General features: G+C 45.1%; 2 protein-coding genes across 6 annotated transcripts; both read left to right on the forward strand.

Moving 5' to 3' along the window:
- The first annotated feature begins 275 nt into the window (after positions 1-275).
- Positions 276-38479, forward strand: r3hdm1 (R3H domain containing 1). 5 transcript variants are annotated; one of them, XM_084574339.1, is made up of 24 exons: positions 276-372; positions 7744-7903; positions 11188-11389; positions 17829-17949; positions 19336-19414; positions 19927-19986; positions 20123-20263; positions 20507-20615; positions 20778-20873; positions 21139-21164; positions 21422-21475; positions 22079-22311; positions 23594-23863; positions 24382-24545; positions 26062-26415; positions 26606-26732; positions 29653-29810; positions 30164-30297; positions 32205-32308; positions 34267-34448; positions 35076-35220; positions 35898-35995; positions 36106-36190; positions 37043-38479. In XM_084574339.1, exons 3-24 carry the CDS (start codon positions 11228-11230, stop codon positions 37354-37356), a joined length of 3216 nt encoding a protein of 1071 aa, XP_084430465.1. In that variant the 5' UTR covers positions 276-372; positions 7744-7903; positions 11188-11227; the 3' UTR covers positions 37357-38479. The 5 variants fall into 5 exon arrangements, 4 of the variants coding, with proteins under 4 accessions (XP_084430465.1, XP_084430468.1, XP_084430467.1 ...); XM_084574342.1 differs by having other exon boundaries at positions 36106-36177; positions 37043-37181; XM_084574340.1 differs by lacking the exon at positions 276-372 and adding an exon at positions 3478-3576.
- A 176-nt stretch (positions 38480-38655) lies between these two features.
- LOC311509329 (uncharacterized protein) lies at positions 38656-41682 on the forward strand. Its single transcript, XM_084574478.1, has 3 exons — positions 38656-38950; positions 40142-40236; positions 40337-41682. Exons 1-3 carry the CDS (start codon positions 38764-38766, stop codon positions 41594-41596), a joined length of 1542 nt encoding a protein of 513 aa, XP_084430604.1. The 5' UTR covers positions 38656-38763; the 3' UTR covers positions 41597-41682.
- Positions 41683-54958: the final 13276 nt, after the last annotated feature.

Here is a 54958-nt window from a genome sequence, read left to right on the forward strand (position 1 = left end):
ACTCGGTTTGTATCACTAGTCAGTGACGTATCGCTTATGCGGTGCAACTTCCTGGGAGTTTCTGAACTAATATATTAAAAAAAAAAAAAAAAAGTGTAGGAATTTACATTATTATTATTATTATTATTATTTGGGAATGTGTCAAACAAGTGACGAAAGTGTCAGCCTAAAATGCGTGTTGTTATAATTTTAAAAAAAAAAAAAAAACGTTACAGACGTTACATATTTTCAACACCCTGCGTGTCGAACGTGAGGAGCTGACGCACTCTCACCCTGCTGGACGCTGCCTCTCCTTCACTCTGCCTCAAACACTAGCTACTTCAACCCACCGTAGAGACACAACGGCTGTGCAACCGATTATAAACCAAAGCGGTAAGGCAACACTACATATCCGCAGCATCCCGTCAGTCGCCGGTTGCGACGAAACACCGCTAACCGGGCAGTTGCGATCACCTAACACGAGGCGGTTAGCCGTTAACACCTCGATTTTGCTAGTGTGTGTGACAGCTCGGGGGCGCCGGTGTTTGGCCGTTTTCAAGCGTTAGCAAGCCAACGGTGCCAGGTAACGATCGTTAGCTTAGCCCCGACACGACACAGCGCCGTGTCATTACGATCCCTTGATCATATGCGCACATCGACGCCAAAAATCGTGTCTAAACTGTAAGCAGTCGCACTTAAATTCGGCGTTGATCCGGAAACCCGAGCGGTAGTTGTTAAATAATAAAGCAAAACTCGGTAACTTTTGGGCCTGGCTCGTATGTGTTGCCCAGCAATATGCCGCAACGGACGGTGTGTTCTAACGTTAGCCAGTACAATTAATTTGCGCTTTAAATGAAACGTTGCGCTGCTTGGCTACACGGGTTATCAGCCGAATTTTAATCCCACACATATATCATCGGGCTGAACTGTAGCATGTCATTATGGGCTATCTTGTGATCGCCGATACAAAGGGAGCATTAAATCCCCCTATTTAGTAATGGAGTCTGGTGTGACGAAGTCGCCGTGCAGTGGCGAGCGAAAACTAGCGTTTAAGTTGCTCTAAATGCAAAAGTGAAGCTTTTATTTTCGACTGGTTCTCCAAACATCGTCTTCTGTGCCATGGTACAAGTATGTATTAATAAATTACACATCCCCTGGCTCAGTTTGCTTACAGCTGAGATTGAACTGTTTCACACATTGGTATCTAAAACAACAATATCTCTCTTTGCTGTAATCTTATTCTAATCTGAATATATTCTAAGTATGTTTAAAAATCAGTGAGTGACTGTAGATATATTTTTACCAGTGGTGCACAGCAGCTGAGTACAGCTCCATTACTGTTGTCAGGAGGATTATAGGAGTACAGTGTATATCCTGACTTGAACTGGATTTATTCTTGCACAAGGCCACGAATAATTTAGCCGGTAACTAAATATTGTGGTTGTAACCCGTAACTGTTCAAGAGACGCCCCGGCCCGGGCGGCGATCGCCTCATTGACTCGGTGGAGATGGCGGTGAGGCTGCCACCAATGAGGCTGAGCATCTTGATGGTATCATTTTCAATACGGCAGCAAGCGGAGCCTGGTGGAAGCCTGGTGGGTGGAGAGTGGATGCTTGTTCAGTCCCTGCGGCTGCTGTTTTAGAGAGTGGAGATGATTTGTTAATCTTCACAGGGGCAGGCTGCTATGCTGCATGCTCCATATTGTCTCCCTTTACATGCTGTTCTGCAGAATCCTTACTATTATTAACATATCTGTAAGCTGCAGTGATTTGTTGTGCCCAATCTAGAGTGATGTGTTTCACAAGCGGTTACTTGCTGGTGGGGTACAGTGCGTTAGTAGGTGGTCGTCTCATTAAAGTACACTAAATCATCGCTCAAATGTGCTCCTGCGATTGTCTCCATTCCCCTTCAAGGCTTAAAATAAATGCTAATAATTGCTTGCCAAAAACAGTTTCACCCGGCGGCCGCTCAGGCCACTGCAGCCGCCGCTCTGTTGACCATTCATTACGCAGGTTAGGGCGTATTTGAAGCCGATGACATTATCAAGATATCGAGGTTGAGGGTTGCCGTGTAATAGCTTTCACCAAAGATGTGGCGCGATGGCTAAATAATTCATCGGCTTCCCGGGGGGGGATAAAAAATTCCTATAATATTTGGTCTGGGCCATTAAATAATTCATCCCCCTATCCATAAATTGTTTGTTCAATTGGTGACCTTTTCGTGGGATTAAGAAAGCACAATAATAAATTCTTCAGAGACCCGGCATAACGAATGGTACAATTATGAGGCAGGATTGGATCGGATCGCCTGTCGGAGCCTGGTGTTGGTTGCTAAGTGACAGCAGGAACTTTTCCGCCCACTGTGTTTGCTGTTAAAGTCTGAGTGACTGAAAGGACGAAAACAATCACATTATGGCAGTCTAGACTTCAGCTGTGCACAGGACCTGTTAGTGACTTCCTATGTCTTTGACAGCCTGTCACTCACTAAGTGATGAGAGTGCTCCGTGAAGTAGATTATATTTACGACTCGCTCGTGTCCGCGCACGAAGAAGACGCAATTATTGATATTTAATTAAACAAGCGTGCGATTGTCTAATGGAGGAGGCTGTGATTCCTTATTGTTTGTCCCTGTTAAATATATAAAGATGAACTCGATGAGGGTTTTCTGTTTGAGTAATAGGTGGTGGTTGCTCGCCGTCTCTTTGTCAGTGGGATTAGCTGTAGCCTTGTCGTCGTGTGTGAAAAGCAGGGTGCCAGCTTTAATGGGAAGGTAGCCCAGTGAACAGCTCGGCCTCTCAGCGGCCAGCGCCTCCCCATCGACTCTCCACCTGGTCTTTGAGCACCTAGCTGGCCACGGACACGTCGCTCCTGTCCCCTGTCTTCTCTTCCTCCCCGTTTGTCGCCTCTCCTTCTCCTTTTTTCTCGCTTCCTCTGCGCTCCCTTTCTTTTTCTTTTTTTTTCGCCTTTTCTATCTAAGCGCTCTACCTCCCACCCTCCCGCTTTCTCCTCTTCCCCTCAGTCTCCTTCCATCCATCCCATGTCCCTGGCTGCCCTTTCCTCCTCCTCCTTCTCCTCCTCCTCCTCCTCCTCCTCCTCCTCCTCCTCTTCTTCTTCCCCCGCCTCCGTCCTAAAGCAGAGTAGCTAATGAAGAGGCCCATTTAGCCGGTGACTTTGGTTCAGTCAACGCTCCGTAGCGCCGGCCCGGCCTCGGCTGCCGTGACTGGCTGTTGAGGCTCTGACATCACACAGGGGCCAGCTGTTGATTTGGCGCTGTCTCCAAGGCTGGCTGGCTTGATGGGTTGTGGCAGGTAGACTTGTGCTCACACAGCGCTCTCCCTCCCACCCTCCCATCCCGCTCTCTCTCTCTCTCTCTCTCTCTCTCTCTCTCACCCACTCCCCCTCGCCCTCTCCCTCTACACTCTCCGCTCCCCGTCTTACACTCTCACTCAGTCGAGCGAGCGTACAGGAGGCAGCAGGCAGCTGCCGAGGAGCGAGCTGGAAGGCGACTCCAGCCTCCTCCAGCAAATTGTGCCTCCTGTACAATGGAAACTAAACAGCCGCATAGCAGAAGGGATGGAGGGCAGAGCTGCCGGGCAGGTATGTCCTGCAGCCTTCAGCCACTTTAATAGCAGGCATGCGTCTTCTTATTAACTGTTAATATTTCCTCTGGTTCTTTTTTAGTTGTGCTTTTTCAAGATTTTTGTTGTTGCGTTTGAATCTGTTGATGTTTCTGCAGCTTTCTTGCCACATAAGGTGAATGCATGTTCCATTCACTTAAAGTCAAAGTAGGAGATGAGAAAAAAACAAAACATTTCTTCTCCACTCTGTTTTTATGATGTCTCTGACCTGCGTGGCATCAAGGCAGTGAGCAAGTCTGCGGTCTTTTTCCCGACTTCTCCTCTGGCCCCGGTTAAACTGAGTGCGACGTGAGATTCGGCGTGCCGTCGGCGGCGCTCGCCGAGCCCGAGCCAGAGCTTTCGAAATCTCCTGGCCAGTTTGCCAGAGCTGCTTCTGCTTTTCATTACGGGGATAATTAACCGAGATCAGCCAATAAGAGGCTTCGCTCGGCACCATTCTCCTGCCAGGCTCGTCCTGCGTCTCCCCCGTCTCCCCCCCCCGTCTCCCCTGTTTGTTCTGCAGGTGTTGTCTGCAAATTGACTTTTAATGACTCCGCCAGACTTTTTGAGTTATTCCTCTCTCCTAAGGCTCCATAGGTTAAAACTGCTAGACTTGCATGTTAGTTTTCGGTGTTTATTGTTTCTGCTGTAATTGCCGAGATTGATATTCCCTGCAAGCTGTCCTGTGGGAAAGGTAATGGATTACCTACATGCTCTGCTGTGGATTTAATTTATTAATGCTGGCTGGCTGCGCCTCTGCTGTGCCGCACCGCCTTATGCGACCTGGAGGCAGAGCGAGCAGCACAATTAGAGGCTCATTTGTGCCTGTTTATGTTTTTGCTGTTAATTCAGTCTGAGCTATTTGCAGGCAGTTCCTTAAGCTGACTCTGCCTCGGCTGCCCTGAAATCGAGGCGAGCGCTGTATGAAAGTGATATAATTTCATAGGCTTTACCCTAATCGTTTTCTGGTCCAATTATATCGCTCCCCTGTCAGTGCTTTCCTTGCTTTGCAATTAGCAGAAATGGCTTGAAAATGGGAGATTAGTTACTCAGTTAAGCAAAACGCAGAAATCAATTTTATTGCAGCGCCAGGAATGTGAACCAGCATTAGTAAGCTAATTAACTGTTTATTTGATGCCTGATTTTATTAGTCAGGCGGCTTGTCCTGCAATCTTCAGGATCCGATTTATTTTAAATATCTCTTTGTTGCCTTGTCTGCGATTAATTCCTCAGACAGGGAACGTTTGGCTCCTTTTCTTTGTGGGTTGAATGTACAGTTTTTCTATTCAGAAATCTCCAGCAGGTGACACAGGCCAGACATGGCATTACATTTGTAACTATGTCTCCCCGCTTTTGTCTCGCAGTGCTCCGCTGACTGGGGCTGCGTTTAGTATTCTGCGTCTCTGCAGACAATATCCCAGCTGTTTGGCACCGCTCCGACTGTTGTCCTTCTTATTTGACACTCGGAAGAGCTCCTGAGCTGCAATGAAGCTTGAATTATTTGCAGAAAGATGCTGCTGCTTGTTGTTTCCCCCCCCCAACCCCGACAAATCGCAGGCGGATTTTTATTTTGCGAGGCGTCTGAAGGTGAAAGCTTGTGCTTTTTCGCCCCTTTGACTCATCTTCCCGTTCTCCTCCGTGGGTAGAGCAGCAGGAGATAGGTGGAGGGAGGGATTGAGGGTCCTCCACCTCCAGTTGAGCTGGTTGCAGCCCAGACAAGAGCCCAGATCGAGAGCAGAGCGGAGGTGTGGGAGGGAAAGGTCAGTCTTTCCAAGAGCGACCGAGGTGAACGTGTGAAAAGGGGAAAGAAAATAAGTACAGTGGAGTGTGCTTGCGTGCCATCAGCGGCAGGCTCTTATACGCTCCACAGTGATTGAGAAATTTCTCATTAGCTCGCCATCGAACATAATTGTCGGAGAGCGTGGTCCGTTAAGCGCGCGGTGTGTGATTAACTCGGCACAGTTGACGGCCACCCTTATGACCCCACTGTGGGTTTGCCATCAGTAGTATGTGTGCAGAGGAGATTGTGTTATTCCTACTGCAATAAAAAAAAATATCATATTTGTGACTGCAATTATTGTTGAATATATTCTCATCCTTCTAATTTTAATGCATTCGTGAATTTGTGTGCAGATGGGAAGGTTTGGTGTAGCTGTGTGTGTGTGTGTGTGTGTGTGAGGCTGCTGATATGCCATCGGCCGTGGCAGCTAAGGCGGTCTGACGCTGAACGGTGCCTGAGGAAGCCTCTTTAAGGCTGATGCGCTCTGCAGCGACTGTAATACCAATGAACCACTCCCTGCCAGCTACGGCGCAGCGCTAGAGGACACACAGGCTGCTGGCGAGGCGTCTCCACAAGTTGCATGCGCGTTAGAAGCGGCTGAGCACAAACTGGGGGGGACGCTCCCCGGTCTATTGTAGGTGTGCGTTGCTTTTACCGTTGCTCACCAGGTCCGTGTGAAGCCCGGCAGCCATTCGACTAAACCACAGCGGCGCTCTCCGCTCAGCAGCCGTAAAACCTGAAGCCCCCCTCGGCCAGACTCGGCCGCAGTCAGAGCAACTTTTACACTCTGCAAGTGTGTGAGAGATCGCTCTAGGACCAGCTCTGAATTACAGAGCAGCCTCCACATTTTTCCATTTCAGACGTTTAGCCCGCACACTCATCCGCAGCGGCTTCAATTGGCACCGTTTCTGCTTTCAACCGCGAAGCAAGGAGGGCAAGATCTAAAGCCACGGCACCGAGATGATACTCCTGTCACACATGAACAACCGTGTAAAAGAAAAAAAAAAAAAAAAAAAGCAAAGCGCTGGGAGCATCTGGAATAGATGAGAGCGAATAGAACAGCGAGAGGTTTAAAGATAAGAGCATCTCAGAGCAAAAAGATACGGGTGACGCCGCCTTGAGATGGCACGGTAACGCCACCCGGCGACGAACTCCACGCTCTGAGCGTTTACAGTCGATATCGCCGGTTCGGTTTTTGAACAAAAGCAGCGCGCCAGATGGCGGCGGCTCCGCGGCGCGTCTCTCCCACCCATCATCGGCTCAGTCTGCGCCTCTGGCTCCAGGCAGAGGTGTCATGAGAATGGAGATCACGCAGCGTGCGGGGATTTCACTTGACCTTTTTTATTATTTATTTTCGGCTGGCATGGGCGTCTCGCAAGGCTGCACCGGGAGCCGGCACACCTCGGCGTAACTCATTGAGGCGGAGGTTTTACTTTTAGGAGAATGACGTAATCTGATGGGGAGCGGGACTGATTCATTGATTAGTTGGGAATCAGTTGGCGGCCACCACGTCAGCTGTGGTGGACTGCTGGTCAGATGAAACAAATCATTGAAAGGTATAACCTTACGTTGGGTTTTTGGGTAATCTGTGATTTTCTCACTCAAACCAAATGATCAGTTGATGAAATGTGTAAAGAACTGTGGCTGATTCATTTGAAATGCCACTAATTGTTAATTGCAATCCTAATTTGATGTTTAGCAGCCTCATCTGGCATCTATGCCCAACTACTGCCAGTAAAGTGAGCCGCTAATGCCACATTTTCGCTGCATCGACGGGGAACATCGATAATTAAAGCAGCAGTTCAGCAGTGGCTGCATGGAAAAATACAGATTTTGTCGTAAAGCTGCGTTTTGTTTCTCCAGCACCGAGCTCGCGCGTAGCAGCTCTGTTGTTATTGGCTTTCTCAGACGTCTGCCCTGCCCGACCAGTGTCGCCCCGTAGTTCAGCTCGAAAGGAATCCGCTGTAAAATAGAGATCCGAAATTTATGTGCCACCAAATGGCAGAGGATTTTGAGCTGAGAAATGCTATCTCCCCCCGCTGCTCTCTGAATTCCTAATGCTTGGTTTTTACGAGGTTGGCAGGGGTGCCTTCTCCTGTTGCCTCCGCCGCACTCCCAATCTCTGTGCTCATCCATTATTTATGGCGCGCAGGCACGCATAGGCCCAGAAATACACACTCGCCACGGTTTTACTTTTTTGCTCCGACTCACAAATATCTCAGAGTTTCTGACATGTCGACTCCTGTCAGTTCCTGTGACCTCAGTGGCACCGCCGCTCCCAACCTACCCCCACCCCTTCCCCCGCCCCCACACCCCTTCCCCGCCCCTATTGCCGCAGCACTAACCCCGTGGCTCTCTGGGTTGCAGGTCAGCAGGGGTCATGAGGGCGTCGGAGGCCCCGCTTGCTGTTCAGAGCAGCTGAAGCAGACATGGGCAGAGAAATCTCGGATGGCATCGGTAGGCTCAGCCTCATCGACTTCACCAGCCGCATCGTCGTTTGCAACAACCACCACGGGCTACGCAACAAGTACGTCTCCCAATTTACGTCTACATGACCAGAATAGCTTGACAAATTTAGAGGAAGTCGGCTAAGAATATGTAGCATTCCTGCTGATTACATTGATCAGACAGTTGGTGGCGCTAATCCGTCAATCGGAAGGTTAAATAATAGTTAAAATAAATCAGAAGAATGATGTAAGTAAAAGATTGTGGAGACCATGAAGGTAATTTAACAATTAGACTTATTTGATGTGTTGATTTTAAGAAAGTGTTGTGTCCTCGTTGCATGCATGTGATGTTGTTTCTCCTTTCCAGTCACATTTTGCTTTTGTTCACGCACCACTTTCACACATTTCGTCGAGGCGTTTCTGGCCTGCCCACACACAGACTGTGCACAGGAACTGGCGGATCGGAGCTCGCTCGACAACAGGAGCGGGCAACAAAAACACAACCTCAACCTAATGTTGTATTTCGATAAAACATCCACAATTGCGTGGTGATAACTTCTCGTTGCGTAACCCGATGCTGCACAGAACCCAAGTTTAACAGCCTTGCACGTGTTTCTTAGCAATCGCTTATCACTTCCCGCCATCACCCACACAGTCCACCAATGCATTTTCCGCTTATACGGACATGATCCTCCAGTTGTGCCCTAATGTTAGAGCCTACACAAAGCAAATAAATAAATAATAGATCATGTTTTGACTTTACTTTGTGCAAACAGGGTTTTTTAAAGCTCAACAAACTAGAGTAAAGTTGGGTGTTCTGCACATAACCACCAAGAAAGCAGGGATTGATTCAGATCAACCACAAGAGACATTCTGAAATGCGTATCATACTTTCTAGGAGGAAGTTGGAGTCATCCATCACATGACAGAGCAAAGTTAAGTGAGTCATAAATGTGTAAATGTTGGTACACGTACTGGATATATAAGAAATAATGTTTTCAGTCTGACTCATAAAAGACCAATTTGCTGCTCCCTAAATTCCTTAATGCAACACTAAAGGCAAAATGATGATCCATACTGTTTACGCTTTTCCAAACATCGCCGATTCCAAAGCGGCGCACGGCGCAATTACCCCGGCCTTAAGAGACGAGACGCAGACATCCAAACGCATCAAAGTCGGCAGCCGAATGTAGTCCAGCACCCCGGTCCCATGATAAAGTGTGTTTGGGAGAATGAATGATTCGGTGAGGGACAAAATGGCCATCCATCACAAGCCCAGCTCTTGAAAATATCTGTCCAATATTGCAAATCTTCAACAGAGCAACTCAAGAGACTTCACTCATCAAAATGTCAGCAACAGACACTAAATATTCAAAGGCCTGCGCAGCACTCTGGAGTATTAAGCTGTTTTCCTTCAGAATGTAAAAATAATGTAAAGCAGCAGCCGGCATTGCTTTTGTCAAACCTCTGACAGGTCATTGAAATTCAACATCTGAACTCTCCAGTGCCCGGCTATATTTTAGCTAACCTCTTAGCCTTGGAGCGTCGAGTTAGCGGCGCATCCGAGGCGCGGAGAGCCGCAGACCCTCGCTAAAAGTCAATTACCCTGTCATGGAGGAATTGGTTGCCACCTTTTTTAAGGAGCGCGGCGCCCACCGCTCGCTGCCTCAGCTCTTTTGGGACGGAGATAAACAATCAGGCAGCCGCTCCGCTGCTCGGCGATCAGATAGGAAAATGGCTCTGATCACTGCCGGGCAAATAGGTTGAGGCCCTCCACTGATTGGTGGAGGGCTGGAACACACACGCAGCCGGTCACGTACACACTCGAGCACAGACAGAGTAAGTGCTGTCATGTGTGGATCCAGTTTTGATGTGCAAAGTGAATTTGATGAGCCCGTTTCTAATTAACCTATTAATCATAGCTCTCATGTACCAGATGTCTGCGCCCCCCCCACCCCCCTTCTTCTTCGTCTTCTTGCGAGTGTGCGTCTCTGTGTGTGTATGTTACGCTGCATGGGGCCCGGCTGCATAATTAGGGCACATCAGCAGCATGGACTCACACCACGGCTTCAACACAGGGAGGTCATGGCATTACACAGATACGTCCTGCAGCAGAGCATAGGTGCGAGGCAACTTATGTTCCAGGATCGGGAACCGTGTGGAGTTATTTTATTTTGACGAGTCTACTGTGAATTAGTCTAAAAACCTACGTCTGTTTTGAGGTGAAGTCAGAACACGGGTCTCTCACCTTTGCACAGCTTAAATATTCTCTTTGTGTTTAGGAGTCAAGTCTTTGGACGAATACGCAGAGAGATTAAAAACCTTCGAATAAATTAATTTCAACATTGGCTGATAGTGAATCAGAAATGTCATATATATATATATAAAATACACGTAAATACGGCGACCGAGTGTTTCAGTTTGGATAAAACAACCTCCTTCCATCATGTTTGAATCTGAATCTTATTTTCTCACAGTAGCAAACTGCTCCCGCTGCGTTTTGTCCGGCCGCGTCCATTGTCCCGAGCCGAACAGCTGCGGAGCTGTGAGAAAGCACTGACTCCCGACCACATACTGTGCCGGTGACACCAACTGCCTCCTCTCTCTTTTCTCCTGCCCGCTTGCCGCCGCGCGAACCTTTGTAATCGCGCGCCCTCTCTCTCTCTCTCTCTCGGCGGCCGGGCGTCATTTATAACCCGAACAACGGCTCAATTCCATTCAAACGGGGGAGCTATCGATTATGTTATTAGCAACACTTGTGTTGGCCCCGCAATAACGGCTCGAGCGGGCCTGTCGCAGCGAAGGGCCGAACAGTGTTGGCTGCGTATTGCGTCTTCATCAAAGTGATGCCAACAAGAATAAATCCTGAGCACTGTTTGAACAAATAGTGGTGAAGAACACATATCTTCTATCTAATCATCCAACGTGAACAAGTAAGTTTTATTTATCTACTGTGTTATAGACTAACTTTACATTTATTTATAGACATTAATGTCACATTCATAGGCAGTTTATTTGTCATTAATAGAGACCTGTTTAATTTTATGCATTGTTTAAGTTAATCTGATGCAGTTAAGATAAAAAATAAACTCTTTTGTCTTTTCCACAGTCTGAAAAGAAGCATGAAGCTGATGACTGACCTGAGCTGCTTTACCTCACCATGCTTTCTTATTGTGTTAATAATTCTGGATGTACAGGATGGTTTGCTGTTATTTCTGAACTAATAAACTAAACTAATAAATCTGATCTTGTTGGTGTAAACAGAAAGATTCCTTATTATTTTTTTGTCTTAATGGAGTGAAATGTGCATACTGAAGGAGGCCGCCGTCTTGTCATTCATCCCAGAAACCTTCCTGTCTTCCAGGTTCTCCGTATTCGCCAGCGTCTCCCTGTAAGACTTTGCAATGAGAATGTCCGATACCATTGACACTGAAACGATGAAGGTTTCCGAGGCCACCGACGCGGTGTCATCGTCGGCGAAAGACAACGCCGCCAAGGCTGAGGTCTCTGAGCCGAGCCAGAGCGGCAGAGACGAGCACGCCGGCAACAATCAGAGGGACGCGCAGGTAAAGAAGTCGGCCTCGGCTGAATGAGATTCATAGTCGTTCAAAAAAAAAAAAAACTCCAGTTCATATATACACAACTGACTGGTATTTTATAAATTGAATGATTGAGGTCTTTTGTGACAGGAAGTGTCACTTTCAGATAGCAGCCTTACTGGACTCAGAGTAAGCTGAGGACACTTGACAGCCTCACTACACATTTCCACTCTTCCCCTGCACTCATTTCCATGAAAATTCAGTAGCAGTGAGCGTCAAACCCCCGACCGCCCTGGGGATCTCCTGTCACCTGCGGCATTCAACATGATTTTCCAGGCTGCTTCAGCAAGAAAAATTATTCCTGGGTCCTGAAAAGTGTAATCTGCACAGACTGAAATAATAATGGCGGGTTAGGCTCAACACAGCGCGGAGGTCAGTCAGAGTGAGACTCTCAGGAGCCAGGTAGAGTGGTGGAGGTGTCGCTTCCATGGGAGACATCAAAGCAGCGACTCACTGGGGATTCAGGACAGCTGAGGTCACTTTCAGATGAACCGCTAATTAATTAGGTCTCTCTGTCATTGCGACGTTGTGCTTTAGGACTGCAGAGAATTTGCGCTTATTAATTTGGCTGTTAAAGGAAAACTGGTGCCGACTGGTTTCGTGCACACAGAGGAATAGGCGGCAAATTGCGAAATTAGCGAAAGCATGTGAAATCTCGCCGAGTGTGCTCAAAGAAACAAAATCCAGGGTAGGGAAAAGGATTGTCTCTTTGGCCGAAGCCTAAAAATAGGATTCAGGCCAATCTGGCCTTGTGGTTGGAGGCAGGGAGAGCGAGCAAGCAAACAAGGAGGGAGGGAGGGAGGGAGGGAGGGAGGGAGTCAGGCAGGCAGATAATCGGAGCTCAAATCCTGGCTTATCTACCAACTTCCTGCGTCTATGTTACCCCAAGGAACAGAATGACACCAGCGTGGTGGGAGCAGCAGGGGAGAGAGGAGGGGAGGAAGGAGGGAGAGATGGGTGGAGAGGTTGTAAGAAGGAGGGATTAGGGAGAGGAGGAAGGTAAAGGCGCAAAAAAAGAGACATGTTATTGGAGAATAATGAGAAGAGAGGAAAGCAGGAAGATGACTGGGTTGGATTGAACTATTCCTATGAAAGAAAAAATATCCTTATCCAGCAAAGTATATATTATCAAATTAGCTAGTCACTGACCAGACTTTTATTTTGAAAAGTTTGAAGAATGAGGTCAATTTAAAGATGCATTTATCCAAAATTAATTCTCCTGTACTTCTACTACTGATGCACACTATTTTAGCTCCAGTCACATAAATAGAATCTATTTTAAAGGAATATTTAAATGTTAGAAATGCAAACATGCAGTCAATGAAGAATCCCATATAAGTTGCCTTGTGGTCCCTTATAAGTTAGATTCAAACGCCTGTCTCGTCTAGTTTGCCTGGCAACCACGTGGTAACGATGGGCTCAGGCTGCTAAGCTAACCAGTCCTCATTTCTAACCTCATGTTCAGCTTAAGCAACCGGCTTTTGGTGTGAAAGTCAGTTCACTCGTACCGCTATGTCCGTGTCCACGTTGGCCGCGTTTTCCGCACGAGTCACATTGCCCTCCTTTCATGTCTCACCTCAAACTGACTTTGCATGTTCGGCCTGCCTCCTCCTCCTCCTCCTCCGGTGTGTTTTCCGTGACCTCCACAAATGTAGGTTGCGTCTCACTCTACCTCCGCTTCTAAAACTCACCCTGGCGTAATTATTTCACGGCCGTAGGAATGCCGAGAGATGCTGACGGCGCAGACGCCTCCCGACCTTTCCGCTCGTGATTTTCCCGCGGCGGAGGAGGCGAAGCTAATTCCGTGGCTCCGTGTAAGGGCATCGGTTAAACGGTGAAAATGCTCATTGTGGGAGGAATGGAGGAGGCAGGGAGGAATGAGGGTAAGAGAGGAGGGAGGAGGCGGCGGCGGCGGTAGCTCGGAACAAGGGAAAGCATTCCGACATAGGTGAGAGGGGGGAGGGAAGACCGGGTGACTTTGCCGCCATCTGCCTCCAGCTCTCCAGCTCCGTCCTCTGCGGCAGGACAGGTGGCTGGTGGCCGCCCTACTTTTGCTGACTTCAGCCCTTTCCCTCTCCCCCTTTTCCCATTCCTTTATCTCCTGCCGGCATTGTTCATTCCCCACCGGCCCGACGCCGCTCAATTAGCTGGTGTAGTGGTGCGCTCACAGTCCCAGCCCTCTCCTCCCTCTCCTCCCTCCCTCCCCCTACCCCCTCCTCCACATCCATATTGCCTGATATAGAAAGGGGCGCGCCAGGTCACAGGCATTGGAGATGGGCGAACAGCGGCCCATTTCAATTTTTTATAGGTGTTATTTGGCCCTCAAGCCCAACAAGGGAGGGGAGGGTTTGTCCTTTTGATTTTTAGAGGACAGGTGGGAAGGACGGAGCGTTGCGAGTGTGTGCGTATGGATGCATGTTGGGATTAGGAAGCAGAGGACTGGGCTCTGTTACAATTTCGACTGAACCGGCTCCTGCCAGGTTCCCCCCCCCTCGCCTACCTTACCCTCCTCCGCTCCCCTTTGCGTGCTACTGAGAGACCTTATGTTTATACGCGCACACACACACACACACGCGCGCACGGCCACTAATGCGTGAAGTGCAGAGGCACCGAGCTGTCTCGCGCGCTGCTGGGTGGCCGGCCTCTCTGAGCTTTCCGCGCCTCACTTCCAGCGCCTGCTTCACATGACGGCTAAATGGAGCCGGGAGAAACGCATAAAAGTGACCCGAATCCCTCGCAGCCGAATGTCTGGCTTTTGTTTTCTGCTCTGTGTGTGTGTTTGTGATAGGAAGGAGCCCTACAGTGCGACCGCTTTGGTAGCATATGTTCTGCAGAAATTAATTCCTACTCCCAGGAAATGATGAATGTTCAACTTGAGATGTCAAATGGCAAGAGGGATTTTTAATTCATCTTTGCAGAACAATGCCTCTTATTATTTTTTGGGGTTTTTTTGTGTTTCAGTTTAGGTACAGACATAAAAACAGACAATTTGTTTTGAGCTCGAAGCACACGCATGCACAAAATATAGGCCAGTCATATTTAATTCAAAATCCTCCACTTTGTTTTAAAATAACAATCCTCTTTCCCCCCCTCTTTCAAACCTCTGTGGTTTTGTATGATTTTCACTTTCCCCTGTGCACTCTTTCCCTCCGCCCCTCCCCTACCTACGGACAGCCTGCGAAGTACTCCAAGGTATGGTCCGCTCGACGTGCATGTTGTACACGGGTGGTGCAGCCTGTCTCGTGCACTTGGACTGCGTTGTTTGCTTGGACTGAGTGGGAAGTCGCTCTTGTGTTTGAAACGAGTCGTCATTGTACGCATTGCTGCAGACGTCTAAAATTACCTCCCTGCAGTGTGTTGAGATGAGATGAATGATGGCGCGGGCTGCCGAGTGAATATAGTCTGAGAACGCGGCTCGCTGGACGTTTCCCCCCCCACCCCGTGCCTGCTGCATTTGATGTTCCCTCAGGAATGATAGGAGAGAGCGCTTAGGCTTTTGTGAAATCTTTTCTCAGCTTAATTTAGTTTCTCGTCAAGTTGCCCGAGAAGTTACAAGAAGCTTTAGATGGCGCGGCAGGGACAAGCTCAGTCGCTCGAGAAACGACGTGTCAGCTGAAATGTGAATTATCGAACGTGTATGATTTGCTTGCAAGAATTGATTGTGCTCGCTGGCTGTTTTTACTGTTTTACTTTGGCTTGTCACTGTGATGATATTGATGCAGTCGTTGCGCGTGCATGGTTTTAACTGTGCCCACCTGCCTACAACCCCTCCCCTCCCCTCCTCCCCCCAACCCCCCCCTTAGTCCAACACCAGGCTAAAGCTCGTGCGGAGCCTGGCGGTGTGTGAGGAGTCCTTTTGCCCTATCCCCGAGCCTTCGGCAGCACCTCAGGTAAAAGAAATCTCCCCGAGTGTTTGTACATTAGTGACCATACACATTCTGAGTAGCACAACAGTCACCATTTATGCTCATCGTGGTCAGAGGCCACCTTGAACGCAGCACTTCCCTCCTGTCTTGATTGGTATTTTGGTTCCCAACTGCAGCTGAGTTGCTTTGCTAACATAGCATAGCATTGAATTTTTGTTAGAATAAGTGTACAGAAAGTATATAAGCTTCTTAAAAAGATTCAGAAGATGCAAATGTGTTGAGTTTAATTTCAGAGTTGGACCAGTTCTTCATTTCAGATGGGCCTCTGCTGCTTGATGATGATTAAATACCTCGATACATATTTGCGTGTGATGAAAACATCACATCATCAAAATAAAAAGTACCAGCGAGCCCCTACTTTGCTAAATCATTTTTTTTCTCCACTGTATCTGTGGGCAAAGCCCCCCACTGATCAAACTTCGTCCATTACATGCCACTCTGCACAGCTCCTGGCATGCTTTCACACACACACACACACACATACACACACACATACACACAGGTGTGTCCGTTCCAGGCGTTTCAGCCAGTCAGCACCAGGCTGCATAACCAGAGGGCGGTGTTATTCCCACAACAGTCTCGCATCGTCTGCACTCACACGACGTCCTGTATTACTGCCATCAATCATGTCGGGGAAATTACAATTTCCACACGTCAGCTACAGAGAGCTGTGGAGCGATCTAATTGAATACTCCTGATATTTCCCCCGCTCCTGTTATTGGCCCCGGAGTCATGACTCCTTCTGCGGCAAAACTAACCTAGAGGGGCAAGGTAAAGCAATAAAGGAAGAAGAGCAGGAGGGGCGGGGGGAAACACATTAGCGGAGTACAAATTCAGCTGCTCTGATTCTCAATCAAACCCTCATGATCATCAAATCTAAGCACGTCCCATTGTTCACCATTTCACATTACTGCCTCAGCTGTCAGATAGTAAGGGGTAACAAAGGCCTGTATGGATCTATACACTGTCCCAAGTCATTGTCGCTTCTTGGCTGTCAATTCCAATCAATGGCCGATAGTCAGGGGCCCCTGAATGCGCGGCGTGCTTTTTTTGTTTCAGACTGACAGCACGTTCATTACATATTCACAGGGCCATCATTTTCACGCTGTTTTTCCTTTATCTCGAGGTAAATGGATGTCAGGAAACAAATGAGGCAGCTCGCAACAGCTGCACATCAACCAGGCGGCGTCCATGTGATGCCGAGGGTGGCATTAAGTAGCAAACATCAGCGTTCCTTGCCAGGGGAGAGAGGAGGAGAAAAAAAAAAAAAAATTAAATAAAAAATCCTCTTGCTTTGACACGCACGCGTCTGAACTTGCTGTCACTTACACAACACACCATCCCAGACTCATTTTCGCTTTCTCCCAGTCTCGGTAATTAGTCAGTCACGTTCCTCATTAGCATATTACATTTTCACATACATTCGGAGCGTTTGAAGAAGCGAAGGAGAACGCGGCGTCTCATTATCCGGCTCCGCAGCTGTTACAGGGATCAAACTCGTGACCTTTTTCCGGTTGCGAGCTGCTCTCCCACCACGAGGTCACCCCTTCTCTCTCCGTCTCTCTCTCCCTCCCTCTTCCTCTCTCGTTCATTCGTTTCCCTCTCGCCCGCTCGCACACACTCGCAGCCTCTGATGTTAGCTTTCCAGAGTTGTGTTTAATCCACTTACGGTGAACTGGCAACCCCTCTCCAGGATTCAGCTTCCCTTTCAGCCTTTGTGGAGTTGCCTGAAAAGCAAATCAGATACTTCTCTTGAGTCGTGTGTGTCTTTGTGTGTGTGTGTGTGTGTGTGTGTGTGTGTGTGTGGGAGACGAGGGAGGAAGAACTCGACTGAGGTAAACCAAGGCCGTTTTTAATAGATTTCCCAAAACATAAAAATAAAAATCCGCACTAGTCTTCCAGCCAGATTGCAACCCGGTCGATGTGGAGATTTTTTACAGTTGGCAGGGGGATTCCAGCTAACCCCTCATTCTGTTCAATGCTAAAATGTGTTGTTTAATTTCGAATTCATGTTTTATTCAGGCGGTTTAATAAAAAAACAAGCTAATCTGCCAGATTAATTGCCATAGTGATTTGGAATTCATGGACGCAGGCGCGTGATCGCAGGCAAGGAAACGGGTTTCAGTGATGAACGGGGAGAGTTTATTAAGTGTCTCACAGTCGCCTCTATTGACCATGCTATTCTCTAATTAACCTAGAACCCCAGGCTAGATCTTAGAGAATTAAATGTCTCATATTTAACGCCTTTTATTAGAAATTAAGGTCCGAAGAAGTCACATTTAGCATTTGACGCTCTAGTAAACTGTTGACATTATCGCTCTTGCGTCTGGTATCCAGTTGTACACACACGCTGCCAGACCTTTTTAATGTGGACATCGGCGAGAATCATTTCAAATGCAAAACTCCTGGATGCATGCAGGTTTTTTTTATATTTTTTTTAGTTCTTTATATTTTCTTGCCCTCCCTCCCTCCCTGAACAGGATGGATTCCTTCTCCAGCCCTTTGAAAAGGAAGAACGGGCCGCGCAGGATCAGGCCGAGAAAGAGGACAGCTGCAAGGTGGAAAAACCAGAGAAGGCGCCGAGAAAAATGCTGTCGAGAGGTGAGAAATGCAATTAAACCCGAAGTGAACTGCTCATTTTCAGCTCTTTCATTTGTGGAAATGGATATTTTTTCCAAATATCACCTTTTTCCTTTACTTTTTATCCATTTTAAAAAAATTCCCCACCGTATATATCTGTAGGGACAGGCCTGCTTTTATATAGTTTTAAGCATTTTTAATGAAATTTTACTTGTTAATCTCCATCATCAAGTCCAACGGGTTCAATGGAAGCGATTTGCCTTCACAGTCACGGCAGCTGAAATGTTTCCATCGACACGTCGGCTTTCTTTACATCATGAACACCTGGGGCCTCATTTATAAACATTGCTTACTCCCAAAAAAAAAAAAAAAGGAGCTTGAAATATGCATGCGCTTCCCCTCATCCAAAAATTGGAATTTATATATAGCATCAAACGGGAAGAGCTTCACCATGATATCGTGGTGACAGCGTGTCAGTGGCGACACTGAAGGCAAACTACTGAAATGAAGCCAAATGCGTTAATGATACTTATCACACAATCCATGTCACTCAGCCAAATTACAGCCTTCTAATAATTATATCCTTTACCGTGTCACAAGGAACATCCAGTCCTAAACATTATTTATTTATATATATATGTTTTTTTTTTTTTTTTCTGCCTCGGCGTCCTCCAGTTTGTCCAAAAGCACTTCTCCATTTTAAATGATATCTCATTATGGGCCGATAATTGGCGTGATTCAGTTAATTGCGACAAGCTCAAGGTGTGAAGCAATTATACGGATTCCCACGGGCGAATAAAGGTGTCTGCTTCCCTCCGCGGAGCAACAGCACTGATGAGGCAGCCTCCAATTATAGAAACCAGACACCCACCGAGGGGAACAAGCTCCTCTTGCCCCCCCCCCCCCCCCCCCCCCCCCCCCCCCCACCGACTCCCACTCATGGGTCCCACTCTTTTGTTGTTACACAGGAGAATGTTTTCTCAAGTTCTTTATCCGACCACTTCCTCATTTCTTAAATGACTCAGCTGGCTGTGCTTTTTTTCCGTATTATTCTCACTAATAACCCATCAAATAGCAATGTCACCCTCAGTTTCCCTTTTTCGCCATGCTGTCTGGCTTTTTCCATTTCCCCCTCGCCAATATTTGAATGACAAGCTCGTTAATTAGCATATCAATATTCGCGACACGCGTTTCATTAACCGCTCGCCGTTAATTTGGGAACTTAACGGAGCGGAACATTTCAAGTTGTTGTTGGTCGTATAAGAGCGTTTTGATAATTACTTTCAGGTAAACTTTGGGGTCATTTCATGAATCAGAATGTTTTTTAGCTCACGTAATGAATCAGATCTGAATTGAAGATCAGTGAATTAGCGTGTGTGTGTGTGTGTGTGTGTTTCGTTTGGTTAGATTCCAGTCAAGACTACACAGATTCAACTGGCATAGATCTCCATGAGTTCCTGGTCAACACGCTGAAGGGCAACCCCAGGTGAGCACAGCGTACTTTGAGCTTCAGGGTTACTTCTGTTGAGCGTATCGATTTTTAGCTCCTCTCTTAAGAGTACAAACTGCTGCACAAAAGTTCTGCGTCTTTTATATAAACTTCATGTCTCAAAACTCACTGAGAACTTCTTGGTACAGTTCCTCGTCCAAAATGGTTGGTGGGTAAATGGCACGTAGAAATGGAAGCGGTCCTGGAGAGCTGCTGTGGCTGACTTGCTCTTGCCAACCCCAGTTTGTGTCGACCATAAATTAACATTACATTTGTGTCTCGGAGCTGGGCTTACATTTTTCTGGAAGCGTATGCCGACAGCTCTTCAACGGTGTGAGAAAAATGTATTTAATCAGGCACGAACCAAACCTTTTTAGATTTATATTAGAATATGTTCTCTCTATTGGTTCTATGGCGTGCTAGCATGTTAGCAGTTAGCGTACAACTTACGCATCTCGTCTAGTCTACATAAACAAGCCTGTTTTTTTCTTCTTTTTTTTTTTTCTTAGGGATCGAATCATGCTGCTGAAGTTGGAGCAGGAAATCTTGGATTTCATCAGCAATAATGAGTAAGAAATTCATTAAAATAAACAGTGGACTACTTGTCTCTTGCTTCCCTCGTTCAGGTTGAGTTTGCGACTCATGGAGGTGGTTGTCCATGTGTTGACTTCAGACTCATGTTTCTCTGCGTTCACCTCCTTGTAGAAGCCAAAAGAGGAAGTTCCCGCCCATGACGCCCTACCATAGGATGCTGCTCCATCGAGTGGCTGCCTACTTTGGCATGGACCACAACGTGGACCCCAGTGGGAAGTCAGTCGTGATCAACAAAACCATCAACACTAGAATGTGAGCCTCTTTTATGTCGTTATTTCCAGATTCCATACTTTTTAATATAATGAGATAAAAGAACGGCCCTCCATACTTTTTGCTTGTTAATTGCGGATAAATTGTCAGCAACTTTAGACGTTGCAATCAACCGACAGCCAAGGCGGTTTCCCACCCTGCTTGTTGGTTAACATATGTTGCTGTCAGCATCAGCCTGGAATTAAGCCGCCACTAAAACTCTTGTGTGAATCCCCCCACCGACAGACCCGATCAAAAATTCTCAGAGCACATCAAGGATGACAGGGCGGACGATTTTCAGAAACGCTACATTCTCAAACGAGACAACTCCAGCTTTGATCGCGACGACAGCACGGTAGGTGTTTTTTTTTTTTTTCCCTTCTTCTTCTTCTTCCACCAAGCTGTCACTTTCGTTTCCTGACATGTTGGTAAGAGTGGGACAATCTGGCGTCCCTGACATAGTTGCTAAAGAAGCATGTCTCTGTGTGTGTGTGTGTGTGTGGTGTGTCCTTGCCAGATTCGAATGCGTTTGAAAGCTGACAAGAGGAGCAAATCGATGGAGGAGCGGGAGGAGGAGTACCAGCGAGCCAGAGAAAGGATATTTGCACATGATGTGAGAGCAGTTTGTGTAGGCGGAGTGGGAGGACGGTGGGGAGGGTTGGTGGGGGCATGTTGCACAAATCTTTGTGTCCTTTCTATTCATGTGTAAATTCAGTAGATTTCTTGCTTCTAATTACCACTGCTGGATTTATGAATTTATAGACTCCAAATTTATGATGTTTATTGATGAGCTGATTCATTTATGAGGAGGATGCAGATACATGGTTCAAGTTAGTAGTATGTTTGTGTTTAACGGTTGTTTTCCTTTTAACCCACAGGGAGATCACTTCATACTAGATAGAAGGTAAGTGGTGAAGTTGCATTCATTTCAGCTAATGCCAGCTAATTGGCCAAGGTAGAGCCGATTTCATCCTTTAAAGTATACCTAAAGCTCTTCGCAAAGCTCCTACTTTAAATGATGTTCAGTCACTATTATAGTTTTCCTGTCAGAGCAGCAATTAGAGTCAGCTCTGCCGCGTTTTAGAAGAGAAGGAAAAAAAAAAAAAGCAGATATCTCATTTTGTCAGCGGCTGCTCCGTAATACCTCTCTCCTCCCTTCAGCGCTCAGGATGAAGACGCACGCATGAGCACCCAACAGAGGCGGCAAATGTTCAGGTGGGCCCACCCCCGTCACACATCACTCAGCTCCTTTCAGATCCGCGGGCAGAGAGAACCCTTTGAATCGCCGTCTGTCTTAATCGGCTCGCTCAGGAACACGAGTGCTGATCTGAGGATTTGTTTTTTGTTTTTTTCTTTCTCCGCTGTTCAAGAAAGCCGCTGTTAAATGGGATTTTCTGCCCGGGCGTCCTCATGTGGGACGTCCTATTCAGACCAAAGCTTGGCAATTAAAGCGTGAAATGTTTTTGTTGTTTTTTTTTTTTTAAGGCCCCCAAAAAAAATATCATGTTTTTTATTGATCATGTTTTGAAGATATTTTAATATTACGTCTGATGCAGGTTTGCTCTTGAGGCCAACTAATTGATAACCATTGAAATCATTGTTTATACAATTTCCAAAATGTCCAAAATGTAAAGGTTTGGGAAATAAAAATGGCTATTTACGTGCAAATTATCAAAAATTATAGAGAAAATGATCAGCATATTAATATAAAAAAAATAGTTGTTGTCATACTTGCAACCTTACTTAGGACATAATATTCTAATGTTGCATAAAATGAGCAAGACGTAGTTTAAATTCGACTATTCCCTTGCCTCCCAGGTTACGGGCCGGCCACTCCGGCACCAGCCGCCAGAGCAGCTCCGAGACGGAAACGCTGCCGCGACTCGGCGAGCCCCGGCCGTGGAGCAGCACGGACAGCTCGGACAGCTCCAACCGGCTCGCCCCGCGGCCCGCCATGACCAAGGCCAGCAGCTTCAGCGGCATTTCCCCCGGCCTGGTGCGCGGAGACAGCACGGCCAGCAGCAAGAGCACCGGGAGGCTCTCGAAAACAGGCAAGAGAGACGGCAGGCGTGGACTAGGGCTGTGTGAACAGCTGCAGTAACGTGTGTAAATACAGAATGTTGAGGCGCTTGAGGGGATGCACTCAGGTAATCTGAAATGTATAAAGAATAGTATCCTGCATTTGTTAAAAAATGAAAAGGATTTATTCAGCCATGCACAGCTACAGTATGAGGAGGAAATACCCATCAATTCAATAGTGAATGGTCGACAGAAATAAGAATTTAGCTTGGTGAGCTTCGAGCAAAATCCTCATTTGTATTTGGGGAATGTGAGGTCTCATAAGAACAAATGTTTGTCGTCCTGACACGGTCGATAAAAGTCTGCGGGCCGCCCCGTAGCCGGACAGCTGTCAAAACTAATTACCGCACAGCCACCTGGTGATGGAAGAGGCTCTTTAAAAAGTGTTGTAGCAGCACGTAGCGTAAAACCTAACAGCGATGACTTGCTGCATAATGCATGAGTCTAAGCGCTGGGAAGTGCCGCGCACGTCGCCGAGATGAAGTTAAGGCTGCTCCTCCACCGCGAGTGCTTACTCCACAATATGAAACATTTGTAACTTGATTGCCTGAGATTAGATATTCTGCATTATGTGCTTCTTTACCTCGGTGGAATGCAGGGTCCTGGTTGGGCTCTGCTCTCCATTTTGATCTGTTCTTCTTTTCTTTTTTTTTTTTAACACAGAAGTAGAAGCTTGTTGCGTGAGCATTTTTTAAAGTTGTTTACAAGCCATCCGGCTGCCATCACTTTGTGTCTGGGGATATAAGTCGGGGAGACATGTTGCCCGTGCTGCCATGTTCTTCAGTGTCTGCCCTTCTCCTCTGCCCTCAAATAACCGTTTGTTGCCACACAACCTTTTACTGAGAGTTTTTTATTTTTTTTTCATCTAAAATCTTAAACACCAGATTGCAATGTCAGTCCCTCCTCCCAAAAACTAGACTTCTTCGTGCACTCGCCATTTTCCACGGGATTCGTTAATTATACGGGGAGAGATCCATCACAGACGGAGCAGAGATACCAATTTCTCCATCAACTGTCGCCTCAAGAGACCAGAATGCAATGCAGCTACACCAGAGAGAGGTTGCATTATTAGCAAGAGACACGACTGCGAATTTCCTCCCCTGCTTCATTATCACCGTCAAGTCTTTCCACCCACGTGGATAACTGGCGCGCCTAAGGCAACAAATTAACGCTACGCTCCGTGTCTGTCTTAAGTTCACTCTGGGAAATTTGAGAAGTAGATGCTCATGCGCTCCGTGTTCTGCCTTTCCCCAGGTTCAGAATCGTGCAGTAGCGTCGGTTCCTCGTCCAGCTCGCTGTCCCGTCCTCAGCTGCCTCTTCCGATTTCAGGCCCGTCCCGGTCAAACATCCCCAGCACGCCTTTAATCCACCCGTCCACCGACACCAGAGGCCCCGGACACCCCGACATGGCCAAGAACATCCCTTCACAACCGCCACTGCCTGCTGACACAACGAACTATTATGTGTTGCCGCTGGAAGCCTCAGGAATACCACCTGGCAGCTTTCTGGTCAACCCACACACAGGTTAGTGAAGCCATACCACTGTTTAAACATCAGCAAGTAAAGTTTCTATTCAATAACGCCAAATATAAAACCCGCAAGATTTCCTTTTCTGACTGCGGTGACCCAATCTAATTAAATCAAAGTAAACTTTCCAAAAAAATAAATGTTCCTCTCTTGTAATTTTCTTCCTTCCTAATGAATATTCATGACGCTGGGACAGAATTACAGATTGCCATGGGGCTGCTCTCAGTTTGTCTGTCAAATTAGTAGTCAGACCAAAGCATGCTGATCAAAATGCAGCGAACAGATGGGAGAAATCTGTAAATATGCATCACGGGCCCAGCGCACAGTTGTGCACTTTTGGGCTGCAAACTGATCTTCTGAAGCTGCCAGGGTTGTTAATTCCTGTTGGACATGTATGGGTGTGTCCCCTGGCTGTCACGAGGAGCGCCGCTCGAGTGTTTTCCTTTTGTATTATTTGTGTGTGGAAACGCTCGCATCACCGTGGCTTTTGGTCTCTTCCGAATTAAATTTGACAGGCAAGCCTTTCATCCACCCCGATGGCAGCGCCGTAGTTTATAACCCGGCCAGCATCGCCCCCGCTGTTGGCAGGATCCCACAGCAGGGGAAAACCCCACAGCAGCCAATGTCTGCCGCATCGCAGCAGCAGCAGCAGCAGCCAACCAATCACCTTCACTCGCAGGTCAGTGGGCGGGACAGTCTTTTTCCCTCATTCAGATTGAACTCATCTTAACTACATTGCCTTTCCTGACGTTTTCTTTCACTAACAAAGTGTTGAAGAGCTGATAGAGGAATGGTAGGAGCTTCACTAAACCATTTAACTGACAGTTAACACTAAGCCCCTCCCACAAATGGCAATTATCCAATCATAGTTTAGAGTAGGCCTGTCAACTTTTGGATTCAAGCATCTCATTCTAGGCTAGCTGCTTTGTCCGTGTCTTTTATTGGATTAGGAAAAGCTAGCTAGTTAGCATTACACTAGCCAAAGTGTTAGCCAAACATGTCGGTTAGCATTTACTTACTGCAACAAAGAGGGAGGGGCTTTAGCGAAGGTCAGGTTGAAGCTCCTGCTATTTTACTAGCGTCCTTTGTCCAGTCTCATCTCCTTTTCCTTCTTTCCATCTCTTCTTCCCTTCCTCCCTCAGCCGTTCTGTCCTCCTCTCCAGCCGTCCTCTGAGCTTGTCCACAACCCAACGGCCTCTTACCCTCTTCCACCTCCTCTTCCTCCTTCTCAGTTCCTGCCCGTCTGTCCTAACCAACAATACTCTGTGGTACAGAACTTCTTTCTTCCGTGTTATTACTCCTGCCTCCGCTCCATCTCCTGTCAGACTCGGCTCATTAAGCGTTTATTTATAGGCTTTTCTCTGAACTAATTAAACTCTGACACGAGTGTCCAGAAAGTGCAAAAATCCTGCTCGGTTTATGTCAGGAAGAAATGCTTAGAGCTCTATTTTTACCGAGGTCTCCGTACATACAGCTTTTTGATTAGCTCCTTAAGAGACTGTTAGCAGAGTTATATTTTAAATGCAGCTGGATCTTTGCTACGACAGGTCATCTAAACTCAAGCACAATATTAATTTATATTTCAAATCTTGTCAACAAATCTTATAACTCTTTCAATTAACTATTCCTTTAGCTTTTTTTTTTATCCTTGTAAAGGTGTATCTAAATCCAACCGGAGCTATTTCCCACATATGTAGATCATGCATTCGCTTAACCTCATTTTTGACCTGGTTTTAGTGAAAGACATGCCTCTGTGACTAATTATGCCTGTGGAAAGTTCTATTAATATTTAATTCATCACCAGATGTTAGCGCTGAATAATCCATGACTAAAAACACAACTTGTCCAACAACATGTCAGAACTGACCTGGACTAGAGTGCGCTGGTGATACAGACGAATAGTTCACTCCAGGCTGGACTAGTCTCTGCAGACCTGGGTCACAGTTTGGCTCTCTGTATTTGTTTGAAGCTTTCAAAGTGGAAGTCAATTTGACTAATGTCTTTGATTTAGCTCTTAGCTTAGAGATGAGTCCCTGGTGATTGGGATGTATTGATCCATATTCTGAGCAGGTTTAATGTAAATTAGATGCTGTAACCCGGTGCCTCTGTGCTGTATGTTGCTATGTATCTGGTGATGTCTGTTCTTGCGTTTCATTTTCCGCTTGTTAAAATTTAACGCGCAATTATTCCTGCAGCCTGACGCCCTCAGCGCCCAGTTCGGTCACATGACTCTGGCACAGCAGCCGCCCAGTGACGGTGGGTCCTCGGCTCCGGATGGTCGCCACTATTCCTCCGTATATCACCACCACCACCACCCGTCCCCTATGATGCTGCAGGGAGCTCCACCACAGCAGGTGGCCAGCTACATAATGGCGGGGCCGTCAGGAGGACACCCAGGGGTTCTGCAGGGTCAGCCCGTCCCACTCCCGACCCCGGGCCCGAGCCATGCTTATCCCAACTCCACCCCGGGCCCCGCTGCTTTCCCGGGACCCACACTGAACCAGCCGCTCCTCCAGCAGCACACCTACATCCAACAGCCTGTCCAACAGGTAGAACAAAAATCATGCAGGCTGTTCAGAACCGTTTGAGAATGTGGTAATCTGTCATCATGAGTCACCCATGCAGTGAAAAGCAGCGTTATGACTAAACCTTTATTGCTCCTCTTGCTGTGAAGTGGATTCAGATGGTACAGTAGATGCGTCATACAGTCCTTGAGCTTGTGTTATGTGTCTCCTGCAGATGTCCACGTGTTATTGCTCTTCAGCCCACCACCCACACTGCTCCAGCCAGCAGCAGCACTACAGACCCGCTGTCAACGCGCTGCCCTATAACTGCCCTCAGAGCCAAAACCTGCCCCAGCAACAAGGTACAGACAAAGTCTTTTTCCCCCCACACACACATTTTCTTCTATTGTGGCAGCTTCACACTGCAGGATGTTTTTTTTTCTTCAGCACACACAACGTGCCCCCATTTTAGAACGGCCTCTTTGATTGTCATGCCACCCGGTTCAAAGTTGCACACCTTGATACCAAACAGCAGCAGGTTCCTCTTCATGTCTCCAGTTTCCCGTGCTAAACCAAAGCAACAGAATATTCAAATAAAGCTTTGAAATAGTAGCACAGGGGATCTGAAGACGAATCAAAGGATGTTTTAATGAATAAGATCCACAGGTTCCCCTTGAACTCACGTTGTTAAGAGCAAAGCTGCATGAAAAAATGCGTCGTCCTCAATAGACTTTGTAAACTTCCCACTTTTAGCTCTTAGATAGCGTTTTTGGTTGCCCTCGTTTGTTTGTTCTTCACAAGGGAGCTCCACCAGCCGCAGTCCGGCGGCTCTGGTGAAGGACAAATATTCCTTTCCTTCCTTTCCTCTCCGTTTGTTTGTTTTTATGAGTTCAGATGTCTCCCCGGGAGTCGTCCACTAGATTATTCTGTTTCTATTTTTCTCCTTTTTCCTCCTTCACCACAGGAGTGGGGATTGTTAGCTCCTGCTCGGTCTCTCTCTCACCGCACGCGCGCGCGCACAGTTGCTCAGCTAGATGTAGCCACAGTTGTGACTTGTAAAACCGTGCGCGGGCACTGCTGTACACACGTCTGTGGAAGTGGCTGCGGCACTATTCTGTCATCTCTGGGCTGCAAATATGGCTTCCCTGCTGGGGAACCAGGGAATAGACAGCGGACAAATGAAGCTGACCTACAAAGGCAAAGGACAGCAATTATTTCTCATGGAAACAGAGAGGGGGGGGAAAAAATGACTTCAGCGCCTCGCTCCCCTTCTGTTTTTGCATTAATTAAAGAAATACACACACAGGACCATCTAAAGGTGAAGACACGGCAGCGTAGGTTGCACACATAATAAATAAGTTATCAGTGGGGAAGTCTCTGATGGCCAGACAGCGCCCACAGAGGAACCTGTCAGCGTTTCCACACGCTTGCATCAGAGAGCCACCGCCGCCACAGGGCTCCAGCTTCAGTCATGGTCCTTCTCAGAAAGCGTTGTGTAATGTATGTGAAGGCAGAGGAAGACTGGTCCTTTTATTTTTACTATTAGGCAGCGGTGGAGGTTATTAGAAGACACAATCCTTAAACGTCACCACGAGAAAGGACGTGCAACCAGGCTTATTTCAATGAAAGGAGCATTAAAGGACATTTTCTTTGAAGGAATCCTGTTTCTGCTTCCCCAGTGTGAGGATTTGGTGCCAGCCCTACTACAAACTAAATGTCATTGCTTGAAAGAAAATGTCACCTTGATGGAATACATATACATGCCATTTTATATTTCCCAGTCCAGTTGTCTCGGAGTGAAACAAGAAGAACATAAAAATACTGCCAGTGTAAAGGGACTAGCTCTTCTTGTCGACTTGTCTTGCCAATGATGGCGCTCCATGTCGGGACCCAAAGTCTTGGACGGTGTTTTCTTGCGCTCGTTGTTTACTGTCAAGATCAGCCTCAATAGTCTGGTCGACAGTTCCTGGTAGTGTGGGTAATTCCAGCCGACGTCATCCTGCGCTAACATAACTGCAGTCTAAGCTAAATACTGTTCTTGTTCTGTATGATTTTACCACAAGGAGGAAGTATATGGAGCCTGAGAGGCGGAATACGGGGCCGGGACGCTGTCTGAGAGGCCTCTATGAATCTCACAGTGAACCGGTCTCTTTTTCAGCCCCTTACTTGTCACCGACAGGACGTTCATTTGGCGAAGGCAAACCTGAGCAGTGAGAAATGGTCAATGCGGCGGCGAATTTATCGTAAATCCGGTCGATGTTGAGGGAAGGAGTGTGAACCCGAGGCTTAAAATGGCTTTTCCTGACAAGATCGGGACATTCGGTCGTTATCTGCGTCTGATGGAGGTAAAGAAGTCAAAATCGTCCCTCATCTGCTGCCTGCTGGAATGGAATAAAATGGGGTGCATTTGATATTATGGTCATTTCATGCTTGGTTTGCAAGTGAAGGTGGGAGGCGAGGGAGGATAAAAATAGTCCTACCTGCTCTCTCTTCCTCACGGAGCACTTTCATTGTCTGGTTGTACTTTTCTCCCAGGGCGGCAGACTGTAAAGACACCTTCACAAAAGGACGTCCTCTCCTTTGTCACTTGGATTATTGCTGGTGTGTGTGTGTGTGTGTGTGTGTCACCGGGGACAGCTTTTTCAAATGTCTCTTTTTGTCACCTTGACATTTAAGCGCCTGATTTACCCCCAGTAGGAATTAGGCGCCGCCATTTTAGGCCGTTCGGAAAATGGTGCGACTTTCCATCGTCTTTGGCGCTCTATTTTCTAACCTTCTAAAAGGGTTTTTAACAAGTACGGTAGAAATGAGATGTGTCGTTGAAGTGAAAGTTGTTTTTTTTGGTTGCCCCCCTCCTCCTCCTCCTCCTCCTCCTCCTCCTCCTCCTCCTCCTCCTCCTCTTCAGATCGACCACTCAGGTTGCAGGTTCAGGCCACCGCAGGCTAAATCAGATATATTGACTTTCTCATTTATTCCAAGTGCCTCAAACCCGCGTAGCTGTAACAGCTCAACTCCCCGAGCCTCCACTTCTTCTATTGTTCTCACTCCGATGTGGCTCCGCAGTTCTTTGTTGTGATTGCTTTAACAAGCAAATATCCCTTTAAAATCAGTAAAATGTTGAACAACTTTAAATCGTGATAGCCCCGGCTCTTTTTTTAGCGCCTTCACTTGCTGCGCCGCGTCATGAATATTTATTCACAGTGTTATTATTTATCAACGTGTTCCAATCAGGAGTCTCTTTTCATTCGGTCACAGCGTTGTGCCTTTCTCATTTTGCCTCAGTGCACCAAGCCGTGATGCCAAACCCAGCGTCCAGCTACCAGACCGTAGTGGGCGTGCAGCCAACACCCAACCTCGCTCTCACTGGCAACCAGCAAAGCAATATGGGCAACCAGATGCAAGGCATGATGGTCCAGTACCCTCCAATGCAGTCTTATCAGGTACTGATGACGGGACGCCTCCGAGAGCGTCACGTTTAATATTAGCAGTGGGAAAAAGGAGCCTTTGGTTGGTTGGTGATATGAATGAAAAGCTTGAGATCATTGTTGTTCTCAAAGGAGGCTGCTTGTGGAGAGAAATAAAAAAAACAGAACTCAATACTAATAAAGAATAGCAGTGTTGACTTTTCATTTGTTTCTCCTTAAGACTACAACAATGTGGATTATTAGAATAATCAGAATTAAACAAGCCTTTGTCTATCTGTGCCAGAATTGGTCAATAAAGACCGTTCTTTTGTGTCTTTATTTGCTTGATTTTCTTTTCTAATTATCTTTTCTGTTTTTTTCCTCCGTAGCAGGTTTCTGTTCCACAGCAGACGTACCAGCAGCCAGTGTTTGTGTCCTGCCAGCCGGGACAGGGAACAGTGGCTGTCGCTGGCATGCAGCCCTGCTACAGCCTGCTCCCCCCTAACCAGCACACCACCATGAGGTACGGTCGTACATCTGTGACGCTCTACGTGTCCTTTTAATCGTGTGCTAGGTTATTCTTCTCCTTTAAGTTGAAATGTATGTGAATGGATTTCTTCTAGGTGGTCAGGCAGGAGTTTTAAGATGGAGAGAGAGGCTGAATAATGTTTTTTGTCTGGCATAAGAGAAATTTGGTGAAGCTAATGAAGCTAATTCCTATATATTCATCACTACCACCAGGATTCAAAATGAATTTTAAAGCCTAATTCAGTTGCTGTATTTCTGTTTAATTTAATTTAATCAAAAAATCAAGATCGATTCGGATTTTAATATTAAAATATTAACAAATCTAATTACGTTTAATTTAATAGTAACGTATTTATGCGTCGACTCATCAGTGCTCCCTGGTGGACAAACGTGGAAAAGCTGCTTGTAATTTGTTTTACGACAAAGAAAATTATTCACTTATACTATTCTAGCATGCAATTTACATTGACATCGTTATTTTGATATATAGGTGTAATAACTTTAAAGCTTTGTTTTTTTTAATATTTAATAGCGCCGTTTGCATTAATCCATTAAAAAAAAAATTGTCCGAAGGCGCCGTCTGAAATGTTAATTGTGTTTTTACCGTGCAGTGTTTTGCACCCAAATTAACTTAAGTCATGTTTACACTTATAATAAACTCGCTTTGATTTATGTTCATCGCTTTCTAATGACGGCTTCTAATGGCTGAAGTCGCTTTAATCGGGTTTGGATGAAATAATTAGCCATGCTCGAGATGCACTCTGTCCCACAAACTGATTTGCAGGTACTCGGCGCCGTTCCTCTCTCGTGAAGGTTCGTCTTATTTATAGACCTGAAAGTCCTGATGAGTGTATCCCCAAAGCGCCTCTCAGACAAGGTCATCTTTGTTCACTGTGGTGGGGGAAAAATGAAGTTATTACCACGACGCTTTAGGTGAACTAACTGGGCCTGCGTTTGGCTGATGAATGTCGACTCTGACGCCCCCTCGAAGAGATTTAACCATCTTCCGTCATCACTCTGCTGCTGCGGAGTATTGTGGCTCTCATTATAACTGATTGATAGAACTAGTTCACAGAAAGCAAAACATGTAATTAGTTTCCACCTCCGTGGACCCAATCAATCTGGATACTGGTGAACGGAGCACTACTGGGACCATTGTGCACGCACGCATTCATAACAAACACCAGACGCGAACACGGCCATGTACGCAGTCATCACCTGCAGAAGAACAATGCAGAGGTACACGCATGCGAGGAGAGGTCACTCTCTCTCATCGTCCCAGCTGTAAAATGAGGCTGCGTTAGTAGGGCAGTCAGTGTGGGAATGATTTATGCGGCAGCGTTCGAACAGCTCAGTCTTCTCCCACGAGGGCCGACTGTCCACCTGCAGCCTGCTTTTTCACCAGCTGGAGACGAGTCCCTGCAGGCGGGTTGCTTACCGAGCAGAGCGCCTACTTTCCAGATGGACTTAAAGTCAAATTTCAAATTTAATACCCCTACTGCAGCGCTAGGATCTCACAGCTCCTGGAGATGTACGTCGGTGTATTTTTAGATTGATCGCTTAGTTGTCGGCATCACAGTGGACTTAAATGCTAACATTTATTGACTGATAATTATTTTTTAATTCATTACATAAATTGTTACATTTAATAAAATAAAAGCACCAAATATTTGATAGTTTTGCTTGAAGAATGATAAACTGCGCATGAAATGACAAGAGATAATACAAATGTCAATTCACCGAACCTTGCAGAAACCCATTTTAGTAGAATCATGCAAAACCCCACTTGAAAAGTCTCACATTTAACTCAGTAAATCCTCTATGAATCCTCTTAAATTTCCCAAATCCTGTTCCATTTGGTTTGCACATTTGGTTAACTGTCTGCGTGTCATTCTTTCACAGTTCAACAGTGAGTTTCCTGCCCGCTCAGATGATGGAGCAGCTCCAGTTTCCTCAGACCTCGTCTCCCTGTGTCTCCCAGCAGCATCCAGGCCAGCAGTACGCAGGTACACCGACTGCTTCAGAGGTCTATATTCAAACACGCGGTAATCTACAGTAGGATCACGCAGGAAACAGAAAATATTCACTTTTCCTGACATTATCCGCCCTGGAGATTCCCCATCACTGCCAGCGCTCCGACATTCTTTATTTTTCCCCCCATCTCTCAGTGTCGGTATCTGCAGAATGGATTCCAGCGCAGCCACGGCACACACTTCATAATGAAATAATCTTCCCCCGGTTTACTTGGCCATTGTATGTGCGTCAGACGGATGATTAGATTTACACGCCGCATTTTCAAAATGAAAAAGTAGTGAGGCGCGGCGATGGCGGGTCCCTGGAGTTCGGATAAGTTTGGAGATTATACGGCGATCGGGTCGACCGCTGCAAATGTTATGTTGACATGGAACTATTGAAAAACTATTAAAGTAAGAATTCATGAATGAGTCATTAGATGATGATGTTATTTTCTGTTTCATTTATCACGGTTGTGTATTTGGTTTCATTACAAATATATAATCGATGTGTATGAATGCATAGCGATAGAGATTTACTTTTAAAATAAATCATATTTGGACTGTGTAGCCTGACTGATATCAGTATTTTAGAGTTCTGATCCAAATATAACATATTTCATAACTGGCCTACGATATGGATCTCTAATATTTATCATTTGTAAGAGCCATAATTTATGTTTAAGCTCAAGGCTCCTCCGAGACACTAGAGGGCAGCCAAGCGGTGTTTACACTGGAGGCTGGGGTTTGTGACAGGTGTTTTAAGTTCATTGATTATCGTAACAAAGCGGCTGATGGGGAAGCAAACAGTTTTTGACGTAGTTGTTGGGACAGGATCCTATACTGGCTGATAATGGGCCTAATGTTTGGACGTGTGCTCAAATTTACGTTGTTTTTTTGTGGTTTATGTCAAACCTATGGGAAGTGATGGACTATTTACTGAACAGAAATGCGGTAAGAAATAAAACGCATTCTGAAAAGCTGTAAAAAGCTGAAAAAAGGCTGGATTTGTTTTTAGTTTTTAGCATTTAGTGGCCGAGACCAACGTTTAGTGCCCCTGGTGGTGAAGTAATATATTGCAGCGTTCATTATTGCCGTTTTATCAGACGAACTGTAATTACCCACTTGACCGAGAGGTGAAACTACGCAAGTGTCATTAAAAAAAAAAAATCTATAAAATTAAAATGGACTTCTGCTTTGAAAATGAGTACAGTAATCCATCTTTTCATGTATATTTTCTGCCCCTTTTATGATGTTGAATTGATGTCCAGAGGCCCAGGTGGGGCAGTCTCCTTACTAATGACCTTTATTATTCATGTCTGATTATTATGGGAGCACAATGGAGGGTGCCGTCAGTAATGAGGTCAGATGAAGGTCTCACTGCGGCCTTACCCACGGCGTGACCGGCAAACACTTTTAATTGGCTAGGCCGGGGCCCGACATAATCTGCAGATTAAGTCCAAATATCAACTGTCCTTGTTGTTGTTACGAGGTATTATTTCATAAATCAACAGCGGCTGTTTAATAGTTTGTGGTGTGATTTCCACCCCACGTGAGCTTAATGTAAACAGAAATTAATTAGATGGAAATATTGTATGTGTTTGATTGCGTTATTTTTTTATTTTTTTATGTTCGTGTGCCAGAAATTAATTAGATAAGTGGATCTTGTGGATCACTGCAGAGGATTTAGCAGGAAAGGGGAATGGACTCCGTTATAATCAAGGCACTTAAAACCTAATTGCTCAGCGGCTCACAGTGTGAGAGCTGTGTTTCCACTGATGAGGTGTGTCGCTGAACAAAAGTGCTGGAAAGGAGCTTTGTGGCGAAAACACATTTACTTTGATGCAGAAAAGATGAGCTGATGAGCTGAATTAAATAAGTAGGGTTTGAGTTGACCTGATTTGAACGTATCAGCCGTTCCATCTCGTTGTCTTAAATCTGTCTGCGTGCAGGGCTGTTGCACCCGCCCGGCAGCGGTGGAATGGTGATGCTGCAAATGACGGCGCCCCCCTGCCAGCAGCCCCGGGCCCCCTCCCCCTGTCAGAGGAAACAGCCCAACCACAAACACTCGGGCCCCGAGTACCAGCGCAGCCGCAGGCCTGCTGAGCTCCCTCCACATCCGGACAACACACAGGTACAAATGCTGCCCGAGTGCATCGATCGGTCAGAGACAATCACAGTAGGACATGTCGGATAATGGTTTTAAAGTGCTGTTATTGTATTTATCTCCCCTCGTCATACGGCATGAAATTAGCTCAGTCACCCAGAGATTTTGAGATGAAAGCAGCAACTCCAAAATGATTCCAAATTGAATTATAAATCTGTGCAGCTGTTTGCCATTTAGGACAATACTGTATGTGTCAGAAAGTTAAGACGGTCACAGGAAAGCAATTTGAAAGGCAATTTGGTTTGGTTGCCTGAGTCTGACAGTGACGCGGGAATTGCCGCCTTGAGCCAGACTGAGCCTTCCCGCCGTTCCAGGCAGGTTAAATGTCGGAGTAAATAGGCTCTGCAAATGAAGTCAGAGCTGCCATAACCTGGAAATGAGGAGAAAATAGTCCTCAGCATTAGGGTGTAATGGTACATTAGTGGGACTAATGTGGAGTGAATGGTACATTAAAGCAACCACTTGAACAACAGAATGACATTGTGGATGAAGACACAGACAGGGTTTGCTTTTTCTGAATGAAAGTGTTTGTGTTCCTCTCTCTGTCTCTCTCTCCCTCTCTCTCTCTCTGCACCATCGGTGTGTTGTATGTAGAGCAGCCTGCCCTCGTCTCCTTCACCAGGACAGCCGCCCAGCGTCAAGGGCCTCCCATCAGGCATCTCACCCATCCCTGTCATGGCCCACCACCCGCACCACCACCACCCTCAGCTCCCTACAGCCTTCTGCCACAGTGGACAAGGTCAGACTCACTGGTGTCTGGTGCTCACCAATAACATACAGAAAGATTAACGGGAAAACTCAGTCCCGAGCGTACCATTATTCCTTATTCAAGTTGTTGTATGAAAGTATTTAATTATTTTGAATTTGTATTCATCTACATGTTAAATTAATCTTTTATATATTAGCTTTGCAACCTAATCTTGCTGGTACATAGCTAGTAGCTAGCTTTAGTAGCTTAATAAGGTAGCTGGCTAATTTGATATTTAAACTACACATTTATCATTTAGGCAGTGGAAAAATAAAAATAAATAAAAAATAAACACTGTACACCTTGTGCTTATTCAAAAACATGCCACAAGGTGCTACAAGAAGTAGCTCGCTAAGCTATCTGATTTGGCTAACGTGAGAATCGCACTTCTTGTAAAGTTAAAAAATTAAATATATAGCGCGTTATTTATTATTTGCTGGTAGCACCTTGTAACCAGCCAACTAGCTATTGTTTATTTTAGTTTTTTGCCAACGTTTGCTAGAAAGCAGCCCCAATACAAGCTAGGTTTTTAAATAATAATAATAATAATAAACTAATTAACAAATTTTTTTTTTTCATTTTTTGAATTGAAGCAGAATTTTCATTTAAAGGAGCTTGTGGTCAGTTTTGTGTTTCTTTTAACTTTGTGTTTGGTCTGTGGTGACCAGGTGAAGGACACTTCTCTCTACTGGGCCAACCTCTGCAGTACAAACCCTCCATCAGACCTCCGCTGATTCACACTGCACACATGGTGGCTAAACACCAGGTCAGACACACACGACTTAACACACTTCTTTGCTTTCACCGATAAATTATTTTCTGAGCTTACTGTTTATGAAGTCCTTTATCCATCCCTTCCTTCCTCTGTCTCCTCAGGGTCCACTGGGGGTTTGGCGTAGCGGTCATGGGAGGAAGGCCAGCAGAAAATCTCTGTCTTCAGATCTCAGTGTAGGTGAAGCAGGTAATAGGAAGTCCAGAGGGAGGCTTGAGTGTAGTGAACCTGGCAGCAGTCATTTTTCATTCATCAGGGTTTTTGACCGAAGCTTGACCTGTAAAAGAAACGGTAAATGATGAAGCGTTAATTATTTGGGTTGGTATAGAAATAATTCAGGGAAGCGGTTTCTGAAAACATGCACTGCTGACTGAAACCTTTAAAATGTCAATCAGGAGCAGAACCTCATGCTGAGATTCACCTCATGATAAACCCAGCTGCTGCGGAGCCTATTTAGCAGATTAAGTGAAATAACTTCACCTTTTTTTATTGTGTCAAAATATGCTTGCCGCGTAGCTGTGGAAAAAGCATCTGTTTGTGAGTGTAAGCAGAATAAATTACAGACGGGGCAGAATTCACACCTGGCAGTGGAACCTGCATTCCCGGCAGTATTGCGCCGGCAGAAATGTGCTGATTATTTCGAATAACGCGCTGTATTTTTTACTTTATTTTTTATTTTTTTGCACTCGCCGAGATTTCTTTTATTTTTTCCATTATTCAGGTGAACTTGTCAACAATCCCATGAGGACAGTCAGGAGGGAGGCAGCTCAATGTGCAGCCTTTTTTTTTTTCCCAGAGAAATTAAGACTGACAAATGTGCATTTTTGAAAATATAACCTATCAAAAATCTCTAGTATGTTTTTATTTTTTATTTTTTATACATGATTGGTTTGACCGTCCTTCTAGCTCAAAGCTTTAAAGCTGACAGCAGCAGTTTATTGAAGCCTCCCGATGGTGCAGGTCTGATTTTTCTCCTCACTTGTGACAGTTGCTTTATTTACTGGCTCCACTGCTCACAGTGCTGTCTGTGTGTGTCTGCAGTGAGCAGTCAGACTCTGGAAGTGACACATCCTCCGGAGGGGATCAGCTGTACAGACTCCAACTATCTCCTGGCAGAGCTGTGCAAAAGGAGCGAACTCATGCAGCGGCTGTCGGACCATCAGCTCCGCGGCGCGACCAGAGACGCTCCCGGCAGAGACCTGGCCACATCATACTCTGTCTTTACAGTGCTCCCCTCCAGATACACCAACCCGAGCGCCGCGCTCCACCACAGCGGCCCCCCGGCCACCTATAAACCTCGAACTAGCGCCAGACACAAAGGGGAGCTGTGCGAATCGGACAAGGCCGGCTCATAGCTGCTAAGATCTCGGTGCATCTGAGGAGGAGCCACGTGAACGCACATCCAACCACCTGCCTCTGCTGCCTCAGTCTGGACCGTCTCCCAGACTCCCTCCAAATCAAAAACAAAAAAAAAAAACAATATCAAACGTTTGAAGAATGAATGGTCACTTTTATTTAGTTTTAGTTTATTTTATCTTTTAGTTTTTCTGGCCCAACAGGACTATGCAGGGTGGAAACTGAGCACCAGTTTGTAAAAAGCGTCCGTGGCTGCTGAGCTCGACTCGACGCCCCGTTCTAGTCTAAAAATTCTAGTTTGCTGTTCTAAGGTGAAATTGTTTGGAGAGCTTTGGGATTTATTTGCCAGCTAAAATGTTTGTGTGTATCCAGCGTGGCCACTTTGACAGCAGGTGTACCACTCGTCTCTGGTTTAAGAATGTTTTTGTGCCCATTTTTTTTTTAAAATTAGACGGTTTAATTTACATTTAAATTGATACTTCTTATCAAAGCAAGTGTTTTAGTTTTATTATAAGTTTTGATCAACAGTTCCATCGGCTGGGCTCAGGCTCGACCCCAGTGACCGACTCGTGAAGCGGAGCAGTATTTATCTCGCATCAACACACACAGCAGCAGATGTACAGTGTGAGTCCGTACAATAAGAAACACTGAATGACAGATGTACTACCTGAATTATTTAAAGTCACCGTCAAACACAGTGAATGTTGCATTTGCACTGAAGTGATGATCAAGATGGAGATTTGATTGGTATCAGACCAGGCCTGGATTTTCTTTTATTAACCCCCAATTACCTGTTTGTTGCACTCGGCCAGGCCACTTTGTTTTATATATTAAATTAAAATGTTTATATGCACAAGAAAAATGCACTTGTCACTCTGCTTGACTTCCTTTGTTCGGATCTGTGTTTGTGTGAATCATAAGAGGCTTTTTTCTTTTCTTTTCTTTTCTCTCTCTCGTTTTGACTCTAATAAATGTTTGCACCATATGTGTTGACATAACTTTTTCCCAAAGTAAAAGATGTAAAAGCAATTAGCAACGGTCTACAAAACAAGGCTCTAATTGAAACGCTTTCTCGGCAGCGAGATGCTGCTGCTCCTCCGGTGTGGGGAGAAAAGCAGCATATGAGGCAACTCTTTTGGAAAATGTTGCCATCAGGTTTGTGTTGGTGCCTTTTGGGCATTGCAGAGATTTTTGTTTCCAGCTGCGTTAATGAGCCGTGTTGGAATGAATAGTCCTGTTGGGTGAAACGTAGAGAAACGGAGACACCCAGTGGACAAACGCTGCTACTACAATTATGAAAGTGAAACGAGGAAGGAGATGAATATAGTTTCAAGAGTTTGTGTATAGCAACCAGAGGCGTGTTTGGCGCGGTAGCCGTTAGCTCGGGTTAATCTCTGCAGCCTGTGATGGAGACTGACCGCAGGACGGTGGTGGTGTCAGGGGTGCCCGACGCGCTGCCCCCAAGCAGGATGGCAGACAAGCTGACCATTCACTTCCTAAGCCGCCGGAGGAGCCGCGGGGGAGAGGTGGAGGTGGTCAACTACCCCACCAACATGGACAGGGTCGCGTTCGTCACCTTTGCGAAGGCAGAAGGTAAATTTGGCAGGTTAACGTCGACCATAAGCTAATTAGTAGCGTGTATCCGCAGCTGAACTGCTGTTTACTGTCAACGCACAGAACTCCATTCAGAAATTTGCAGTTTTTAGAGTCCACTTCCTCATAAACTACCCCAGTTTGTGCCTCTGCGTATAACTTAATTGTTTTAAGAAAAATAAATAAATGTCCGTGTGTGGAATTACTTCAACACCTGTATGGAGAAAAAAAAAGGTATAATGCATCACTCGGGGCCTAATATAAATGAAGATGGAGGCAGAAAGTGACATTTCTTGCCCAATTTGTACAATTGTGCAATTGCAAGAGCACCTAAATACACTTTTTAAGTTTTAACTTAGTAATTTGGCAGAATTTACTATATTATATTACTATATTTACTATATTAAAACTACCTACCTACAACCTGTACTTTAAATTAAAAAACTGGTACTGTGAATATTTTTTTCTTCTTGTGAGGTCACTTCCTGGTTGCACATTGACACTTTAAAGATAAGACGAGCACAAACTTTGCACCTTTAACAAGAGAAGAAAACAAAACACATTTTCAGCGTAAATATAATAACAATTTCTATACATTTTTATATTTAATTTCAGCTGCTTTGTTCTGAAGCTTTCTGGAGATTTAAAGATATAAGGCGAGCACATATTGCACATACAATAAAATGCATTTGTATTTTTCTTTTTTTTGGCAAAAACAAAAATCAAGTTCTGACTTGATTTTTTTTAATTAATTTAATTTTTTAAATTTTTATATTTAATTTCAGCTGCTTATTTCTGTAGTTTCGTGAATGTAACATGTAATATGTGAGAGACACAAACTGTTCTATCATTGCTAAACATATCTCCTATTTCACACTATAATTGGTCCCCATGGGAACCAATTTCAGTTCCCCGGGGAACCACTTATACAGGGGTCTAAATGAAGCGTTTATTGACACGAAGCGCTGAATTGATGTGTGCCTAGCTGATGAATGGTTTAATTTGTCATATTATCATAGTCACATTCTGTCAAATGGAAGGAGACGTTAGGCCGGTAGATAATGAGCAGAGTTGGGCGTCGCGCACTCTCTTTGACGAGACGAAACGGACAGACTTTGTGAGTTCGCGATTCATCATTATAATGGTGACCTTCTGTAGAGACCACAGCTGAACAGTACAAACTCTTGACAGATGCAGAGAGGGTGGTGAGAAAGAAGCGGCACGTCATGAACGACAGCGAGTTTCCTAAAGACTACAATCTCACGGTGTTTCCATTCAGCAGAGACGTAAGTACGGACATCGGTTTGGTTCTAAACCACCGACTTCGGTAACGTGCATAAAAAACTGTTTTTATCAGACAATCCTGACCCTGTGTTTTTGCTGCAGGTGTTTTTGTATGTGTCCCGCGCTACAGTCAACCTCTCCATATTTGGCAGCGATCAAGAGTCTCTGGTCAAGAGTCTGCGGTCAGCTCACAGATCAATACACTTCCGGCCTTTGCTCCAGGAGAGGAAAGCCCTCATTGAGGGGCCTTTCTCCGCCGTCCGGGCTCTGAGAGAGGACCTCATCCGCCGGGCCGACCGCCTTAAATCCGCAGTCTCAGTCCAAAACTGTGGCGTCAAACTAAGAGAATCTCCTCCTAATCCGAGGGTAATATCTCCTCCTGTAAGCCACAGCCTCTCGAAAGCTGAGCGGGAACCACTGGGTTTGAGCAGCTTATCAACGCCGCTGCAGAGCACAGGTAAGGCGAGAGAAGTCCAAAGCCGGCTATCAAAAGCAAAAGCTCAAACCGCTCCCTCGTGGCAAAAAGTTTCCGATGAGAGCGTGGCCGGGGTAAGCTTTTTGGACAACGATGAAAACGGAGCTCGGTCCAGGCTAGGAATGTCCTCTGAATATAGAAGAGAGCCAACAAAGGCCAGCCACAGGCGAGTGGTCGGGGAGGGAGTCAATGCAGGGATTATATCTTCCTTATCAGGCCTGGACCTGCACCATGCAGGGGAAATATCAGCTAAACAGCCTGAAGAGGAGGGTGTTTCACAAAAGCACACCAGAGCAGACAGGGTTTCAGAGAATCATTTGGACTCTCGCAACAGCAGAAGTCACTTTATGAAGGACCTGAGTAGCTCAGCCGTCAACAGACCAATCCTCCAGACTGGACTATCAACATCCAGCTTGTCTCCTGTGTATCCCAAGGATCTGGAGGATATCTGGGTTGACTCGTACATATTCAGATTCATCCAAACATTTCACGAGAAGGAGTTGGACAGATGTTTAAGGGGCTGTGACGTGTTCTTCGAGAGTGTCGAAGGAAGCGACCTCTTGCACATCGTGTTGACCAAGAAGCAAACCTCCGAGGCTGCGTCGAGGCTCCAGGAATCCTTGGAAGACCTAAAGTATTTAATCGATTTTTGGCAGTCGATATTAAGAGTTCATGAGGTGTTTTACAACAAGGCAGATTTCCCGGATAAACTGAAACTGGCTCAAATCTGCGATGGTGAGAGGTTGTTGTATAAAGACATTCTTTGCACGTTTGAGGATTCTTGCATTAAAGTCGTCGGCCCCTCGTCTTTAAGTTACCTCTTCTGTAAGAGAGTGAAAGAGAGAATCGCTAAAGAAACGGCTGTGAATCCTAAAGAGCTGCGGTGAAAAGTAAATTGGCATGTAGTCTTAGCAGTGGCCACAAGGTCGAGCAGTTGTGTCTTCACATTTATTTTTTTGTAATATGCATATGTTCAGACGAATCAGAATAAACCTGTCTCTCTTTCTCTGTCTTTGTTTCTATGGTGAATCCCCATTTTGAGCATTTAGCGTTGTTCTCACAGCAGCAGCAGCAGCAGGGTTAAGTCTTAATTTAAAAACAAACAGATGCCAATCATTTTATTAGACTTTATTATTTCAGTTTCTTTGTCTCTCAGGACTTTGCACATACATGGCTACTATAAATTATTTATATTTGAGGCGTGTGTTTAAAACTAGATTACAATCCAGTAAATGCACATTTAAAGTTGCCCACTAAACATAATTAAAAACATATAGAAACACATTTAATATTATAATTTTTCTCTGATATATTTCCACAAAAAAAAACATATATATTTAAAATTACAACCACTTGCTTTAACGGTTGTTTTCTTTGCTTTTGTGACTTCTTATAATCCTAGTTTAGCTGTAATCTGAGGTCGGTTTTTACCAGCAGGGGGCGGTGTAACACTTTCCTTCACATGGTGCTCTGGTTAAAAATAGAGTCTGTAGCTGCCATGACTTGCTTCAGTAAAGCAATTATGGAGGTTGGGTTTGGCAAGCAGGGCGCAGATTGGCAGGCAAATGATGTCAGTTGGATGTCCCATTATACACCCTCTACCCTCGTCACTACACACACACACACACACACACACACACAGAGAGAGAGAGAGAGTTGCACCTTTTCCAAGGAAAACACTGATCAGTAGATGTGTGAGGATGCTCAGTGAATTTTTTTGTTTGTTTTTTTTGGTCTGTGACTGTTCAGAGGAGCCCGCTCCGCAGCCTCAATAATTGATTCATTATGTAAAAATAAGCTGCACGGCCGTAATGAACGCACACAAACACAGACAATCACTCATCTCCCAGATACGCTCCCTCTGACTTGTTACCATAGGAACGTAGTGGAAGAGGTTGCTGAGCTGCAGCGATGGGCGTCGTTAGCCCTCCGATACAATAAAAAAAAAACATCCAGGAGTATGGAGGAGTTACATTTCCAGCGGAAGAGAACCCTTCGTCGAAGAAGCAGAGGAGAGGGCACTGCCTCTTGACACCCAGGCCGCTGTGTTGCCCCTCTGATAGCACAGCTTTAACAATGACCCATTATCTGGGAGGGGGGTTATTGTGGGTAGGGTGGAGGGTCAACAAGCAGAAAGCATGAATTACTTTCTCGAATATGGACCCTCTTTCTTTCATTCCCCTCATTATGCATAAAGTATAATTAGGTGACAGCATTTCTGAATATATTAAGCGTGATGACTTTGATGATGGAGGTCAAAATCAGCAGCAGGCCAGAAAAAGGAAGCTGGAGTGCCTTCTCAAGGACGTTTTCATGCGGGACGAGGTCTGCTGGAGCTCAAACCTGTAATTGGACTAAGGATAGATTACGCTATGGACCCCTGGGGGTCCCTGAGCCTGCGCCTCTGATTTTACTGGTAACATTTACTGTCAGGAAGCCAGTCAACAAGTACATGTGCCGTTGTCGAACAACTGTAATTACGTGTAGAATGACCGGCACGACACAAAAATGACTACAGACCTACAAATACATGCACAATACCCACAAAAATAACCTCAAAGACACACATAATGACCACAAATACATGCACACTGGCCACAGAGATACGCAAAATGAAGACAAAAATATACCAAATGATCACAGATACATTCACAATGGTCATAAGGATGCACAAAATGATGGCAAAGACCCAACATGACCACAAATACATGCACAATGGCCATAAATACACAGAATGACAAAAGAATTACACAAATTGACCACAATTAGATGCAAAACGACCACAAATGCATGAAAAAATAACCACAGATGCACACAATCACCATGAAAATGCAGAGGCTGACCCCAAAAATATCTAAAATGATCGAGAATCGGAGAATACCAACACAAAGAGAGTATTAGAGGATTACAAATGACACAAAATGGAGGTGCAGAACAACCATAGAGGTAAACAGGAGAACACAGAGAAAGGAAAAACAAACACAAAGATGCCAAACAACCCACATACACACAAAGCAGTTGTGAAGCGGCTCCATGACTCCACCTAGATGAGGCCCTGGTCATGTTCAGACACACACATCTCAGAGGTCAGAGGTCAGGCAGACAAGCAGCGAGCCCCCTTGCACCATTCCTTCTCCACAGTGATGAATGGGGGGCTGCTGGTGATGGATAGCCGTCTCCAGGCTACGTGTGTACGTGTGTGTGTGTGTCACAGTCACAAATTGCGTCTTAATGATTCTCTTTACAGATCATCACCCCGCCTCGGAGAAGGGAAGCAAGGGAGGGACACGACTTGGGCCCTCCGCCGCTGCTCTGCTTAAATGTTGCGTGGGTATTAGGGAGTCGTGACGGAGGAGCCGTGTGGCAGAAATTGGGGGCAACAGACCGGGAAAATGGTTTGTGGAAAAAGGACGACTGGTATTTAATTGGTCTCACAACATATGAATTTTGCTAACATAACAAGTGTGACTGATGGCCGGTGTTTAGGATGCACATATATTTATTGTTGCAGCTTTAAAAACGAGGCCCTGTTAAGCAGTGATGTAGTGGCCCCTTGGGGAAGTGGGTATACTCTCAGTTTTGCCTTTTCTCATGACCTGGCTCGTAAGCCATGGCAACAAAAGGAGAGACACGGATTAAGCGTAAAGTTTAACCACTTTATTTAAATAAAGTCAACAACCAAGACAGAAATGTGGTTTGAGAGGGAGTATCAGTGTGTCTGGAAAACACAGTAACTAGGCCGAAGCCAACAGAACAAAAACGTGACGCTGGAGACTTGTGCTTCTTTACAAACAAGTCTGCAATATTTCCCTTTTCTTTTCATTGTTTTCTGTCCCTACACAAAATAAGACACTCTGGTTAGACCTCAGTATTGTGTTAGGTCGAATCTTAAACTATTTGTCTCCATTCTTGTACTTTAACTTACTTTAAAATCAACTTCCAGCCTAGCTATTATAAACTTAAACTAGATCATGTAGCTCAGTCAGTCAGGTGAACTAACTTGGCTAACGTTATACTTTTAGACCTTTACAAGAACAAACGAGCTTCAAATTCTTATGAACTGGGTTGATTATACACTTACTGCACCCACTTCCCACGCCCACATAGCCACATAGCTTCATAGCTCCAGGCTAACATAACATTAGTCTTTCATAACTGTAACCTACTGTAACTGCTGGCATCAAATCTCTTCTCTAAATGTGCAGTCATTTTGTAATTAGTTTAAAACAGTGACTCATTTGGAAACTTCTTTAAAACTTACCTCAAAATTACCTGGAAGACGCTACATTTCGCAATCACGTTCAATTCATTCGAATCGCGCATCTTTCAACGGGACACGCAGTGACCTGTCAATCAACTGGAGGCATCTGAGGTGTCCAATCAGGTTCCAGAGGCGGTCAGCGCATCCCCCGCCCTACTCTGCCTCTGACTGTCTCATTAAGCCCAAGTTATGCTTCCGCGTTGACACAGCGCGAGGGGGCGTACGGACCTATTGGCTGTGATTGGTCCGCTAACTACATCCGCTGGAGACCGCTTTTCAGGTTTCCACCAGAGGCGATTGCTCTAAGACTACAGGGGAAGCTCAGCCTCCCCTAAAATATCACTGGCAATTTCGTCAAATACTACGAATTTACGTTACTACTCAAACTAAAATGTGCTAGAACATGATCGACTTCATGGCTACTTCTTATAATAACACAATCGTTAATAAGTTTTAGCCGTTCGTCTATCGTGATTTTTTTTCTCATATCACGGTCCGTTTAAAAACCCATTGAGGCTCGGCTTCAATGGACTTTCAACGGGGCTTCAGAATGGGCCGATCTCAGGGCAAAAAAGCGCGACATTTATTGGACAAACGCTCCAAAATCGTCACTTCCAGGGAAGCCGGGCGTCTCTGGGAGTGAATGGGCAGTGGGATGTACCAGGACGCCGAGCTTCTGTACGATGATTGGATGAACTGTTAACGTGGCTGGAACTCGTCGTGATTGACAGCGCTTTAAGCCTATACCAGAATACTTCTGCATCGAAGGATTTTAGGTCAGTCCCGTGCGGATATTTGGCGAGTGAAGTTACAGTAATACCATAGGGTTAATACTAAACTACTGCTAATTATCTGTTGCGATATATCGCACTATTTCCATCTGTCAAAATAAAATCGTGAATATATAGCGTTATTGAGTTTGCTACTTGTTTTCATTTTAGTTTTAAAAAGTTCGTTTATTTGCAGTTGTAGGGGGTAAACTAGCCAGCCAGCTAGCTAGCTGCACCTACTGTAGTTTAAAAGTTGATAGCTTAAAAGTTGAATGAAGTTTCTACGTTAAACGATTCAAGCTGAATTAATTAAATTAATTTTGGTTAGAAGAATGATAATAATAATACGAAGAACGCTTCTGATAACAGTAGAGTGCATTTTCATGCACTGTAATTAACTAATAATAACTATAAACATAGGCCTATACAATATAAGGAGAATTAATTAGTAACCCTGTTAAATTTAATGATGTAATATTTGGCCAATTTTACAAAACTGGGCTTCCCCTATTTGAAAGACCAGCAGCCGCCACTGGTTTCCACTCATAAACACCGCCATTTTTAAAAAGTCTTCAGTTTGGTTGGTCTCTGTCTCGGTGTCCATCGTTCACTGTGACTACGACAAAAGCCGGAAGGTAAATAACTATACGAGGCAAGATACGTCACAAGAGTCTCGGTCGGTCGGTCACAAAAAATCATAGCGCCCTCTACCGGTGTGGCATTGAATTGCATTTCGACACGTAAACCCCACACAGAACCATCACGGTCTCACGACTGCGTCCAAGCAACTGCGTGGCCATTGCGTGACCATTGCGTGATCACTACGCGGAAGCATAATCCAGGCATTAGTCCTCGTGCCTAAAGTTAACCAGGTCAATCAGTGAAGGCCCTGGCAGCGAGTACTAGCCGCAATGCCAACTGAAAAATAAGTAGGTGTACTCCGTATACCTGCGTATACCCTGGACTACACCAGTGCTGTTAAGTTGTATTTCTTGCTGCTGCCTCCCTCTAGTCTGCGTATTACTGGTGAATGCTTTCCACCTTTAACAGTCAGCTGACCTTGCTCCTATCTGTCCCACATTACCCTATTCACTTAATAGTCTGTATGTTTGCACGCACATTTAAAGGACAAAAACTAATACCGACCACAAAGGACCTGCAGCCTCGCGGTCGTAGCCAGGGCTTTAAGGTCACTGTGATGACCTAGGCCAGACGTTTTCCGGCGTCCCTGAGGGAGACTGATCTTTTCAACTGCAGATAATTTAATGATATTTCGTCTTAATTCAATTTGTGTCCCTGCAATGTCATCAAGAACACATAGTCTGTAATTTAGTACATGAACACCAGCGTCCCTGTGGGGAGACTTATCCTTTAATCCTTTAATATGATGTGGAAGAAAGGAAACCTGCTTTTTTTCATAGGACACATCATTACCTTTCACAATCTTTTGTTTTAGTATTTATAGTGTTATCACGGTCCATAAGACCCATTACTAAACATATATAAGATCCCTAAAGCAGAGTTATCATTTAACCACCGCACATCATCTGTTCCATCTTCCATCTTCACCAGCTGTTCAGCCTCGCTTACGACCCGGATTCCAGGAAGTGTCGGTGTAATTACCATTCTCTCCTCTGACCGTCTCAAAAAGCTCGCAGTTAGTGGGGTGTGAAGAAGAAACGCGATTGCCTGTTAAACCTCGACACCGCGGGCCGCAAAGAAGCTCAACACGTGGACGCCACATGTGGGCCCCCCCCCTCTGCTCAATTGAGATGTACACATTTTGCACTTATTTGGAGATGAGGGCGACGGTCGAGGCTAAAGAAGGAAGGTCTCTGGCAGGTAGTGTGAAGAAGTTCAGGGTTTCTACTGTGAATGAAAACACAGATTATCCATCTGGGACTAATGTTCTCGTTCAAACTATGTTTTTACTTGTCTGGTTATTTGTAGCTTCATCTAAATGCAAACTTTTGTTGCAGAAAGAGCTATTTATTCCCAGCATTTATCTTCCTGCGCTGGATGTAGAAGGTGAAAAACTAAAAAGGAATGAGCAACACCGCTAACAAGCTTGCTATTGGATATTACACTTCAGTTACTCTATACAGAACTGAGCTGGTGATTGTGAGGTACTAAGATGATGTATAACGCTTGGGGATGCAACCTATGCATGCCAATTACTAGATTTAGCTTGCAGGTTAGCGGTTAGCTAGCAATAGCCACATGCCACCAAATTTGTTTTGACTGATAAAAGCCATAGCATGAAAAATTCAACCGCACGATCTGGTCTTAGATGCAGAATTGATGCAGAAGCTGCTTTGTTATGTGCTGGTCCAACATATCACATGATTGCTTGTGGGAGAGCTTCTTCAATTTCATCCCTCATCTCTCAGCTCCATTAACTGACAAAGGACACCAGACGTCTGAGAGATACAGAGTTAGAGTGAGAGAGAGAGGCCCATTTCTCAGGTGGGGCCTCATGGCATCATATAAATTGTTGGTCTTCAGATTGTACAAGGCACTCTGTCTTATTTTAAACTGGATATGGATGTGTCCAGGAGGTATAAAAACACCCCAGAAATAGGTCTGATTTGTGTGAAAGCACCTGTGCGATTTAATGGCCTGTGCAACTGCGAAATTGAAGCCATCGCAGAAATGGCATCAGCGGCCACATCGATTACAATGTCTATCCGCTATTACACACGTCCCGCTGACCACGACAGGTCCCAAGGGTGACAATAAAATTTGTGACGTTGTAAAGAAATTAATTTGTCCAAAAAAAAAGAGAACTTTTCATCTATTTTCGGTTTGTCTGGGCTAAAACGGTGAAAGAATAAAGGACGGACGTGACAGCGTATAAGGTTGTGAACACATCAGTGGCCTACTGAGCTAATAGGATGTGTCAGCATGGGTGTGTTTGCACACGCAGGTGTGTGTGTGATGAGTGCATTTGTATTCTGTCTGCATCTGAAATCAGTAGAGTGGTGGAGATGAATGGAGCGGTCTTTATGTGAAATGTTAATGCTTCGACAAAGGACAAAGATATACAGAGAGTCCACCTCAAAATGAAAACAGATCATTCAAACCATGCCAGGGCAGCGGATCACAGCTATTAACGCGAACATATTAGTAGCACGTGTAGCGTTTTATACATACATTTGCGGGAATTTCCATCCACGGCGTCGTCCATCGGCATTGAGTTGTTGTGGCACCGCTTTCATTTTTCTCCAGCTGTGACCTCGGCAGCTTAAGGCCAAACGCTTTCCGGGGACTGCGCGCACACATGTGACCTCCTCTGGCATTCCCAGTAGATGTTTTTCACGGTAGATGTTTTGACTTGCTGCGGTGCGGGGGAAGCACAGGTGGAATTAATGACGGACCCGTTGCATTTAGTGTCCCAGTGAGGCACGACAGTGAACCAGCAGGCACAAGAGCCTCAAGCAGAATACAGTCATAATTAATGCGCCGGTGCCTTTTAGTACTGGTAACAAGTCGAAATGTCTGCTATGAAAGAGGTGTATCTTTAGGAGCAGGGTCGAGGCAACTGAACCTCGTAGCCTGAACTTGGGTCGCTAATTTTTCATGCTCACGCTCTGGTTTTGCTTTTAAATGATCAGAGTCATAATTGCTGATGTGCTAATTCCTTATTATTAGCAGCGTTAAGTACATCATCTTCTTTTTTGTAGAGTCACTGTCATCAATAATCAGGACATAAAAGAAAACGCTGACACCCAGGAGCTGCATCAGTATCTGCATACTTCAGCATTTACAGTATATCTGTGCAAATGTGCATTTATTCCTACTATCTGTACAGCAAATGTAAACATCTCTTTCATCCGTTCATAAAGCGCTTAGACACAATGTCTACGCATCTCTAAACCGCCCAAAAGCCAAACTCCTAAGTGGCTGCCCGCATCCATGCTACCTAACCTCGAATACGGAGAAAGCACGCTGATTTGATTAGCCCCTCTCGACTCCTTAAAGTCTCCTGGAAATGTCAGCGAAATCATCAAAGCCTCCGTATCCTTCATAAAGCCTTGATCAAAGGCATTCTCAACATACTGCGCCTTCTATATCGCTAGCTCACGGGCAAAAACGTCTACATGTGCACAACATTATTGGTTTTATGGGAGTTTTATAAGTGGAGACAGGCCGGGGAACAGGAGAGACAAGTGACATTTTCCCCTTTTAGCTACGCCCTCAGCCCACCAACTCTCTGCCGCATTTGCGAGTATGTCACATGTACTCGGTGCAATATCACCCTTGTTTTACAAGAAATTCCTTTTTTATTTGCTCAGGCCGCCCTGAGTTACGTTGCGTGTTTGTTTTCACGTGCCTGACGGATTATTGTTTTGACACAGAGATGACCAAAACACTGAGGTTTTAAAATTTCTGGGAATTTATTTACTTTTTCTTATTTATCCATATTTGTCTTTGTCATTTGTATAGCTGGATTAAATTGCACCTTGCAGCATACATCTTGAAAGCAGCAGTGCTTCCTTTAGGCTATGAGACGTTCACAAACTGCTAAACCCTCCTCCTGCGTTCCATTTTAATTAAACTCTTTCTCTCTTTCATGCATTGACAGTTTTTGTGCTATTGTCTCTTAAACTATATCCTATAATCCTTTCTGTTTCACATATAATAATGGTGCATGTCATCGCGTGTAGCTGAGAATTGTGTGTGTGTGTGTGGACGTATGATTTATGAACTAAACTGCCTCTCATATTAATCTCACCTGGCACATAATCTCATTAAAACAACGCAATCCTATACACCGCGGTGTCTTCATGGGTAACCTTGGTTTTATGTCTTCTATTACACACACACACACCTCAGCCCCACCCGCCCCACTCACAGCAGGCCGCACAGACCTCAGGCCACTTCAGCAGATCAAAGAACTGCTGGTATGAACCCCTGCCTCCTTAAAACCTCAAAATCCCACGAGCACAATCCCAGCGGCTCAAAGTACCACACTTCTTTTTAACTCTCTCTGTCTGGAGGGCTCAAAAGGTTTCAACGCGCTGTGGTAAGAGGCGCTTTCATTCTTGTCTGGGATGCCCAGACGGACGTCCAAATAAACCCATATCTGCACTGAGGGTTTCCATATTCCTGCAGATGAATGCACACTCGCAGATGCTGACACAATCGCACCTCCTCCCTCCACACCCTTCCCCCTCCTCGTGATTTCCCCTCCCATCGGTTTGGGCAGCGTTAACGGCTTGGCTCGCCACGCCACGCGGCATCCTCGCCATGTCTGCTGCTGATTTCCAGGCCACAGTGTAGTAGAGGCTTGCCAGTTGGGGGGGTAGGAAAGGGGGAGGGGGTGCAGGCTGAGCTCCAGAGATTGCATGAACATCACCGCGATGATATTGACAAAGAGGAGGGGAGCTCTGAACTATGAGGAGGCTCTCATCTAACTGTGTGGCACACCACAGAGAGGAATTCAAATGACGGCAGCGCTACTAAGAGTTACTGAGTCCTGAAACAATTAGTGGAATAACTACTGATTACTGTCAGTCGTGGCCCTTGCATACAGTTTTAAGATTTTAATTTTAGAACAATATGCCGCTCAGATGATACTCTGGAACAAGTCTGTCCCCCGTCATATCCAAAAATCCTTACCCAAATGACTGCCTGGATGTTTGGATAAGGTTTTGGGCGTGTGTGATTTTTACGCGCTTGCCTGACCTACCACAACCCTGTGTTAGTCAACAAGTTATGATGATTTATTATATTTGTAAGTCATTAACCTGGCCAGATATTGCCAAATATTTGCTAACTGGGTAATCGGATTTGGCTTTCTGACAAGGAAACTATGAGCCATTGGTTTTGTAGCATGCATAAAACTGTGCGTGCAATTTAGTCAGCCGTCTCTTTAATATTAACAAGACACGGTGTACTTTAGCAGATCGCTGCACTGTCAAGACTCTCAAATCTCCCGACAGTCGTGTCTAGCACTTTCATATAGGTCTGCAGGAGAGTGAGCACATACTGTATATGGGCCAGAGAGATGGCCTGGTTGTTAGCTATATTTAGCCAGATGGAGAATGGATGCAGAGGTCTCATTTGTAGTGCCAGGATGGTATCAGTTCTAATGCTTTGCTTAATGCGTCATTAGAAACCTTTGTTTAACACCTAAAATGCAATGTGACAAGGCCAAGTCTTTCTGATGAGCTAATATTCTTTCACTTATTGCCTTAGTTTTCTCAAAAATGAGAAGTTACAGCTACAAAGGTTGAATAGAAAATTAAACACAAAATGTCCATTAGCTAATATGGCTCCCACTGACGTTAGCTTACATTGATATATAGGTGCCACTGATAGCGTATGTTTCCACAACTGACATTAGCTTACATTATTGTTAGATGTATAGCTACCGTTGACGTTAGCTAGCTGTAAAATATCAAACTCCAGCCCTCTCAAACTTGTACAATCAGTATAGAGCATTTTAGAGTCTGGTGAGTGAATGACGGTGTGTGAATGTCGAATGCATAAAGCTAAAGACAATTACAAGTGCTGTATAAATTATGATGCCCCAGTAATTAGAGACACATTAGCACTGGACTTGCACCAGTGGGTTTTTAATTATTCCATAGTTAAATAGCGCTAGCTTATTCTTTATTCTTGTGCTCCTTTGCCCTTAAAATCCCTGACATGCAGAGTTATTGTCTTATCAAGAGAAAACAGTTGTGTTGATATGCAGAACATCTGGAAGCATAGCTGCTACGCGTCTGAATGTCACGTTCAATTTTTAAAACCCACCACAAAACGAAACTGTAGCTGCCAGATCAATGTTTAATAGTTTATCTTGTATAACAGATGAATGGTTTAAAAGTGAGATTTGAGACTCAAAATAATTGAATGTGTGCTGCCCCTGGTCACCACATTTAGAAATACAATTAACTGCTATCATCCATTAACAGCTGGGGACCACCGAAATAGCAGCCAGAGGCCCCGTTATTTGAAAACTTAACCGGATTGTATCAAAACCTCCCAATCACATTAACATTAACGTCAGTCAATGGTAATTACCATTTAATAACTTTTGATTAGACTGACATTGACGAGAGCAGTGGTTGCATTGTCTTTATTGTGTCTTCCGTGTGTTTGAGAGCTGAGGGCAAGTTTGAGTCCTGACGTTAAATTCATTACGGCACATGTGGAGCGTCTCATTTATCAATACCGTGATAAAGAGCTGGTTGACACCCGCGGCGGCTGTTGCCTCGCTGTCACCCTCATCTTCACCTCACACACTAGTACACACACATAAAAAAAAAAAAAAAAAAAACGCCGCCTCAGCTCTGTGATGTGAGTCATCCGTTTTGGCTGTGGTGGGTCTTGCACAATAAAAAAAAATAAATAAAAAAAAGCCACATCCGTGCACAGCGGCCGCACATTTCCGAGGATCATGAGGAAATACAGCAGGCACTGGTTAGGAAGCCGGAGTAGATGGCTGCCAGATACAGGTTTTTTCTTCTTTCTCTTTTAAACAAAACTCGTGAAAACCTTTTTTCTAACACATACTGTATGACGTATAACAACCACAACAAAATATGTGATGATAGACTGTAGTAAGCAGTGTTTGTTGCAATAATCATCATCATGCTGGCCACAGTGTGATAGTTAGCGTTAGTTTCGGTGTTAACCAACGTTTTCACCTTCTGACAAAACAAACAAAACCAAAAGAGGCACTGATATTTGTAAAAAGGTAAGCTGTGGCTCTTGATAATGTGGCGGTAACACTAACGGATCAAACAGGTATCAGTTTTTCATATTTAAAGATTTAACTTGGAGGACATGTACAGTTAAAAACCAATATGTAACATTTTATTTATCTTTTCATGGTCGTTACACTCTCAAATATGATTTCTTACTGTAAAAATAAGGTTTGTACGTGCTAATTAAGGAACATGTAAAGGTAAGTTGTGTCATGTGTCCACTTGGCTGGAAGGCAAAACCAGTAAACATTTGTGTACACTAAATATGCGCTGAATCTCATACAGAAAATATTATAAATAAAAACAATTGTTAGTTCTTCTTCTGACAAAACAAACACAACAAAAACAGGTACTGATATTTCTAAAAAGGTAAGCTGGTTCCTTTATTAAGGGCTATGAAGCAGGTGGGGGCAACATACAACTAACTAACCCTAACCCTAACAATACGTAACTTTTTAATGATCTTTTCACCATCATCATTTAATGATAGTTCCTGTCAAATAAGGTTTTAATGTGCCAACTACGGGATTATGTGAAGATAAGCTCACTCATAAGCAGGGCAATAATATAATGATGGCCGCAGTGTTTCCACCACCTTTAAGGTATGTACACTAAATATGAGCACAATCTCATAAAGAAATAGATAGATAAAACCCACTGGCACTAATCATGGAAATAGTCAGGTATCACTTTATTGCATCCAAATCGGTGCATGTACAGGTTAAAAACCAATACATAACACTGTAATGATACTTTCACTGTCGTCACCTCATGATTAATACTCGCTAATATCCTTTGTTCCCGTCATGTAACTGACAGATATGATTATTTTCCCATCATGTGGTTTATGCTAATGAAGCCATAATTTCATGCGCCATTAACCCCCTCAAACACATACACCCTTACACACACACACACACATGCTCAAACTTCCCTGAAGAATCAGGTCATCCCTTGAATGATTCATCCTTCAATCTGTTAAACACACACACACACACAAACTGAACACATTCACTCCACATCATTACATCCATGTGTGTATCCACGCTTGAACAGACCTAATGACTGACGGGACACACTCGACAGACTTACTGTACTCTAACATGTGCCTGTGTGTGTTCCGGTCTCGGTGTGTGTGCCGTGCCCTCGCTGCCCTACAGTAAATCCAGAAGAGGATATTAAGCTAATGGTTTACTAAAGTAAAATGTCATGGGTTTGTGCGGCCAAGGTGGGAGGAATAGGGAGCTGAAGCTTGTTAGGATTCATTAGGAGGTTCCAGTCAGTTACCACTGCTTCATGCACCAGAAACCCCAACAATGACTCTTTTTGTGTATTTTACATGGAGTACTGACTGTCCCGTCCATATTTCACCCATTATATGATGTGGCATGTTGGATTAGGTGCCTTTATGATAACGTTTCACGTGATTTAGTCTTCAGTGATGGCATGTGACGCACAATGTTTGGTAAAACTGTGCATTTCCATGGAAATTTCCAACAG

Source organism: Chelon labrosus (assembly GCF_963514085.1).
Source record: "Chelon labrosus genome assembly, chromosome: 24".
Classification (NCBI taxonomy): Eukaryota; Metazoa; Chordata; class Actinopteri; order Mugiliformes; family Mugilidae; genus Chelon; species Chelon labrosus.

Bases quoted from the DNA above. Each gene is read 5' to 3' on its own strand.
- LOC311509329 (XM_084574478.1), top strand. From the start codon at position 38,764: ATGGAGACTGACCGCAGGACGGTGGTGGTGTCAGGGGTGCCCGACGCG. The intron at 38,951-40,141 runs GTAAATTTGGCA...AACTCTTGACAG, and splicing joins CACCTTTGCGAAGGCAGAAG to ATGCAGAGAGGGTGGTGAGA. The intron at 40,237-40,336 runs GTAAGTACGGAC...TTTTTGCTGCAG, and splicing joins TGTTTCCATTCAGCAGAGAC to GTGTTTTTGTATGTGTCCCG.
- r3hdm1 (XM_084574339.1), top strand. From the start codon at position 11,228: ATGAGAATGTCCGATACCATTGACACTGAAACGATGAAGGTTTCCGAG. The intron at 21,476-22,078 runs GTGGGCCCACCC...CTTGCCTCCCAG, and splicing joins CAGAGGCGGCAAATGTTCAG to GTTACGGGCCGGCCACTCCG. The intron at 29,811-30,163 runs GTACTGATGACG...TTTCCTCCGTAG, and splicing joins CTCCAATGCAGTCTTATCAG to CAGGTTTCTGTTCCACAGCA.